At 41.9% G+C, this 60,674-nt stretch overlaps 2 protein-coding genes and 3 pseudogenes across 4 annotated transcripts; 2 read left to right on the top strand and 3 right to left on the bottom strand.

The window, feature by feature from the left end:
• The first annotated feature begins 7,052 nt into the window (after nucleotides 1–7,052).
• LOC119253346 (small ubiquitin-related modifier 2-like) lies at nucleotides 7,053–7,331 on the top strand (annotated as a pseudogene).
• Nucleotides 7,332–10,749: 3,418 nt separating this feature from the next.
• Nucleotides 10,750–34,679, bottom strand: LOC119252564 (glutathione S-transferase alpha-4-like). 3 transcript variants are annotated; one of them, XM_037519869.1, is made up of 7 exons: nucleotides 34,647–34,679; nucleotides 23,618–23,724; nucleotides 22,653–22,704; nucleotides 21,458–21,590; nucleotides 18,152–18,293; nucleotides 12,642–12,773; nucleotides 10,750–11,026 (listed from the first exon to the last, which is right to left on the bottom strand). In XM_037519869.1, the coding sequence occupies exons 2-7, from the start codon at nucleotides 23,702–23,704 to the stop codon at nucleotides 10,904–10,906; spliced, it is 669 nt and encodes a 222-aa protein (XP_037375766.1). In that variant the 5' UTR covers nucleotides 23,705–23,724; nucleotides 34,647–34,679; the 3' UTR covers nucleotides 10,750–10,903. The 3 variants fall into 3 exon arrangements, with proteins under 3 accessions (XP_037375766.1, XP_054554840.1, XP_037375767.1); XM_054698865.1 differs by lacking the exon at nucleotides 34,647–34,679 and adding an exon at nucleotides 33,670–33,690; XM_037519870.2 differs by lacking the exon at nucleotides 34,647–34,679 and adding an exon at nucleotides 30,411–30,478.
• Nucleotides 23,703–24,927, top strand: LOC119251441 (histone H1.5-like; annotated as a pseudogene).
• A 4,742-nt stretch (nucleotides 34,680–39,421) lies between the features above and the next one.
• Nucleotides 39,422–55,332, bottom strand: LOC119252563 (glutathione S-transferase A4). Its single transcript, XM_037519868.2, has 7 exons — nucleotides 55,263–55,332; nucleotides 54,233–54,337; nucleotides 47,774–47,825; nucleotides 46,284–46,416; nucleotides 45,333–45,474; nucleotides 43,640–43,771; nucleotides 39,422–39,981 (listed from the first exon to the last, which is right to left on the bottom strand). The coding sequence occupies exons 2-7, from the start codon at nucleotides 54,320–54,322 to the stop codon at nucleotides 39,859–39,861; spliced, it is 672 nt and encodes a 223-aa protein (XP_037375765.1). The 5' UTR covers nucleotides 54,323–54,337; nucleotides 55,263–55,332; the 3' UTR covers nucleotides 39,422–39,858.
• Nucleotides 39,990–43,622, bottom strand: LOC119252562 (ataxin-3-like; annotated as a pseudogene).
• Nucleotides 55,333–60,674: the final 5,342 nt, after the last annotated feature.

Below are 60,674 nucleotides of genomic sequence, written 5' to 3' on the forward strand. Positions count from 1 at the left end.
AAACCTTTCCCACATTCCCACTTCTCAAAACCTAATTATTTTTGAATTACAAGGAGCAGAACTGAATTATGGTGCCAGACCCAGAGAGGCCAGTAAGAAGCAAACCCCAGTTGTGCTGGAATGAGAGGCACTGGGTCACGGGGAGACTTCCCGGCCCAGGACCAGAAATGAGACTGCCATAGAACATATCCACTCTTGGATTTCACAGCCTCCACCTCAAATCTGGGAGGCTGGGAGGCAAATGTCTTCAAAGCAATCAGCAAAAATGTGGATTCCTCCTTCTTAAATTTTGAAGGCAAGAGGAAACCTGTGATTGATTAATGAATTTTTTTTTTTGAGATAACATTGGTTCACAACGCTGTATATGATTCAGAGGTACAGGTTTATACTCCTTCAGATGTATGTTACCACACCACATCCACCACCAAGGCACCTACATCCCTCCATCATAGTCCACTGGGCTTTCCCCCCCACTCCCCCACCAGACCTGTGATTTATTGAGGGTCTGCTCTGTGCCACACATTGTGCCTGAGTCCATCATTGGATTCACACACACCTCTATGTCAAAGTCTCATTTGGAAAGCAGCCTCTAATTTTTAATTTTTTTCAATTTAGTTCACTTGTGGGAATAAAGGCCCACCTTTAGTCTACAGGCACACCAGACCCTTTCCTTGATGTGGATGCCCTGATTAGATAGATGACTACAGATGACTTTGGAAATTGCTCAGATAGGGTATAATATACACAGAAGGACCTTTGTAGTTCCATTCCCTAATAAAGACGGGGGCTGTCCCTTCTCTTCGACAAACCTTTTTCTGGGCATATCATCCTAGTCACTTAACTCCAGCATCTCTTCCCATCTAGTAACTCTGCTGCCCGCCTTTTTCACACCTGACAGGATACTTTATCACTACATAAAGCTATTTGCTATGAGGTTTTCTGGGGATAGCAAATGCACCTAAATTGTTGTTTTAAATTTGACCACGAAGACCTGAAAGAAAACACAACTGAATTAGCTAGATTATTGGATCCTTTTGCATTTGTGAAGGGTCAATGAGGGGATAGCTAGATTACTGGGTAATGGCAGCTACTTCTAGGTGTCCATTACAGCCCTGAGAATAGATGATAAAGCTTAGAGTACAACTTGAGAATCCTTCACACCCTCCTCTCCACCATACTGGTTTCTTTCTTATGCACAGTCTGGTAATAATGCAGGTCCTTCCTCTGCTATTGAGACTGCAGCAGGCGCCCCAAGACCAGGCATCTCTATGCTCCAACTCCCTTCAGTCACTTACTGGTTCTAAGATGATGGAAATTTACTTAATTCTCTGGGATCTTCCTTATCTGGTGGTTATGAAGATTAAGTAAGAGGTAGAAACTGCTTAGCACAAAACTAGACACAGAGCAGCACTCACAACCAGTCGCTATTATGATTATTGTATCATTAAAAATACAAGAGGCTATGGAAAGCAAATTGAAATACTGAAGAGAAAATACAAAGTGCAAAGGAGAGGACTTAGTCAATTGCCCCCATGCCTCCTGCAGTGAGTGCTGTCTCAAGTGGCCAGAAGACTTCTTAGTCTGCCAGGCTGGTTTGGGGGATGCCTCCAGGGAGAGTGAGGCCATACAGAACCACCACCCGAGGATCCCCTCAGTTAGCCAGCATTACCAGGAATGTGAAAGAGAATTGCCCCTCTGGCCTTGTTCCAGACCTGGCTTGTTAGAATTTCTCTGAGCAGAGGTTTGGGCTGAGCAGGGTGGTCCCTTCAGGATTGAATTATTTAATGCTAACAGGTCATGCTGGGGAACAAGATGAAATAGTCTCTCCCCTACTAGAATTTGAATCTTTATAAAGCCTTGTGTTTTGTGGTTATTTGCTCTTTACTATGGAAGAAGAAGGCGCCTTGGGCCTGGCATGAGTAGGCCTGGCTTCTCGCCCTAATCTTGGTCACATCTCTGGGAACTTAGATTTCCTGGCTTCTCAGGACCTCAGGTTCCTCACTTGTGCAAACTTGAATGATCATATGTCTCTTGAAAGTTTGTTGAAAGGATTAAATTGTATAATGGATGCAGAGCACCTGGAAGAGAGCCTGGGCCATAGAAAGTGTCCAATAATTGCCACTTTTCTCTGATCTTTGTCTAATCCAATTTCTATGAGGTGTAGTTTCAGCATGAAGGCCCCTTGATCCCTGATCTATCCTGATACCTGAAAGGGTATCAGGAAAGGACAAAGTATTGTGCCTCAGTTAAAGATGAGGTATAAGGTCCAAATTGTGCAGAGAGAGGTTACATAAATCTGAGAACTAATTGTGAAGGGGCAGAGCGCTGTGGTGAGAGGAGCCAGAGAGGAAAGGATCACAGTTGGTTTCCCAGACAAAGAGGCGCTGTCTTGCAGGCTCATCTGGCTCAGGTACTGTGTGTCAGTTCTGAAGGCCTTAACTTGAATGTGTGAAGTGGCTGTAGAGGTAACACCAAGGGTGGGGGTTTACTTCCATGAAAAACACACAAGACAGCCTGAAAAAGAAATGAATTTCTGACACATGCTTCAACAGGAATGAACCTTGAAAATATGATGCTCAGTGAACTAAACCAGACACAAAAGGACACGTATTTTCTGAGGTACAGACAAGGAATCAGAACAATGGTGGCCAGTGGCCACGGAGAAGGGGAACTTGGAGTTGTTATTTAATGAGCACACAGTTTCAGTTTGGGATGGTGAAAATTTCCTGGAGATGGAGATTATGCTGACTGCAGAACTAGGTAAATGCTTGAACTCACTGGAGAGCACATTTAGAAATGGCAAGATTTATGTCATGTGTATCTTACTGTTACAGGGCAGGGAGAGGGGCACCCCAGACCCCCCAAACCTGCCTGCTCTAAATAGGTTCTGCCATCCGCTGCATCAGCACAAAACATATGAGACTTTAGTGGGAAGGAACTTTAATACAATTAGTGGACAATATAGAAAAGACAAAGAATATAGTTTCTAAATCAAGCACCCAAAGTTACCTGTATCCTCATGGGTAAAAGTCCACCCAAACAGGATTGGCCCAGAGCAAGGCCCCAAAGCCTGCCATAAGTCTAAAGCATCTTCCAGGGGGGACCCACAGAAAAGGATCAGAAACAACCAGACAAGTCTGGAGGGAAAAGAGCAAAATCAAAATCAAGACAAAAACCGCCATTGTCACCTCCCCACGGGTCTCTCACCCACATCTGTGTCACCCAGTCCACGACCAAAAGGCAAGCGCAGGTTCTTCATGTGTCTCTCGGCTCCATGTGCCTCCTCCAGGTCTCCTCTGGCTCCATCCTGCTTCCTTCCTTCCTCAATGTCCTCTGCAGCTTCTTCTTTCTCTCAGCTCCACTCTTCTTTCTGGGTGGGACAGGAAACCTGGAACCTCCCCCTTTCCTGGGGACCACCCTGTTACATTACCAGAACAAAACACACACAGAAGACATGTATGCATACCAGATATACCTGTTAGTTAGTTTACAAGAAGAAAACACTTGTTAGCAACTTCGGAATGTTCCTCATAGCTGGCCAACACAATCTCAACCCTGCAAAAACGTCTGTAAGAGGGCCTCCCTGGTTGAATCCTAGGGCAAGTTAGGGATAATTAGGCAGCCTCAAAGACAGTGCAGGACTTCAGGAGAATTAAGGAAGCCTTCAGAGATAAGGGCAACAAGAGGAATGTAACTAATTCCACTGGGAATAATAAACATCCCAGGACCAAGGACAACGTTGTTACAAACGCTAGCCTATTTCCCTGCTGCCAATAAAGGGAGGTGGAGTTTGGGGAAAAGGAGAGTGGTTTAATTTATTGACAGATGAGGAGTGCAGCAGACTCATGTCTGGAAAACCATCATCCTGTCCTTTGACAGAGTGCAGGGATATTTATGGAAGGGGGAGATAGGAAAGGGTCAGTACTGAGACCAGTGGGCGCCTGCCTGTTTTTCTGCAAAAGCTAATGTTTGACTTTCTCTTCCTCGAGGTGCAGTGATGCTCATTTGGGAGACAGGGTTGTAACGACAAATCTATCAAACAAGGGGGAAGATGCAACAAATGGGGAAAGACAAACTTGTTAGATAAGGAATGTGAAGACACCCCTGCTCAGTAACAGTGAGACAGCCGAGAACTAACCAATCACAAAGAAACTGGTGGAGCTTTAGAATAATGAGGGAAAATAAGGTGTATATTCCCTGAGACACGACTCCACTTCGGCTTCCTTGCCCCTCCTTGGCCTGGTTTTATGGCCTGGGAGTCCCACTTTATTTCTGTTCCTTTTCTCCTCAATCAACTTTTCTTTCTAAGGCAAGAATTGCTTCTCTCTGCTTACTTATTTGAAAAGTCTATGAATTCCTTTCTACGGCTTCAGGAGACAAGAAATCGTGGTAAAGCGGCAGCAGCAGCTGTTGCAGTAGGTACACACGCCGGCATCATGGTGGCACAAGGGGTTAAGTTGTAGCACTGTGAAGCTATCTGCAGCCTCTACAGCATGAGTTCGATCCAGCCAGGGAGCAACCCACATGGTGCAGCAGACCTCTCCTGTCTCGCCCGCTGCTCCCCTCAGCAGTGTATTTCAGTCAGTCTGCCTGTTCTGCTCCCCACTCTGTCTTTAGAGAATCCTCTCACCACCACTCCCACCCATCCCCACCCCCGCACCTCTGGCCCATACCCCAGCTCCTGCATGCATAAATAAATAAGTCATTTATTCAAAAAAAAAAAAAAAAGTCTGTAAGAGAAGCTGTGAGTGATGTTGAGTACTGGTTTGACTCAAGGAACTATAAACTCGGGGCCTATCCTCAGCCCCTCCCTCTCCCCAGCCAAATTCCCAAACTTTCACACACTGGAAGAATAGAGAGAATAATATTTATAAGCCCTGGGGTAAACCATGGCTGTTCCCACTGCCCCAGGGGCTGAGGTCATCAATATTTTGGCCCCTGGCAACCTACTTGGGATTTAGAGGAAGGAAACTATGCCAGAGACCCCAGGATATTCATGTTCAAGTGTTACGTAGTTCGCAAATTTCTGCCCTTTGCTCCCTTTTTCTTTGCACCTTGCTGGAGGAAATTGCTAAGGAATCCTAGCTCACTTTTGCATTAAATCTTATTTTTTTGAGATACCACCTCAATATCCTTAATTTATTTTGGGGTTTCTGAGATCTCAACAGAACCTTGCCACTCCGGCCATGACTGTGACACCCTACCCGTTGGCTGTGGAGAGAGCCGCTGCCCAGACAAGACAGCGCCTCACTTAGGAGGGTGGTTCTGCTTCAGGAACAGAAAGTCACAACAAGACTCAGGATTACTCCCCTGGCTATGGGTCCCAGTCAGCTTTTGGGTGGAGAAGTACAATAGACTGTGACAGAGAACATTAGTGATTGCCTGGGGCTGGGGTGGCAACAGCAACTGACTGGAACAGGGAAACTTTGAGGGGTGGTGGGCGTATTCTTAAACTGGAGTGAGGTGATGTTTGTACAACTGCTAAATGTAGTACAACTCACTGAACATTTTGTAATCTATAAATTATACCTCATTAATTCTATTAGAAAATAGGACTGTGGCATTTGTATATACAACACAAACAAACAAAAAAAACCAGCTGTGAATGAATGTCCCTGTTACTGTGTGTTTTACTTTAATAAAAAGTTGTATCCAGAAAAGTTCATCAAGTTCTAATAAATCCCCTTTCTTGCTTAAAAGCACGATTACAGTACTCAATCCCACACCATGCCCCAACCAAAGAACAAAAACTAAAGCAAACCCTTTCTCTCAGCTTTGCTCAGGGCTGGCAATACAGGGGGAATCACCTTCTCTGACTTTGTCTTAACTTTTCTCCCTCCAGCCCTGTGCTAGAAACTCAGCAGCAACCACATTTTTGTGTCCAGGTTGGAGTCTAAGGTGAGGGTTAGTAATCAATGTCAAGTTGGGCCTCCCCTGGAGGCGCAGGCATTTGAGGGCAGTACTGTGAAGCTGTCCGCAGCCTCTGCAGCGCGGGTTCGATCCCAGCTGGCCAGCGAGGGTCCCACATGGTGCGGCAGACCTCTCCTGTCTTGCCTGCTGCTCCCCTCAGCAGTGTGCTTCATCAGTCTGCCTGTTCTGTTCCCCGCTCTGTCTCTGGTGAATCCTCTCACCCTCCCACACATCTGGTCTGTACCCCAGTTCTTGTATAAATAAATAAACAAATAAATAAATCTTAAAAAAAAATCAATGTCAAGTTAAGGGGGCCATTGCCTGAATTTCATTCTTTGTACACTGAAGCTCAAATAAAAATAAAAAGGGCTTTACTGAAACAGGGGAGATTTCTAGTTAGGAGCTTCCCTGGAATCGTGTCCCCTGAAATAGAGGACTTCAGACCCCCAGCCCCGCCTCCATTTCTGTGGGGGCCTTCCTTTGGCTTTCTTTCTCCGCTCAACTCTAAGATCCCTGGTGATAGGGGAGTAGAGTGAACCTTGAATGTTCCAGGAGTCCCATTATTGGGGTCTCTAGGGCTCACTTCCTTGGGCACTCAGTCACCTCTACTAGTTTGGGTAGCTAACAGTAGGCCCAAAGAGAACTCTATAGGCAAGAAGGAAGGAATAAAGCCTATTACAAGAAAGACAGCAAGTAGTAATTATGGGATTATGGAGCAAAATATCATGCTCAGGCATTACTGGCTGTGTCTGTTGTCAGGTGTTTTGGGGTGTGCTCTGAGACCATTCTGAGTTAGAGTCAGACCTGGGGCTTGTTTGCAGAACCCGTGAGGTAGAACCCGCAGGGCTTGGCTTCTCAAGGGTGAGGAGTGAGGACCCAGGAAGCGGTTGTTTAAAAAAACGATCCAGGGAGGGGAGTTGTTATTTTTCACTGGATAGCCTTCTCAGCTATTGATCATGTGATGGAAGGAAAAATAAATTGACCTATAGTTCAGGAAGATTAAAAAATCATTTATTGGACAAGCTCCCTCCCTCCTCCACACATGGCAACCTCTTCTGCCCTCCTGGCACTGCGCTGCACTACGTGGGTACAGACCTTGTATCACTTGCGAAGCATCAGCTGTGGAGGCTCCAGTCCTCGCCATGACCATGGAAAAGCCCAGAGGAGTCAAGACGGAAAGGAACGATCATATTGATTTGAAGGTGGCAGGTCAGAATTGCTCCTCAGTATAGTTTAAGATTAAGAGGCACACACCACTCAGTAAATTAACGAAAACCTTTGGGAAAGGGAAGGTGTGTCGATGTGGCAGATCAGATGCAGATGTGAAGGGCAGCAATCCATGAAACAGACACACCCAGTTGGAATTGGGTAATGAAGATGCAAATGATGTGTTCCAATAGCAGACAGGAGGTGTTCACTGAAAAGGGAACCTGCCACTTTATCCCAGAACTCTGTTCTGCAGACACAAGACACGCTCAATTAGAAAACCAACTTGGTTCCTCCTGACTACAGTGCGATCATTTTCTCTATTCATTTTCTCCTTCCCTATTCCTTCATTGCACGTAAAGCAACTGGTGTGTGTGCACAAACATATTGCATTTTTAAAAACTAAAGGGCCAGGGACTCCCTGGTGGTGCAAGGGGTTAAGCACAGGGCTGTAAAGCTAGCTGCAGCCTCTGCAACAGGTTCGATCCCCGGCTGGCCAAGGAGCTACCCACATGGCCCATGTGTGCAAACAGCACCCCTGAACTTAGGCCAACACAACCAGTGAAAAAGAGCACTAGAAAAGGACACTTTTGCCTTTTATAGAATTTCCTGTAATGGAATCATGGTATTCAGGTTTTTGTATGTATTATGTCAGACTGTTTGATGTCATCCATTAGTGTACCAGGGGTGCGTTTTCTCTCTTTAAAGATTTTTCTCTTTGTGTCTCATCTCAGGGTGTTATCTGACAGGATTGTGGTTCATCACACTTGGAAGTTGAAGTCCTCAGTAAATATTGTTAAATAAAATAAAAATTGAATTAGAAGAAGTTCGAAAAAGGAAAAAGACTATTTGGGTCTTTTTAGAGGTCTTCTCCTGTCTCACCTGCTGCTCCCTTCAGCAGTGTATTTCAGTAGATCTGCCTGTTCTGTTCCCTACTGTCTCTGGTGAGCCCTCTCACCGCCCCCCCATCCCACTCCCACCCTCCCTGCACCTCTGGCCTGCTCCAGTTCTTGTATGCATAAATGAATAAATCTTAAAAAAAAAAAAGGGGGGGGGAAGAAAAAAAAACAACTAAAAGCCCAATTGTGTGTTTTAATTGACAGCAACTGGAGATGGGATAGGGGAAAATACTGGATCTGTGAAAATATCCCTTTCTCTGTGAGCAGTGTGCTCATTCAGCCCTTACCTTTATATTCCAGTAAGTTTTTTTTGTTCTCAAGGTTTAACAACAAAAACAAACCTTAAAAATTCTTGCAATTAGAGAAATTAAATGTTTTCCCATTTATCCCTGTAAAACCAAGGACAATTTTATTATAACTTTTTTGTATGTAACTGTTACATGCAGGGAAGTCTGGTTTTAAGTAGGGATAAATAACTCTAAAAGAAATGAACCCTAAATAGCTTTCACTTCAAGTCAATGTCTTACTGTTTAAATGGACTTTTTATTTTTAAAATATCATACCTTTTCCATTTAATTTTTAAAAGGTCAGACTCTTGGCTTTTGTGGAGGTCAGAGGAAAAAATCACTCCACATAGAGGTGGCAGGGGCCTTTTCTCTCTGTTTTATTCATTGTATTATGCTCAGTGATGGCTTTCTCAGGGTGGGGGTCAAGATAGGTGATCAGTTAAAAGTTAACCGCCAGTGGGGATTTGCAATGCTGGAAACAGGAGCTCAGGTTCCACCTGGGCTAGAGTGGGGGTGGGGGATGGAGTGCTAAATGGCCCAGGTTGCCAAGAATGTTAATCAGTCCTTCACCCAAAGGGCAGGAGGAGGAATGGGCAGGGCCAGATAGTGTGGAAGTGGTGGCCCAACAGGGCACAAAGTCTGCTCTTATACAGTCATGTCACAAGTTTGGATAAGCACATGGATACACACTCAGAAGCTGACCAAGTGTGTGCAGGCAGGCGCCCCAGCAGCCATGTAGTGCTGGTGGAGTCATGTGCCCTGAGCCATTGGCAGGAGCCTCGCCCCAGAGCTGGGGCCCCTCAGAACCATAGCTGTGCCTACAACATCACCAGGTCAGCCCCTATATACCCCACTGTAGGGTAAGGAAAAAGTATCAGGCTTTTCTGCCCTCCCGCCATTAGGATAGATGAGGGAACCCTGTGGTCCTGGATGCATGCCTGATGGCGGGCACCTAGAGTGGGTACACCCGGGCTGAGAGACTGAGTTTATAAGGGCGGCGTCACGGGGACGCCAGCAGAAGCCAAGAACGAACGGAAGCCAAGAGAAGAAGAGAAGCAGAGAGAACGCCAGAGAGAGCCCAGATAGAGTGAGGATTTGCTGGGGGCTGGGAGGACTGCCATCCCCCCGGCCCCCCAACACCCCTGCTTGCCGTATGCCTGATAAATCTAAATAAAAGACCTGCAAAAGCCACTGAGGACTCTGACTCCTCCTTTACTGGCTCTGCTGGATCAGAAAACCTGCACTGTGGCCAGGTCCTGCCTCTACACCCACAAAACAGAGCCCCATGTGGGGTTGAATTGTAACAGGGTGGTCTCCAGGAAAGGGGGGGTCCCAGGTTTCCTGCCCTACCCAAAAAGGAGGGAAAGAAAAAAAAAAAAAGAGGGAAAGAAGCTGCAGAGGAGACTGAGGAAGGAAGGAAGCAGGATGGAGAGCCAAAAGGAGACCTGGAGGAGGCACATGGAATGGAGAGACATGTGAAGAAACTGCGCTTGCTTTTTGGTCGTGGACTGGTTGACACAGATGTGGGTGAGAGACCTGTGGGGAGGTGACCATGGCGGTTTTTGTCTTGCTTTTGATTTTGCTCCTTTCCCTCCAGATTTGTCTGGTTGTTTCTGATCCTTTTCTGTGGGTCCCCCCTGGAAGGTACTTTAGACTTGTCACAGGCTTTAGGACCTTGCTCTGGGCCAATCCTGCTTGGATGGACTTTTACCCACGAGGGGTTGGGTAAATTTGGGTGCTTGATTTAGAAACTATATTCTTTGCCTTTCCTGTATTGTTTCCTAATTGTATCAAAGTCCCTTCCCATTAAAGTCTCATGTGTTTTGTGTTGATGCTGCGGATGGCAGAACCCATTTAAAGCAGGCAGGTTTGCCGGGTCTGGAGTGGCCCTCTCCCTGCCCTGTAACAGATTGCTGAGTTACACCACTTGTAACACAACAGTTACCCTTAAAGTATACCAAGGCTAGAGACTGTTTGGGTCAATTTGTGCAAATAGTCATTGGTTGTATCTCAATTTCAGTGTTATTTGGAAATGTTTTACTGAAGAAAATAAGAGTCTTAGTGGCTATGTTTAGTAGAACATGAGTGTCTAATTGTCCAAGTTTAGATTCAGGGTCTTAAAATGGTGGTCCCTGGACATTTTCTGCTCCCTATACTTCCCTTTAGAATCTACTAGCATCAGTCATCATCTTAATCTCAATTTGCCCCTTTTTACCTATTGCAATACTTATATAGCTTCAGGGTGTTGGAGAGATCCTACCCCCCAAATCACTGATCCCTCTCCTCTCAGTGATCCTGATCTTAATGCAGGAAGCAGAGCAGTGTCCCATGTCGTCACTGACATAAATATATTTGCCTCCTATTTCTATAGAACACTGATTTCACAAAAATTGTATCATCTACAATTGACAAATTGAAAAAAAAATGTTAACACTTCGCAATGGTCTCACACTGCATTTAATGAACATTTGTTGTTATTGGCAATGTGGTTTTGTTCTATTCGGATACTTGACTCCTAGAATTTACAGTTGGCCCTGACTGGTGGCAGGTGTCAATGCTGCAATTGGGTCAATACTGTTGCCATCGTGAGACCTGATGCCATCAGAACTGCAGAACATTCCTGACAACCTGTATGTAGTGGCTATCCGGGGGCTGCTTCCTCTTACTCCCGGGCTGCAGGAAGGCCTTAATTGTAGGAATATTGCTGATCCTTGTTTTAAATGCCTGAAATGAGAACCAATAAAACAGTCACAACCTTTGAGAAAAATCAAACTTTTAGGAGAGACTTAGATTGCCAGTTTATATAATCCAAGGTGTCAAATCTGAGCTAATCCCACAACACATCTTTGCTGGGTTTTCCTGGGAAGCGTAATACAATTGCTGTCATGTTTAAATGAGTTAAATTTTTTTATTGAAAATCACTGTTGCGATTAGGCAGTGCATACTAAAAACTCTGAAAAATTCATACTCTTTAACCTATCAATTCTTTTCTAGGAATTTATTATAAGTGAATAGTAAGGGTATGAGCAAAGAAAAAACTATAGGAATGTTAGCACAATGAAAATAGAATTAACCTACGCTTCCAGAAAAAGAAAACTGGTTATATAAATGATAGTACGTCTCTGCAAGAAATATAAGCCAGCAATTTAAAATGATGTTATATATAAGAGGAAAGAAGTTTCCTTTATTGACAAGGAAAGATCTCTGGAATGCATTGTTCAGCTTAAAAAAAAAAAAGCCGAGGTCAGAACAAGACACATACTTTTTTATACTATTTACCTTTTTGTGTAGGAAAGCAGGATGGGACTATATATTGAGATTTGCTTGTATCTGCATAAATAGGAACACCAGCAAGGTACACAGGACACCAACAAAAGTGATTATGAGAATGGGGAGGTGGGAGGGGCAGTGATGGGAAAGAGATTTCTCAATTTGTGCCCTTTGTATGTAGTTCTGATTTTTCAAAGAAATGTGACACAATGGCCTAATGAATATAAAATAAAATTATATTGCAAAAGAATATTTATTCATCTACATTGGTGATAATTGAGAAAAATTTTAAAAGCAGGCCATAGAACAATATTTCATATGATCTTATTTGGAAGGAAAATGTAAAATAATGGGTCAGGGAATGTAATACAGTAACATTAGGCTGGTTAGAGCTTTTTCTTTTCTTGGTTTATACAAACGTCTATGGTAGCCACATGTACTTGCATTTTTTCATTTCTTTAGTAATAAAAAAAAATGTTCTTAACTACAAAATGTAAAGTCACTTCTTAGATAAAATAACTCTAAGGAACTGGACTAGAGGCCAGGTAAGATCTGGAGGTGGCAGGATTCAGAAGGACAATTCTGAAGACTACCACAGTGCAACAGGAGATAGATAGTGCCATCCACACAGAAACTCTTAAAAATTAAGGAAATACACAGGGTGGGAGGGCCCTGGCATCTGGGGAACTGAGGAGGGGACAGAGTTGTCTGGTAGAAGCTGGGGAAGGAAACAACAAAAACAGACTTGTTAACATTCCTTCATGAGGAACAAACGCTCAAAGCACGAAAAAAATAGGAAACAATATAAAAAGGGACACTGCTAAATATTTATCCCAGAAATCAAAACTAAATATTTGTCCCAGAAATCAAAACAATCCATTCTTTCTCACTTCGTAAGATTTTATGTCCTAAGATTCTTTCTGAATAAGGAGAAGAAAATTGCCAAAATGAATGGAATAATCTTTGAAACAGTCTTCCTAACTTTCTTTTGTGATTGACCTGGAGGCACATTTTGTTTCAGGCCAGCTGTCCATTTTTTGTGGGCTTTGTATGGATGTTAATACACTACCTTTAGCAGAGGGAAGTCAGAAAGAACAGAAGCATCAAGTTCTTCCAACATTAAAATAGCTTCTAACAGTTGTATGTCTGCCCAACTGAATTTGTTACCAACAAGAAAATCCTCTCCATGATCTTTCAAAACCTATAGAAAAAAAGAATATAAATAAAAATAGATTACAAATAAAAACAAATATTACAAATATATTTGTAATCCTACGTACACATCAAATTTACTAAAGAATCTTTTTCTTGGTAGTCTCCAACAATGCCTGCAAGGATAGGTTAAATCCAGCAATCTTACATATTTCAGTAAATTGGCACCATCTTTTTGGAAACATATCAATGTTATCAAGACATTTTGGGTGGTAAAATGCTAGCATCGAGCTCCCACTTATGGACCTGCTGCTGAATAAGTAAAATTGTACCCGCTAGTATAGGGAGACACAAAGGTTATGATCTGCTAAAATCTGATTACTATAGTGCAAGTAGAAAATTTAAATCCCCAAGGGATACCAGAAGTCCAAATCTGAGCCTTTTTACTATCCACTGAAAAGTAAATATAAAAATGTCTCAGATGCAGTTTTGTGTAATAGATATACAAATTATAGGTTTATTCCACAAATAAAGAGCAAAGGTATATTCGAATACCACATCTCTTCCTATTATATATACAAGAAAGAACTCTTAGTTTTATACTAAGGCAATAACAATGTTAGTACAGATTAGGCAAAAAATGTCCAAAGTCAGTGATTTCTAGAGTATACCAGCCAAGGCAAAAATGAAAACAGTGGAATATCAAATATTCAATACATGGAGTGTAATTCCTTCCTAAAACAGGCTCAGAGCTACAAATTGTACAGCATGTAATGTGTAATGAAACTACTCTTCATGAGACAGAGGCAACAGATTCCCCCAAAAAGGAGAATTGTCAGAATTTTGAACCAAAAAAGAATAAACTCTTTAAGGAATTAAAAATATTCAAAGAGATAAAAAAGAAAGGCACATAGAAAAAAGAGTATATGAATTTTAAAAATATTCTAGTAAAATTTTGCAATAAAAATATAAACATTGATATAAAAAACTTAGTGTAAGAACCACCCTGGTGGCCTAGAGTTTGGGCCTCAGTGCTGTCATGGAGATGGCCCACTGTGATGGCCAGACTTTGGTCCCCAGCCTGGGAGCTAGGCCACATGGCGCAGCAGACCTCTCCTGTTTCACCCACTGCTCCCCTTAGCAGTGTATTTCAGTAGATGAGCCTGTTCTCCTCCTCACTCTGTCTCTGGTGAATCCCTTCTCCCCCATACCTCTGGCCTACACTCCAGGTCTTCTACGCAAAAAATAAATAAAATCTTTAAAAACAAAAACCTCAATGCAAAAGTTGGGGGCGGAAAGAGTTAGTAATTGGGTGCACAGATCTGATGAAACCCAGAGAAATAAGATAAAATATGAAAAACTAAATACCATGGAAGAAAAATATGAAGCTCCCACACATATCTAACAACAACCCAGAAGGGCAGAATAGAGAAAACAAGGATGAAATCATTCTCAAGTGTTATTAGGTAGAAAATTTTCCAGAATTAAAAAGTTTTTCTCCAAACGAAAAGAAATATTGAGGAGATAAATAGAAACAAATCCAAAATAAAGCACATAGTATTAAAAGTATACCAGATATACATAAAATCTAAAAAGATAAATACTGTTTACCTTGAACAACATGGCTGTTAGAAGTGTTGCCCTTCCATGCAGTAAAAAATATGCATATAACTTTGGACTCCAAGAAAAGTTAGCTAATAATAGCAACCTGTTGTTGACTAGAAGCCTTAGTGACAACATAAACAGTTGATGAACACATATTTTGCATGTTGTATGTATTATACAATGTAATCTTATAATAAAGTGTGCCAGAGAAAAGAAAATCATAAGGAAGAGAAAATACATGGCTGAAGTCATGTTAAAAAGACCACAAATAGGGCCTCCCCTGGTGGCGCAGCGGTTGAGCACTGGGCTGCAAAGCTGCCTGCAGCCTCTGCAGCGCCGGTTCCATCCCCAGCCACCGGTGAGGGTCCCACATAGCAGGCAGACCTCTCCTGTTGCACCTGCTGCTCCCCGCAGCAGTGTACTTCGTCTGTCTGCCTGTTCTGCTCCCCGCTCTGGCTCTGGTGAATTCTCTCACCCTCCCGCGCTTCTGACTGTACACAGTGCTTGTATAAATAAATAAATAAATCTTAAAAAAAAAAAAAAGGAATTTTCTTAAAAAAAAAAAAAGACCACAAAAAAAATAGAAGCTAACACTGGCCAAAAGATAGGATACTTCAATTCCCTTTAGAATAAGAGCTTTGCTTATACAGCTCAACAAAAAGAAATCAAACAGCCCAATCAAAAAATGGACAGAAGTTTATAGTTGCTTGTTGATTTTGATTTTTACTTTATTATAATTAGTCTTTTTCCTGGTCCCTTATTTAGGATTTCTAAATTCCTGCTATGAGTGACACCAGCAACTATAAACCAGAGACGCATTGTGGGGAGAGGAAGGGTTAGGGTCAACATAAGGGGGGTGCAATTGTATGGGGAATATAACAAAAATGAAAATGCATACATTGTGCAAAAATGAAAAATGATGTAAGAATTATATAAAATAAAATATTTTTAAAAAATGGACAGAAGTAGTAAAGAGGCACTCTGCAAAGGAACATGAAGTACTTCCATAGCCAACAGGCACATGAAAATATATTCATTATCACTATCATCAGGGAAATACAAGTCAAAACAATGAGTTACCACCTCATACCTGTCAGAGTGGCCCATATTAAAAGACAAACAAAAATAAAAAATCAGAAATAAGTGTTGGCAAGGGTGTAAGAAAAAGGATTCCTCTTACACTGTTGGTGGGAATGGAGACTGGTCCAGCTCCTGTGGAAAGCATTGTGAAGGTTCTTCAAAAGACTAAAATGGGACCTCCCTGGTGGCGCAAGGTGTTAAGACACAACCTATGAGGCTGTCCGCAGCCACTGCAGCACAAGTTCAATCCCCGGCCAGGGAGCTACCCACATGGCACAGCAGACCTCTCCTGTCTCTCCCGCTACTCCCCTCAGCAGTGTATTTCAGTCGATCTGCCTGTTCTGTTCCCCACTCTCTCTCTGGTGAATCCTCTCACCCCCCCATACTCTGGCCTGTACCCCAGTTCTTGTATGAATAAATAAATAAATCTTTTAAAAAAAAAAACTAAAATGGATCTGCCATACAATCCAGCAATTTCACTCCTAGGAATCTACCCAAAGTACATAAAAAATACTAATTTGAATGGAAACCTCAGCCCCTATGTTTATTGAGGCACTATTTACAATAGCCAAGATATGGAAACAATCTAAATGCCCAAAAACAAATGAGTGGATCAAGATGTGGTATATATATATATATATATATACATATACAATGGTATACTACTCAATGATCAATAAAGATAAACTAATGCCATTTGTGGCAACGTGAATGAACCTGGAAAAGGTTATGCTAAATGAAATAAGCCAGAGGAGAAAGATAAATACTGGGTGGTATCACTTACATGTGGAATATAGAGAAACGAAAGGGTCAAACAAAGCCAAACTTTAAAACCAGTCCTTGAAAACTGACCATAGATTGGAGATGTCTAAGAGGGGTGGGGAAGAGGGAGGGAGAGGAGGAGGAATGAGAAATTGGGGAGAGCACAAGGGACTATGGCAGAGATTCTTTGGTGGTGGGAGAGCTACAAGGACCACACCTAAGGGGATAAATCCTATATTGTCAAAATATTAACAAATTTGTAAAACAATCATACTTCATAAATAAAAATAAATAAATTAGAAAAATGAGATCTGAAAATAATCAAAACACAGCAACTATGTTTATATTTATGTCCACAAATAATATTATCATGCTGCTTAAAGAATAACACAAGAACAAAAAAATTAAACTCACCAGTGAAGAATTTTGCTAGCTAAATAATTTTGTAAAATGATGAATAAAAAGAAATCATGTCCTTCATAAACCACACCCAAGGGTAACCAAATGTATTATGCAGGAAGTCTCATTTTTTAGAAAGTATTGCAGTTAAGAAGTGAAGAAAGACTGATAGAATCAGGAGGTCCACATTTTGCATCTACTAGTGAATCAATGGATCTGGGCCTTGATCATCAGTCTCATTGATGTGACAATGATAACCAGACTGTGTGTTTGCTACTGAACAAACCACAAACCACCTACAAAGTAGTCTGGCCAAATAATCAAACCTGAACATGATCTAGCCTCTAATTTTAACTTCCAATTAGCAGGGAGTCTAGTGAATAAAGGGGTAGGTTGCAATTAGTAAAATCCACTGTGGGAGACAGAACAAGAAAAATGAAAGAGGAAAAAAAAAAGGAGAGAAAGAGAAAAAAGGGTGGCCTCATGGATTAAAAGCAGCTGAGAAATGCAATTGACTAATTCCAATGAATGAATTTGAGTTTGATCCTATTTTGAACAAACAAAAAAATATTTTAAACGTATTGGAAGTCGTGGATTAGGACACATAGATTTCAAAATCTGTTCTGTGATACCTTAATACTATAACTCAAAGAAAATATTTTTTTAGATGGAAGGTATCTTGACAACTTTATACACTGTCTCCAGATAACAGGAACTTACTTGTCTGATACTCTGAAATTGGAAGAACTCTTAACTATATAGTGCAATCAACAGTAAATCTTCTTGCCTAACACTGAGAATAAATCTGCAGAATTCTTTTGTTTTGCAAACCTTTATTTATGGGATCCCCTGCTAACAAGTCTATCATGTCTCCTGTTATTCTCTAGGCTTGGAAACTGATCAGATGTACTGAGGATATCTGTAATTAGTATTCACCCAAAATGACTTTAAAAAGCTATAACTTTAAAAGGCATTCTTTTGATTGAGGTATGATTAGCCTACAATAAAAAACCTAACTGACTTCAAAGGAATCTGAGGTGGTGACACCTTGGGCTGATGGCTTATTTTTTAAATCAGAATAGAAATGCTGCATCCTTTCATTGCACTTGGCCTATTCCAACTATATTTTGTTGGAAATTCCATAGTTACACATGCCATTTGTTCTAGAGTCCTTATTAAAGTTTTGGTCCAAATGCAGTAAATCTCTAACATCATTTCTATCTTTTCAAAGATATTCACTCTTTAAACATTCTTTTGTTTTGTTTTGTTTTAAAGATTTATTTATTTATACAAGCACTGGGTACAGTCAGAAGCACGGGAGGGTGAGAGAATTCACCAGAGCCAGAGCAGGGAGCAGAACAGGCAGACTGACGAAATACACTGCTGAGGGGAGCATCAGGCAGCAGGAGAGCTCTGCGCGCCATGTGGGACCCTCACAGGTGGCTGGGGATGGAACCGGCGCTGCAGAGGCTGCAGGCAGCCTCCCAGCCCAGCGCTCAACCGCTGCGCCACCAGGGGAGGCCCTCTTTAAACATTCTTAACAGCAAAAAGAGTGTAAAAGTCTAGGTTCTTGCAGCCTACCTTTTCAAAGACTGGGAAGTAACGGGTTTTAGCTTTCTTCACAGTTAAAACAAGGTTCTCCTCTTTGTCCTTAGGTGGCTTAAATGCACCCCCAGCAATCATCAGCATGAGATCCAGGGTCCCATCAGCATACATATCGATCCTGACAAAAAAATGTAATTCTTATTCCAAGAGGAAACTTTTGAGTATGGGGTTTCCAAATATGCCACTTATATGGTATAAATTGGAGCAGGTGACTTTTGATGCCCTCTGCCTTAAGCTTCCATGCTTAGGAGCCAATATCAGCCAAGTGACTGCAGTACAGCAGGGTCTATGGAAATGTTTGTTGAATAAAGTGATATGTGAAAGAATTATGAGAGCCTTTAAGTTGAAGTCTGCCATTAACAAGTAATTAGATTATATCATTTTAAAATCTGAATTGAATGACATTTACCAAGTAGTGCAAAACTATTTAGTACCAGAACATTTTCACTTATTTAAAGGAGACATATAATTGAGCAGGTCTTCAATTAGTCAACTGAGAAAAGTTCTTGGTCAGGTCAAACAACTCTATTTCCTGCTCTTTAAATTTTTCCTTTAATTGACACTTTTTAAAATGCTTACTGAAACCAATGATAATATATATTGTTACTTATTGGCCTTTTGGTGCAGGCATGACATACTAGTTATTTCTACAACTAGTTTGCAAACTCATTGTGTATCTTATATACTCCACCATGTGCTAATTGCCCAACAAATTTTGTTTTCTTTTTCTTGTCTTTCTTTTTAACGCATATGAAAAGACTTTTACTTTTATTGACCAGTCTGATTATAAATCATCTTTCTTCCCTGTTAGAGTGCCACCTAGCTTGCTTGCTTTCTTTAATCTAGTTCAGTTCATTCCTAACCTGTAGGAAAGAATAATAAAGATGCTATTTATGACTTAGGGTACACATCTTGGACAAATCAGGGGGATTAAAAAAATTTTTTTTGAAGATGCAGCAAACTACTGGGAAGCAGATTGCTTTTGTAGGCTAGTACTTGCTTACATTGTTATAAAAAAAAGAAACTTTCTCTTGCCCTACACATTTGGGATTACAGGTTAGAATGACTAAACTAAGTTTGGTTGAAAGATGGAAATGTGGGAATTTGGGATGTGCTGTTTCTTGTTAGAAATTTTGCTCATTCCAGGTTATGTACTCTTTCTCTCTCCTCTTTCTGAAAAATTAGCTTGGGTCTTAACTTCTGTCCAGTCTTCTATGTATATTGATCCCTTCTCACCCAACCTTATGGCGACCAAATGAAGAATAAAATTTTACAGTTGTAAGTCCTTGTTTTGCCTCAAGTCTATTTATCTCTTGTAAAACTAATATGGAGAATGATCACCCAGTCATCCTCAGCCAAGTCTAGCAGTGTGCACAGAGCAAATGGTATGTAGATGCAAAAAGAACAGCAAACTGTCACAGACGTTCACCTTCTAATATTTGTGATAAAACAATACTGGAGCCTGTTATCCAGGCTGACCTCATGACTGTCTAAGAGAATGAGGTGGGATCTATGAGGTGTCAGCTCTGAGCCTAGAACTTGGGGCTTCATATTCCCTCTCTTTCAACTCCACCTAGCCACTAGGAGAATGAATCAGGATGAGAAGCATATGATCCTTTCCCCCCCTAAATTGACGGTCAATACCCAAGACCAAAGCCTCCTGGCTGACTATTGGTTGACTATAGACATATGAGTGAGTTCAGTCAAGATGAGTCAAGTCTGGCTAGTTATTCCATAGACGGGCATGCAATAAGACATGCTTGCTGATTTAAGTCACTGTGTTTCAAGGTGATATGTTAAACAGCATTTGTGATAATGGGTCATTCATCTATTTGTTTACTGAGTTAATCCTTTCCACCATCATGTAGAAGTTACCAGGTCATTTTATGAGAATATATTTTGTTAGGCGAGCAGAGAGAATATGAGAATGTTGAATGCAGAACACTATGAGTAATAAAGGGGAGACCTGGGCTACTTATTACTCAGTTAAGCACAAGACATTGCTGGTGTAGGAAGCATGTCTCCTCTTTGCTCCTCCTGTCTTCACCCCTCAGTCCAGCATGACAGGCTGCACCTGAATCAGGACTCAGTTGGTGAAGCCTGCAGAACTTGGATAAGAACTCTGAAATATGGGGGCCTCCCTGGTGGTGCAGGGGTGAAAGTCTTAGCACTATCAAGCTATCACCAGCCACCACAAGCTATCACCAGCCACCGTGGCCTGAGTTTGGTCCCTGGTCAGGGAGCTACCCAGATGGCATGGCAGACCTCTCCTGCCTTGCCCACGCTTCCCTCAGCAGTGTATTTATTTCAGTAGATCCGCCTGTTCTGTTCCTCACTTTGTCTCTGATGAATCATCTCGCCCCCTGCACCTCTGGCTGACACCACAGTTCTTGTATGCATAAATAAAAATAAATCTTTTAAAAAATAGAATTCTAGAATAATCTTTGTTCAACATCATAACTTTGATGAGAAAAAAATGGTTCCTGGCAGTCTGTGTGGCATTTGTGTAGCCTCCCCAGGTCTGTCTGGGTTTTTTCCAGGTCCTCTGGTTTCCTTCCACATGTCTAAGATATGCAGTTAGGCTCACTGGCGTGTCTCTACTATCCTAGTCTAAGTGGGTGGGTGGGTGAGTTCATCCTGCAATGGAAGGGTATCCTGTCCAGGGCTGGGTTCCACCTTGTACCCTGAGTTGCCACGATAGGCTCTTGTTACCCACAACCCTGAACTGAAATAAGTGGGTTGGAAAATAAATGAATGAATGAATGAATGAATGAATTGGTAACTATTATTTAATATTGAATGAGTTTGGAGTCTTTATTTACACGCTTGGTGATTATTTTGTAATAAGACAAATGTCATAGGCACTTAATGCTTATTTTATCAATTGGTCTATGGTAAAACTGGTTCCTTATATATTTGTTTAATGATTTATTTATTTATGCATATAAGAGCTGGGGTGCAGGCCAGAGGTGCAGGGGGTGGAGGATTCACCAGAGACAGAGTGGGAAACAGAACAGGTGGATTGACTGAAATACCCTGCTGAGGGGAGCAGAGGGCAAGTCAGGAGAAGCCTGCTGCACCATGTGAGTCACCTCCCTGGCCGGGGATCGAACTCATGCTGCAGCAGCTGCAGATAGCTTCATAGTGCTGCAACTTAACCCCTTGTGCCACACCACAAGGGAGGCCCATTCCTTATATGTTGTTTTGCTTAAGTCACAACATCCAAGACCTCTCAACAATGTTAAATGAAGACTTAATGTACAAGCATGAACATTATGGTACCTGACTCTCTCCTTCAAGTCCTTTCCATACAAGTTGTACTTGGCAGCAAGATAGCTGAGGATGGCCCTCGTCTGTGTCAGTGCCATTCCATCCATCTCAACCAGAGGCACTTGGCCAAAGAGCAGGCGTCCATCTGTGGTTTGAGCAAAGAGAGGTTAAACCACCTTGCATGGTGGTTGTAAGCCTACAGAATTGTCCACTTCTAATTTTCCATTAACACCTACTTGCACATTGTTGAAAATAAGAAAAAGTTACCCAGAATAAGAACCAGATTTTGTCAGTGCATTGGAAAAATCACAGTTAATTTCTCAAATTTCCACTACTGTTGCTACTTGCCATAGTGAGAGGCAATAACAGCTGGTTGCAAGGACATTGCCACCAGTCACAGCTTTCCAGGGAGCTAGTGCCCCTGGCTGGTTGGGTGATTGTGAGTGAGTCTCTAATTTCTCTGAGCCTCTTTCCTGCTCCACACAGTACCTATCCTGCTTATGCTGCCCATATACTTAATTTCTTTGAGTAAAAATAAGGTATTATTTGTGTTCATGCTTTGGAAATATCAATAGTATTATTACTGAAGAGACTGAAAAACTTCCATTTCCTAAAGGAAGTTCTATAAGTGTTCAATTTTTTTTTTAAGATTTACTTATTTATGCATACAAGATCTGGGGTACAGGCCAGAGGTATGGGGGGGTGAGAAGATTCCCCAGAGACAGAGTGGGGAACAGAACAGGCAGACTAACTGAAACACACTGGTAAGGGGAGCTGTGGGTGAGACAGAAGAGGTCTGCTGCACCATGTGGGTAGCTCCCTGGCTGGGGCTCGAACTCATGCTGCAGAGGCTGAGGACAACTTCACAGGTTGTGTCTTAACCCCTTGTCTTAACCCTTTATGAATTTTTAAAGGGATGGGGAATGTTGACCCAAGTGGCTCTGGGTCAACCCATACTACCATATTTAACTGAGGTCACAGTCATCATCTACTTGAACAGTCTTTATGAAGGCCAAGTAGACAAGGCCTGTGACAAATTTACCTCTGTGCCAGGGACATGGTGAACCATCATCAATACTAGCAATCATACAATGTGTCTTTTCTAAGAGTCTTTCTGGAGCCCTATGATCTATACTGAAGTGAATATTTCCAGAAACAATTTTCCACTTCTTTCTAATAATATAACATTGAATAAAATTAGACTCACCCTTCTGCAACTTCTCGTATTGTTCTCTTGTTTCAAGAAATTCTTCCTCAAACTAGATAAAAATAAAGACATCATTATAACCGTAGTAAGGACAGGAAGGGAGGGCAGGAAGGGAAGTTGGGGGGAGGACAAGGAGGGTAGGAGAAATGTTCACAATATAAAACATAAAATGCCCTATGGCTCCCAGAATAAAAATTTTAAAAGGAAACTTTCTCCTCTTCCGTTTTCTCACTTTCTTTCTCTTCTGTTATTCCACCTCCCGTTCAGGATAAACTGAAGTTCTCTTTGTTGTTAATATATTCAGTGAAATGGATCTAAAGAGTATGACCTAGGGGGAGTTATCATAATTTATTGATAAATTTCTAAAACTTTTATGTGAAGGATCTTGAGATAAGGGTAGAATAAGGTGAGCAAAACAAAGAAGGTAATGAGTCTTTGTTCTAGAGGCCATGGCATTCAAATAGGGAAAAAAAGTCTAAAATTGCATGAAACAAAATTCCAAAGCACTTGTGAAAATCTATGGAAAAGGCAGCAGAAAGGAAGTTAGAGCGAAGGAATGTTTTTGCCAGATCTTTCAGATGAGGGTTTGAAGGGACACCAGCGTGCAGGTGGGCCTGTCTCCAGGTGGGGCAGATGTGACTAGAACAAGACTGAGGTGTTGAGGCAGAGGAGGCAGACCCTACAAAATCAACTGGTCCCATTAAATAGAATGATTCAGATATGTCCTTCTCACTCTCCTTCTTAAGATCCACCAAGATCTTTCAGTCCCTAAGAATGCTTCCCTGGGTTTCCACTCTGATGGCCACTTAAATAGAGAGTGGAAATCCCTCCTCTTTCATCCCTGACAAAGGAAAACAGTTGAGAGGCAAAGAGTGGAGTTTAAAGTCACCATCTTGTATTGGAAGGGGACAAGAACCACTTCAGTCTCACTCAAATCACTCTATTTTCTCTTTCCAAACACCAACCTCCACTCCAGCTGCTGCCAGAAGCCAGCGGATCGACTCCATCCTGCCCCTGCCATGAAAGTAGTAGAGCTTGGGTTTGGCTGCCATGATTCCTGACTCGGGGTTTTCTAAAGGGCAAAATAAGAAAAATATGTTTAAGGAACAAACAAATAGGCTGCATGGTATGTCTACATTTATAAGACTCTAAAAGTGGTGAAATAGAAATATTGCTTAGGGATATAAACATAGGAGGTAAAACTATGAAGAAAAGCAAGAAAATAATTATAAGAGGCAGGATGGTAGTTACCTATAGTGAGCAGGACAGGGCTATGATGGGGGAACGATAAGGGGTGGTTCTGGGATGCTAACAATGTTTTACAGCTTAAAACAGAATTTGTTAATTATATAATTAATGCTTGAACATCCATAAGTGGTTTTGCTCTGTGCTGTGTATATGCTCTAACTCATAATTTAAGGGAAAAAAAGCAACAACTCTACATATCAAGGTATCACAGTATCCTATGGATTTGAGAGCTGGCCTCTGGTATTTTGAGAAAGGAATCAAAAGCTAATATGATAGTTTCAATCACAAAACTTGTTCTTTGGAATTTTGATCTCTTTTTCCTCTACCAATCTCTCCCATTGCCATAGCAGAAACTACTGCTGGGACGGCTGCCTCTGCACTGGTGGAGGAGTCTCTCTACCAAGACTAAGGTGATCAAGAAGGCAGGCAGTGGCACTGTGGAGCGTAAGGCTACCTGGCCTCTGCCTCAGAACTGACCACTAGGGCTGTGACCACTTCCAGGAAGCACAATGGCCTTTTGCTGGCTGGTGGTGGCTGTGAAGTAGAGAAGAACAGCAGCCACATCAAGCTGGGCCATAAGAGAATGGTGAGCAAGGGCAGCACACCAAGGGCACTGGTGTCTTGGGCTCCTTTAAACTCAACAAAGAGGCTGTCTCTGAGGGAAACAAAACTCAAAGTCAAGAATCTAGGGGCAGTTAAAGTTAAGAATCCCACAGGGCCACCCCTAAGAAGCCCAAGAAGACCTTGGGAGCCAAGAAAGCAGAGAAGATTCCCAAGAAGGTAAAGAAACCCACAACCACTGGCATCCAAAAGTAGCCAAGAATCCCAAGAAGACTAAGGCCTCTGCCAAGCCTAAAGAGGCCACCAAGAGCCTTGCCAAGCACAAGGCAGTGAAGCCAAGGCAGCAAAACCCAAAGCTGCGAGAGCAAAGATGACGTCTGCCAAAAAGAAGTTGGCTTTCAAGAAGCAACAAAATCCTAAAGGCTGTTCTCAAAGTCATCCTTCTCATATGCTTCAAAAAAATTGAGGAAGAAAAAAAAATTGAGGAAGGAATGCTCCCAAACCTATTTTTTTTATTTTTTTTAAATTTAAATTTTATTTTTATATTCCTCATACAATTGCAACCCCCTTATTTTGACCCCAATCCCTCCTTCCCCGCCCCCCACCTCCCATAGAGTGTCTCTGGGTTCATAGTTGTTTGTTGATTTTGATTTTTATTTTCTTATAGTTATTCTTTTTCCTGGTCTCTTATTTTAACTTTTCTAGATTCCTGCTATGAGTGAGACCATCCGGTATTTTTCTTTTTCTTTCTGGCTTATTTCGCTGAGCATGATCCCTTCCAGCGCCATCCATGTTGCTGCAAATTGCATGTGTTTATCTTTTTTGAATGCTGAGTAACATTCCATGGTGTATATGTACCATCTTCTTGATCCAGTCATCTATTTTTGGGCATTTGGGTTGTTTCCAAAGCTTAGCTATTGTAAATAGTACTGCTATAAACATAGGGGTGCAGGTGCTCTTTGAAATTGATGTTTCTGTGTCCTTTGGGTAAATACCTAGGAGTGGAATTGCTGGATCATATGGAAGCTCTATGTTTAGTAGGTCCAGAAATCTCCACACAGCTCTCCATAGTGGTTGGACCAGTTTGCACTCCCACCAACAGTGCAGGAGAGTTCCTTTTTCTCCACAATCTCACCAACATTTGTTGTTGCTTGTTTTTTTAATATGTGCCATTCTCACTGGTGTAAGATGGCATCTCATTGTAGTTTTTTTTTTTTTTTTTAAATGATTTATTTATTTATTTATACAAGCACTGGGTACAGTCAGAAGCGCGGGAGGGTGAGAGAATTCACCAGAGCCAGAGCGGGGAGCAGAACAGGCAGAAGGACCGAAGTACACTGCTTGGGGAGCAGCGGGCGGCAGGAGAGGTCTGCGCGCCATGTGGGACCCTCCTCCGGTGGCCGGGGAGCAGCCGGAGATCGAACGGCACTGCAGAGGCTGCCGGCAGCTTCGCAACCCAGCGCTCAACCGCTGAGCCACCGGGGAGGCCCTCATTGTAGTTTTGATTTGCATTTCCCGGATTACAAGTGATGTTGAACATTTTTACATATGCCTGTTGGCCATTTGCATTTCCTCTTCAGAGAAATTTCTTTTTAGCTCTTCTGCCCATTTTTTTGACTGGATTATTTTCTTTGTTTTTGTTGAGTCTCATCAGCTCTTTGTAGATTTTTGTGATCAGTCTTTTATCATTAGTGTTGTGTGCAAAAATGTTCTCCCAGTCGGTGGGGTTTCTCTTTGTTTTTGTTATTGTCTCTTTTGCTGTGCAGAAACTCTTTAATTTGATGTAGTCCCAGCTGTTTATCTTTACCTTCACATCACTGCTTTGGGTGATGTGTCTGTAAAGATGTCCAAACCTATTTTTTTTTAAAGATTTATTTATTTTTGCATACAAGAGTTGGGGTACAGGCCAGAGATGCGGGGGGTGAAAGGATTCACCAGAGACAAAGTGGGAAACAGAACAGGCAGATTGACTGAAATACACTGCTGAGGGGAGCAGCGGGCGAGGCAGGAGAGGTCTGCTGCGCCATGTGGGATTCTCCCTGGCCAGCCAGGGATCGAACTCATGCTGCAGAGGCTGTGTATTGCTTCATAGTGCAGTGCTTAACCCCTTGCGCCACCAGGGAGGCCTTCCCAAACCTATTTTATGAGGCCAACATCACTCTGATACCAAAAGCAGACCAGAACATCACAAAAAAAGAAAACCACAGGCCAATATCTCTGATGAACACAGAAGCAAAAATTCTCAAAAAAATCTCAGCAAACCAAATTCAACAATGCAGTAAAAGAATCATATGTCATACCCAAATGGGATTCATTCCAATATACATAAATCAGTCAGTGTGATTTACCACAGCAAAAGGAAAGGAATGTATACTCATATGAATAGATGCAAAGAAGGCATACAATTAATAAAATTCAGTATCCAATTGTAATAAAAACTCTTAGTAAAACGGGGATAGAAGGAACATGCCTCATCATCAGAAAGTCCATTATATACTGAACCCACAGCTAGCATCATTCTCATGGTGAGAAACTGAAAGCTTTTCCTCTACTATCAGGTACACAAGAAGGATGTCCACTCTCACCACTAGTGTTCAACGTAGTGTTAGAAGTCCTAACTAGAGCAATGAGGCAAGAGAAAGATAAAAGGGAATCCAAATTGGAAAAGAAGTAAAACTATCACTATTTACATATGACATGATAATATACATAGAAAACCCCAAAGATTCCAACAACAACAAAAAAACTATTAGAAATGATAAATCAATATAGTTACATGTCAGGCTATAAAATCAGTATACAGAAGTCTATTGCATTTCTGTATTCATATAATGAACTGGCTGGTGACTTACATCATAAGAAGCATAATCCTATACCTCGCATCACTGTAAAACAATATTACCTCAACAAAACAAAATTTAAAAAGTAGTAAATAAAAAATAAAAGCCTTTTTATAGTAACTCTATTCTGCTCCCCCAGTTAGTCAAAACTGAAAGTTGGCTTTGGCTTGGACAGTGGGTGCAGATAAGGTCATCTCTGATAACATCCAGAAAGTTGTTCCTAAGCAAAATTTGCTTAAAATGCAGCCTGAATGGTCTTTCTTCTGTCTGGTTATTCTGAGTGATTTGAAACCTAGAGATTAAAATGCTCAGCTCTGCACAAGAGATTATTGTGATGGGTCACGGGTTTGGTGGTGGGAATCTTATGGGGATTACACCTGAGGGGAGAAATCAAACATCATACAAAAATGAATAACAATGTAGATAAATAAATATATTAAACTAAAAAAATAAAATGAAATGAAATGCTCAGCTCTGGATTGTACCAGATGAGTACCTCTCATGGCCACTGGGTGTCATACTTGAAGTCTTCCATTTACCCCAGAGACTGAGTCAAGAGGGAGCTACCACTGACTGGGCCTGCTATCAATGATGGTAAAACACATTTCTCAGATGAAAGGAGGAACAGCAAAATGGCAACCTAAAATTATTAAGTATGGGACAAACTTCTTGTTGGCATGGCAAAATCAGCACTAAAGGGATGCAGAGATGGGGCCTGTGCAGGTATAGGAACGACACAAGCAGGTGAGGGTCTGGGTGCCGGTGGAGGTATAGGAATGACACAAGCAGGTGAGTGTTTGGGTGCCAGGGATAGGGTACAGTTATTTCTGTTGGGAGGATCAAGATCACCAGATGACAGAGGAAACCTGTGCTCGAGTATAACCTCCTGGCTATGTATTAATAGCTAGCCTGGCCTCATGGAGGGAATAAATGTGGAGAAAGCTGAGGGCTGGGTTATAGATGTGATCCTGTTCACATACAGACTACTCTGTGCCAGGCCCAGAACCCACATATGTCCAGTCCTAAAATGGAAATAAGTATGTGTGACTTGTCCCACCTTTCAAAGGCACAGGGCCCTGGGCTTTAGAGTCTACACTGTTATGCAACCTTATTCAACCTCTCTAAGCCTCAGTCTCCTAATCTCTGAAATGGGAGCAGGGGGAGGGGAGTACCTCTCCCCTAATAACTCTAGCAGGACTGAGGACTGAAAAACATACAAGAGAAAATATATACTACAATATCTGACCCACATCAAGTAGAGTATTACACTTTTTTTTCCATACTGGAATATTTACTATTATCTATGAAACTCTGATCCACAAGTCACAATAATTCAGTAGTCCTAAATGGGCCCAGAAAACATTCCTCTCAGTTAACTCACCCAACTTTGCTCAAATACCCACTGACTCTAGTAGCAAAACAGCGTCCATCCCCAACAAATAAAAAGGTTTCTCTAAGATCCAGGTCACTGTTTCTCCTGATGCCTGTCTTCTCTGTCCCTGCTCCAAACCTAGTAGAATCCATCTGAATAGATTTGCTAACACTTTTCTCTTTGTGCTTCTTTAAAAGACAATCAGACTTAGTGTTTCCTTAGTTAATTATGCTAAGATTGGCTAATCTGTTGGCTTTGCATGTGATTTATAAGTATCTTTTCTAATGCATGTGATATTTGTAAAAGAGGATGGAAAGTAAATTTGACTCAATTTTGCAGCACAAGATATTTAAAAAGCAGAATCCACTGTGGTTTTTACCTTCCTTTTGTGATTACAAGCATTATTGGAGTTTTTGTAGTTTGCTGCTATATGGAAGCATATTTTGACATTTTAAAAAAAGACTTATATATGCATACAAGAACTGGGGTGTAAGCAAGAGGTTCAGGGGGTGAGAGGATTCACGAGAAAGAGTGGGAGCAGAACTGGCAGATCTACTGAAGTACACTGCTGAGGGGAGCAATGGGTGAGACAGGAGAGGTCTGCTAAGCCATGTGAGTAGCTCCCTAGCTGGGGAGCGAACTCGTACTACAGTGGCTGGTGATAGCTTGATAGCTCTGTCTTTAACCCCTGTGCCATGCGGGAAGCCCATGTATTTTGACATTTTCGTGAACTCCTTTATGCCCACTTCTATCTGCCTCTTGCACATTCTCAAGGCACATGGGAGGTTAAAGATTATAATTTTGGAATCCAGAGCTGGATTATAAACAAAAGGATCGCTCTCTACCCACTGCCCCCACTACCACCACCACCATATCCTAGCCTTCCCTGACACCCAGAGGCAGTCCTAAAAAAAAATCCAGCATTAGAATAAAGGACACCCCACCTCAGACAAACAGGGCTGAACCTACAACCTTGCTATTCTAAGAAAAGAAATTTTTTCCCTAGATGTTAATAAAACAGTCACTCCCATGATAATCAAGTAACTGCTTCATTAAAAAATCCCCACAACTGTTCATGTGTTCCATCAGTAGCTGGATTTGGCCACTGGCCCCTGTACCACAATTCTCAGCCCCCACTCAGTGGCCTTTCCAACTGGGCTCTCAGGTGGGTTATGAAGGTCTGAACTGGAGGTTATACAAAGGTCCCCAATGGGCCACCTGTCCTCACCTTGAGACAGGGCAAGCTAGGGTTATTAGGCAGTTTTAGGGACAGTGCAGGAGGGGACCTCTGAAGAATTTAGGGAGGCTTCAGAGATAAGGACAAGCAAGGAAATGAAACCAATTCCACTGGGAAAAACAAACATCCTAGCACCACAGATAATCTTGTTAAGGATGGTCCTGGTTTTCTTCAGATGATAAGATAAAGTGTAAAGATGCTCACCGGGAGGGCTAGACCATAAAGATAAAGATGTAACAAATGGGAAAGACAGACCTGTTAGATAAGGAATTGAAGATCTCCCACTCAGTAGCAAATTAAGTGAGACAGCCGAAAACTGACCAATCACAAAGAGACTGGTGGAGTTTTAGAATAATGAGAGAAAAAAAGGTATATATTCCCTGAGACACAATTCCAATTTGGCTTCCTTGCCCCTCCCAGGCCTGGTTCCCTGGCCTGGGAGTCCCACTTTATTTCTGCTCTTTTTCTCCTCAATAAACTTTTTCTTTCTGTAAACAAACCTGCCTCTTCTCGCTTGCTTGCCTGAGCGTCTGCGAAGTTCCTGCTGTGGCTTTGTGAGACACCAACCCGTGGGGGCGTCTAGCGGCTGGGGCTCAGAGCTGCCCTGCAGCCTGGAATCCGTTCCTGGCTGGGAGACTAGGCCTGACAATTCCGGTATCAACCTCAACCCCTCCCAGGATGGGCTGCTCCTCCCAGAAGAGCACACACCTCATTTTATTGCAGTTCCCATGATTGTGCTTAGAAGATAATGTGGTTTTTACGAACTGAAGTTCAGTGGCAACTCTGCATCAAGCAAGTTCATCGGGGCCAGTTGTTCCAACAGCCTGCGCTTGCTTCGTATCTTGTGTCACATTTAATTAAGTTCTATATTGTTTTTTTTAGATATGATGCTTTAGCACACTTAATAGACTGCAGTATAGTATAAACCTAACTTTCACATGCACTAAGAAACCAAGAATTTTGTGTGAGTTGCTTTACTGGGTGTGATATTTGCATGACTGTGGCAGCCTGGAATTGAACCCACTGTCCTACAGTATCTTCGAGTGAGCCTGTAGCTGAGCCCAGAGAAGGGGCCTATAACCCTTAAAATTTCCCACCTCAGGAGCCAACTGCTTCCCCTGGATCCTGCATTGCAAAAGTCCAAAGAGGTGGCAAATTCCTGACAGGTGAACCCAGTGTTATCCTGATACATGGAGACTGTTGCCTCAACATGCCACTCCTAGATGCATCTCTAGACTTGTTAAGATTTCTGTGTTCCAGCTTTCATTCTTTCTTTCAATGTTAATTACTTATTTAGCTCCTCCTCAGAGTACAGTATTAGGTTAGGCCCTCCACACATGGGACAATAAATAAGATGTAGTTCTTACCTCCAAATGCCTTACAAACTTCTAATTTAGTGATGGAAGCATCCAGACTACCAAGAGTCAGAATGCAGTGTTTCAGAAAAGTGCAACACGGTATTCAGGAAGTAAACAGAACCTTACCCAACGAGTGTATATAAATTCTTTTGTTTGAGTCCCAGTCTCCTGCCCCATGGCTTAAGGGCACAGGGTAAATCCTCTATTCTTTCTTCCTTGACCTCTAAGGAATTTCAAAGAAGATTATGCAAAACCACAACTTTGTAACACAGATCAAGTTTGTTTACGCTTCAAAAAGTATACCTAGTTATTCTCATTGTTTAAAAAAGTGCATTGTCAAAGCTTAAAGAACAAGCACAATGGAAATTTTCACTCCATCTGTGGGAAATAAAGCAGGAAGAAAAGGAGCAGTACTTTCTGGATTTCACCCAAAATGCAAACACTTAGAGGGTAGCTGCTGAAAGATCCAAGCCCAAGGGATCCAGGGAAGTAGAAGCTCAAACCCACCTTTAAACAGTGCCTTTTGGGGTGCTGATATTGACTGAGAGGTGTGTCCTAAACTAAACCCAACTGGTTTACCATAAAGGCTCCCTGCGGGGGCTCTTAGGACTTTGGGAATTGAATCTGCCCCTCAGGGCTCCCAAGCTTCATCTTGTGCAGCTTCTCCTGAGATGTGCAGATAGTACCCAAGGTGGCTTGAGTGTCTTTGGAGAGTGGGTGTGACACCTTACCTAACAATTTTGTTCTCACCCAAAATCTCTTAGCCAAAGCATATCTCTGAGTTAGGCCCTAAGTATGAGTAAAACACAAGACCAAGGTTCAAATTTCACCCTTACCTCTCATTTGAGCAAGTTCTAAACCTCTCTGAGCTTCAGTTTCCTCATCCATACCATTAGTCTAACAGGACCTGATTAATTTGGTTATGAGGTGGAAATGAGATCATGTATGCAAACCGCTGAACACAGTAGACTCAAAAGAGGCCGCATGTGGGTGTGGGCACATACTCACCCATGCATGCACACACATCTATTATTTCCAGATTGCAGCAATCTTAACATGTGAGGAAAGAAAACAAATGCGTTTCTGAAATGAGGAAAGGCATTCTCTGAAAGTGTAATTTTGCACCAGCAGCATTAGCTTCACCTGGGAACTTGTTAGAAATGTAGAGTCTCATTCCCTGGGCCAGACCTAGGGGACGAAGGTCTGCATTTTTCACAAGATCCCAGGTGATTTGCTTCTCCATTGAAATAGAGTTTGAGAAGCTGAGACTAGAGTGAAAATGTAATTAAATTACCCCTGAATTTTAGGGTGTGAATCTAGGTTTTTCTTCCGAAGGACTGATGGGCTGGAATAAATTGCAGAACAATTTTAAAAAGTAGGATGAGGGCCTCCCCTGGTGGCGCAGTGGTTGAGCGCTGGGCTGCGAAGCTGCCCGCAGCCTCTGCAGTGCCGGTTCGATCCCCGGCCACCCGTGAGGGTCCCCAAATGGCGCGCAGACCTCTCTTGCAGTGCCCGCTGCTCCCCTCAGCAGTGTGTTTCGTCAGTCTGCCTGCTCTGCTCCCCGCTCTGGCTCTGGTGAATTCTCTCACCCTCCCGCGCTTCTGACTGTACCCAATGCTTGTATAAATAAATAAATAAAATCTAAAAAGTAGGATGAGCAAATGGTGAAGTGCTGGAGCTGAGTGTGGCCGAGAGTAGAAAAAGGGAAGAGAGGGAATTTAGGAGAACACTGACTCAATTTACCTGCTAGGTCATTTTCACGAACCCCTTGAAGAGAAGACTTCGTGCAAGAGCTTCTTCAAGTGTTAAGCTTAAAAAAGGAACTAATGTGTAGGTCCCAGCCTTGGGCTGGGTCTGGAAGATATATCAGCAATTTTCAACTATAAAATGACTTGGTTCGGCATTATATCATCTCCTTTCTGCCAATTTTTTGTCTTTTTTAATATTTTATTTTATATAATTCTTACATCATTTTTCAACTTTGTACAATGTACGCATTTTCATTTTGGTTATATTCCCCATACAATTGCACCCCCCCCCCTTATTTTGACTCTAGTTCTTCCTCTCCCTGCCCCTTCCCTCCCCCCCCCCCTTTCTGCCAATTTTAACAACCTTTCTGATCTTATTTTTCTTCCCTTGTCTTCACTTTTTTGGCCTTAGGCTCCTATCTAAGGAGCACACAGGTTGGGAAAGCAGCCAGCTGGAGGTGAAATTCTACTGACAATGTTAACAACAGTCACTTTGGACAATGTAGGCAAAACAATACATGTCTTTCTCAATTATTTGAACAGTGAGGTTAAAAGCATTAAGTAAAAAAGTGATTTAGAAATTCCTATTTTTTTTAAAATTGAGACACATTGGTTTACAATATTATATGTAATTCAGAAACATGGGATCTCACCTCTTCAGATGCGTCACACCACACCCACCAACAATTGATTCCTGCTTTTCAAGCTGGCATAGTTAACCCTGGGATACAAGGCTCTGGGATCAGAGCTCAGCATCAGAGCATTTAGATTAAATCTTCCAAGCGGGATGCAGGAGTTTTCCTTCATTCCTTACACACCACGCACAGCTGAGTAGTGCCTTTGTGTTTTTTTTTTCAAGTGCATGAAAATACATGAGATTTGCCCGAGGAGAAAAAAAAAATGTAATGGCTCAAAAATTAATAAAGGTTAAATTCTCCTAAGCATGTTATATGAACCAATCAGCAAACATCACCTGACTCATAGACTTATTTTTGAAAGTTCACTCAAGTGTGATGTGGGTGTATAGACATTTCGTGTCTGATGTTATGTGCATCTGGCATAGGCAATGAAAACCTTCAAAAGGCCCTGTGTAGATACGCATCAGCTAACTTTTAATTACATTTCTTCTTTACAGAGAAAAAGTATTTATTCTTTTGATTTGATATAGGCATGTTTAGAAATGATAAGTCTTGGCCCTCCCCGGTGGCGCAGCGGTTGGGCGCAGCGGTTGAGCGCTGGGTGGCGAAGCTTCCTGCAGCCTCTGCTGCGCCGGTTCGATCCCCGGCTGCTCCCCGGCCACCAGAGGAGGGTCCCACATGGCGCGCAGACCTCTCCTGCCACCCGCTGCTCCCCTCAGCAGTGTACTTCGGCCCTTCTGCCTGCTCTGCTCCCCGCTCTGGCTCTGGTGAGTTCTCTCACCCTCCCGTGCTTCTGACTGTACCCAGTGCTTGTATAAATAAATAAATTAATTAAATTAAATTAAATAAATCTTAAAAAAAAAAAGAAAGAAATGGTAAGTCTTAAATCAGTCACAAATTTACCACAATTGCTGGCTATCAGCTGCAAATTAGACCACAACATATCTATCCAACCAAGCCCAAGAAGAAAGTATAAGAAATTCACCACCAACCTTCTCGTCCAGGCTCTTCTTTCTCTCCGCTGCAGTAGGATTAAGTGAGGGTTATAACCCTATCCTTTTCAACTGGGAGTTCTGCCCACTTAAGGGATTAGCCAATGAGCATTCCAGTTTGTAAACACACCTCTGCGGTTTCATTTTACATCTATTGTGATTGGATAATACATGAAGTTACCCAGATAAGAAACTCATTCAGCAAATATTGACTGAGCACCACTCTGTGACAGACATTGTGATGGGCCCTGGCTCTGCCTTGGTGGTTTTGACGGACCCAATTCATACACCTGTGGTTCTTGCCCTGTAGCTGGGGAAGATGCCAGGGTAAATACGAGAAACGAGCAGCATGTTCAACGACAATAGCCAAATGTCTCAGCTGATTAAAACTTATAGAGAAATTAAATTTATCATACCAGTATTATAAGGACAGAATGGAGGAATTGGGGATACTCTGTTTTTTTTTTTTTTTTTAAGATTTATTTATTTATTTATTATTTATTTTTTATTTTTTTATAATAAATTTTATTTTTATATTCCCCATACAATTGCAACCCCCCCATTCTGACCCCAATCCCTCCCCTCCCGCCCCCCACCCCCAAAAAGTGTCTCTGGTTCATAGTTTTTTGTTGATTTTGATTTTCACTTTCTTATAGTTATTCATTTCCCTGGTCCCTTATTTAAGTTTTCTAGATTCCTGTTATGAGTGAGACCATCCGGTATTTTTCTTTTTCTTTTTGGCTTATTTCACTGAGCATGATCCCTTCCAGTGCCATCCATGTTGCTGCAAATTGCATGTGTTTATCTTTTTTGAATGCTGAGTAATATTCCATGGTATATATGTACCACATCTTCTTGATCCAGTCATCTATTTTTGGGCATTTGGGCTGTTTCCAAAGCTTAGCTATTGTAAACAGTGCTGCTATAAACATAGGTGTGCAGGTGCTCTTTGGAATTGATGTTTCTGTGTCCTTTGGGTAAATACCTAGGAGTGGAATTGCTGGATCATATGGAAGCTCTATGTTTAGTAGGTCCAGAAATCTCCACACAGCTCTCCATAGTGGTTGGACCAGTTTGCACTCCCACCAACAGTGCAGGAGAGTTCCTTTTTCTCCACAACCTCTCCAACATTTGTTGTTGCTAGTTTTTTTAATATGTGCCATTCTCACTGGTGTAAGATGGTATCTCATGATAGTTTTGATTTGCATTTCCCTGATGACAAGTGATGTTGAACATTTTTTCATATGCCTGTTGGCCATTTGCATTTCCTCTTCAGAGAAGTTTCTTTTTAGCTCTTCTGCCCATTTTTTGACTGGGTTATTTTCTTTGTTGTTGTTGAGTCTCATCAGCTCTTTGCAGATTTTTGTGATCAGTCTTTTATCATTAGTGTTGGGTGCAAAAATGTTCTCCCAGTCAATGGGGTTTCTCTTTGTTTTTGTTATTGTCTCTTTTGCTGTGCAGAAGCTCTTTAATTTGATGTAGTCCCAGCTGTTTATCTTTGCCTTCACTATCACTGCTTTGGGTGATGTGGGATACTCTGTTTTAAGGTAACTGCACCATCCATGAAATCACATGGTATTATTTGAAAGTATTCTCAGCTAGTTGTAATATATATTTCAGACTCAGGCAGCTAGTAAAACTTTTTTTTTAGGTATAATTGACAAGCTAAGAGTGGAGAAAAAATGCAATCATACAAAATGCTCAATTAAAACTAGACAAGGCAGAAATGAATGGAAGGCAAAAAAAGAAAAAGAAAAAGAAGTATCAAGCAACAAGGGATACTAATTCAACCACCTCAATAATAATTTTAATTGTGAATGTTCCTAAATATATCAATTAAAAGACAGAGATAAGTGGATTAAAAGAAACAAGATCAATTATGTGTTTTCTACAAGAAACCCGCTTCAAATACAAGGACGATTAGTTAAATAGATGAGATTGCCAGAGAGATTGCTAAATACTATAAAGAAAATTAAATAGGGTGATAAGAAAGGTGTGGTAGCATGTGAAGAGTCTACAGATCTCAGGGTCAGAGAAGGATTGCTTTGGGTGGGGATATTGAGATGATAGGATAACAATCTCCCAGCAATCTTCTGGGGCAGAAAATTTGAGTTAAAGGAATCAAAAACATTCAACAAAGAGCATCAGCAAATACAAAAGCCATGCTGGTTGTTGTTTGTTGCAGACCCTGCCCCCTGGAATCCACTCACTGCTCTGTGGACCTCTAAGAGGCTGGCCCCAGACACCCCAGTCAGGTAGGGACAAGAGGAGAGGGGCATTCCTTTGGGCACCCAGTCTGCCTAAGCTTCTCTGAGTGTGGCTTTGGGTTACCTCCTCCTTCAGTCACAGACACCAGAGCCCCTCACTGCCTGGTTTTCTGTTTTTGTCCCAGCTGTAGGAGCTCCTCCCAATTTATATGTCGCTGTGCACTTTAATCCCACTGGGTCACCTGCTTCCAGCTGGTAGGCTTCCTTGTCTCCCCTCTGCTCTGGTCCCCACCTCATGTATCTGGGTTCAGCTCTGAGCACCCTAGCATACTCATATATCTTTTTAAAGATTTATTTATATATGCATACAAGAGCCGGGGTACAGGCCAGAGATGCAGGGGGTGAGAGGATTTACCAGAGACAGAGTGGGGAATAGAACAGGCAGACTGACTGAAGTACACTGCTGAGGGGAGCAGCGGGCGAGACAGGAGAGGTCTGCCGCGCCATGTGGGTTTCTGGCCGGCCGGGGATCGAACTCGTGCTGCAGAGGCTGCAGATTGCTTCATAGTATGGTGCTTAACCCCTTGTGCCACAAAGGAGGTCCCATACACTCATATTTTTAAGAATAAACCATCCCTGACAACCTCCTCCTACTCTATCACCAGAGCCTGGTAGCTCATGAAAATGGGAGAACAGTCTAGAAACTGGAGCGTCGAATCTGGACCAAAAAGAGATTTTAACAAAACCAAGATGATGGCTTCAGAGGTGGGATGGGGAACATGTTTCCAACGTGGAAAGTGATTTACAAGAGTTAAGTTCTTGTAGCTATGAGTAGGAAGCCTTGGGAAACTGTCTTCATTGGAGACAGCTTGGCCTCTTGTATGATATTTCTCTAACCCAGGGAAGAAGCCAACCCTCCTCCCAGGTTGTTTGTTCAAAGAGCTAGCCTTGAGGGCCCCCTGGTGTCTAAAAGAATTAAAACCCCAAGTGGCGATCTTTGCAAAATGGCTTAAGAGCTACATAACGCGTAATCCTATGCCTCTAAATCATATCCAGTGTTGTAAAAGCAATGTTACCGCAATAAAGAATAAACAAAAGTGTCAGTTTCCAGGTGAGTGTAAAATGTTTCTCCTCCCTGTGGAGCTGAGGAGCAGTCCAAAAGAGCACCCTTTCTTCTACAGTTCAGAAGTGACCTCCCAACACCCTCAGGTTCAACAACTCCACAGGACTCACAGCACACAATGAAACTGTCACACTCACAGCTGCGCTTTATTATGGGGAGGATTCTGATGACAAGCAACCTAAGGAAGAGATGCCAAGGGCAGACTCCAGGAGGGGCCTAACGAGTAGCTTTCAGTCTTCCTGTGGTGCCATGGCCCACTGGCTAAGAAAGTGCTCTTGGCAACCATGTGTGACAACAGAGTTCTGTTGACCACGGAAGCCCACCCATGCCTTGAGTTGAGTTTGACTGAGGACCCACCGAGCAACATGACTGCTCCTTCTCCAGCCCTCCAGAGCGGAGCTGACACCCCATGATCTCAAGGTCCCACCTGCCTCAAACTGCTGGGGCAGCTCAAAGCTCACTGTAAATTCCATCTTTATCTGGCTGGCCCAAGGTCCTGGGCAAACAGACACCCCTATCAGGCATGCCATCCCAAGGAGGTAGAGATCATCTCCTAAGAGCCAAGGCTAGAACTGTCTTTGGGCAGGTGAGACTCTTTACTACACTACCCCCATTTTCTCTTGTTGTTGGCTCTTAGCCCAGCCTGGCCACCACCATTGCTCCTCCGGCCATGCATGCGCTACCCATGCCACCAAGCCTGGGCTTCCCCAGCAATCCTCAGTGTCCAGGTAGCAACAGGGTGCCAGCATGTTAAAGAGTGAAGGAAAAGACTGATCATGTCTGTGTTTGATTTTCCTCTACTAAAACCCCAAGGCACCTAAGGTCACTGTGACAGGCACTTACGATCCCCTGGTGCTTGCTTGTTATTTACATGTGAGCAAAAGTGCCCCCTCTGCAGTTCAGGATGAGTGTGTCCTCTCTCTGAGACAATCATCAAAAACTTGCCCTTCCTTGATTTTTAATTCCTGAGTCTTAGACATTCCAAAAGCAGCAATTCTTCCTTTTCCAAAATTACTTCTGCTGTTTGCACATCTATCCTCCCTACTGTGTGGTAAAATTTTTTAGCGCAGGGGCTGTATTTTAGGGTTCTGCCTCCTGACCTCTGTCTAGCACGTAAGAGGTGATTGGTTAAGGAGAGGTAAATCAGCATGTTTAAAGCAGTTTTAACAAAAGCTCCTTTTAGTTCTGAAATACACAAAATTAGAAGCCTACAAACAACCATTTGGATAGTAAGGGGATAAAAGTAATATATGTTTATGTTTTCTTATATATGTACCATATACACTGGAAGGATAAACAAATGATAACTATGTTGGCCTGTCATGAGCAGAACTGGATAGCTGCCCTTGTGGACAGGGTCGAGAAGAACACTGCTAACTGTACAGCATCTTAAATGTTTTTGATTTTTGAACCATGTGACTGTATTTTATATTCCAAACAGTGTAATTTAAAAATTGTAGCAACAGGGCAGTGATTTGCAAATTCTTTATTTTGGCTACTATTGACTGCATTCATTACTACCATGGATTTGCTATAAGTGAGAGGACAGTCATTCACTAGAACATTCTGTTGTTATTTGATATTAAAAATTAGGGCTTAGAATGGGATAAGGAGAGGAGGAAAGAAGCGCAGGGAGAACATGAGGTTCTGTCTGTTCTTGTCATCAGGAAATGAGTAACCAGTTCTAATTTAAGTGCCAACCTCTCCAAAAAGATTTTCAGAAAAAAAGTCCTGTAACAATTACTCACTGGACAAAAATGTACTAAAAGAGGTCTTAGGGATAGTCATACATAGCACCATGACGGAGCTGGCATCGATGAAGACACTAGTGTGGACACAGCACTCTGCAGGGACTAGCTCTCACTCACAGGCGAGTGCTGACTTATGGCATGAAGACGTTGTAGACGGTTCTCACATAGATGTCATCAGGAGGAGGCTTCTTCTTGCTACCAGGTTCAAGGAATTTCTTAATTGTGGGGATGTTACTTATTTTCACTGAAAACTCCTGAAAAGGGTAAACACAAAAGCCCAAATTGAAGAGCAAAGAAATAGTGGTGCAAAACGGCCCATCAATATTTGTTCAATAAATATTTGTTGCAGAGATCCAACCAGAATTGTAATCTGGCATCCATTTAGAGTCTAATTTCTTGAGCCGATTATTTACAATCTCAGCCAACAGTGGTTGGAATCTGGGCTAGACATTATGCAACTCTCATTGTCCACACCAAGATGTTAATGTTCTTCAGAGATCATAAAATAAAAAAGATATATAGGATTATACTTGCTTAAAGAGAAAACAGGAAAGAAAACAAAAAAGGCATGGAAGTACCTCAAAAGCACTGATCTGCTCAGAGAAAAGTTGAGTCATTTACATAAAAAGTAATTAGATGGTACAATTTACATTTTAAGATTCTGCCTCTTTGGACTTTTTTTTTACTCCCATTAGGAAATGAACCCTCTTTCTGGTTATGTGGGAGATAATCAGTTGCATTTTTATAGCCAAGGGACTCAGATACCAGAGAGTTATGGAAGGAAAAGAACCAAAAACATAGCTTCATTCATAGTCAAATCTTACCATCTCAGTAATGGATAAAAGTGTATGTGTTCCTCCCTTTTGACCTAGTGAAAGTTCTGAACTGTATGAAAAATGTGCATCAGCATATATAATTGACGTTCAAAGTCATTTCTAATGTCATTTATTTGAAAAGCTACAATTCATTATATGTCTATTATGTATAATAAAGCAGTCTTTTTATTTTAAATTTCTTTAATTGCTGGATACCTCTTGGCTAATATATAAAGGATCATTCTGTAGCCCTATCACAGATGTATTTTCTACTTTCCCATATTTTTGTTTGCAAATCCCCTAAAAGCCTTATTTTCTCTGTTGAACATTGTTCTCTTAGACACATCATCAAAATGGGCCCTATGCTGTAATGACACAGAATAATGTTGAAAAAATATGAACATCTAAATTATTTGTCACTGCAAAGGGCTCTGGAATTATGGTCAGCCCTTCACATAGATGTGAAAGTTGTCTTGGTAGATTCTGCTGCTGCTGCTTTTGTTACATTTCAAAATAGGCTTTTCTCCTCTTCCATAGCTCTTCTGAAGTGAGATGTGTACCTGATATCTGCAGAATATGTAAGATATATTTCTGGAACTATCTTGCATACTGAGCTTCCATGTCAGTTTCTCAGAGGTCCTGAGACCTCTGCAAATCTTCCTCATTCTCATCTAACATGACTGCCCCATTGCTTGCTTCCCAGACTCATTCCAGATGTTTTCTGCACTCTGTTCTTTCAGTTGTGCTCATTCTCCTCCTATAAGTTTTGGTCAACATATCTCTTGGCCCTTGATTACCTGCAGGAGTTGGTCAGCTTTGCAATCAGGCAGATCACACTTAACAAATATGCTAGGAAATATACCTTCCTGGTATAACTGAGCCGAGAAAAGTGCGAGGTATGTTTCTGATATTAATTCTGGACCCACCCAGACAGAACCAAAGTGGAACTACTTTTTTCTTAATCTTCTAACAATAAGCCAATGTTTTTGTAATTGTGTATCAAAGCGCTATCTTTTATAGAGTTGATTCTGAGCCTCTGATACTCTGAACTGTTGAACAGGGTTAGTTCTAAACCCAAATTTTCAAGGTATTGCTTATAAATTGAATAGAGAAAAAACCACTGTCATTTATATTTCAGAAAGCTGTAAAAATTGCAATAAGTTTCACTAGTCACTTACCCTCTGTCATTCTCATTTTCTTTTCTTCATCTATTTGATATGCAACTGAAGGTAATTCCCCAGGGCTAAAATATTCCCCTTAATAGATTATTCAAGCAATGCTGAGCACAAAGGGAGCCTTCTTGTATCTTATGAAAAATGGACTCCATGCTCACTTGTATAGAGCCAACAGCCCGGTACTGACCCACCCCCTCCAGTGACACCCTAGTGTCTTAAACATACACACATACATTCATGTCACTAAGTTATGCAAATTATGATAATTATGTCAATTAACCCTGTGCAAATATAATAATCTTCTCTTTTTCATTATCTATTTGAACCCTCTAATTGGAAACATGCCAATATTTGGAAGCTTGTTCCATAGGATTTATCATTTCAAGATTAACCTGGATTCATACTTAAATATAATAAAACTTTTGTGATTTTCCTTTAAAAGTTTGTGACTTTTTTTCCCCCTCTTCAATTAATGCAGGAATGACCCTCTTTATTCAAGTCAGGTCAGCATTTAGATCCTGAAGTTCTTTAATATTGATGCTCAATCAAATCAGAGATTAAAACTGTATTTACATGAATGTGCCTGGGGTTTAAAAACAAGTTGTTAGCACCACGGGTGGAAAATATCAATAGGTCCCTGGGATACACAATAGGTTCCTGGGAAACATTAGGGACCTCTTGGTATTAAAGTACACCCATTCCTTTGTCTACAAGAAGAAATAGACGGAGAATTAAACTAAATAATGGCTATTTGCCTTGTTGAAGATGTCTATTCTCATTTTCTGGGTGTATGTATTTAACTAGTAGGTAAATTGTTATTATCAAAATGATGTCCATTAGACTTGGGAAAAAAATTTTTAAGTATGAGTTATTTTTTGGAGATTAAGTGTGTATCTTAGCTTTTGATAACTTGGTCAAAGATGTGTTAATTTGCTCTATATTTATTTGGTTGGGTATTGGCAACCTTTTTGTAAAAGGACCAGTCAGTAAATCTATGGACAGTAAAATTTGACCTTCTTAAAATTTCATGTGTCATAAATTTTGATTATTTTTTTGGTTATGGTTGATTATTTTTTCAACCATTTAAAAGTGTAAAAACTATTCTCAGTTCAAGAGTTGTACAAAAACAGCTGGCAGGCCTGATTTCATCAATATTCCCCACCCTCAGTGTAGCAAAAAGCCCATATATTTGGAGATACAGGTTTAGGTTCCAGACCAAAACTGAGATACCACTACTCAGGCTATCTCGGCTGCTCACATCTTTGCTCTAGGACTCTGTTTCCTTATAGGTATATTGAAGGCATTGATGAGTTTAATTTTAAAAAGCCCTTTCTGCTTCAAAATCCTGTGATGAACCTGGCTAGAATAATACCCTTGGATAAGCTGAGTCACACATAAGTCTTCCCTTGGTATTTGTGCAAGGGAGAATAGTGGGAACTCTGGAGTGATATTGAGGGTCTCTGTTAGTAGATTTCAGAACTCAGACACTTCCAATTTGAAACCACAGTATTTCAGTGAATGGGAGTCAAACCATAACGGGAACACTGTTGCTGATGCTGACTCTCAAGCCCTCCTATTAGTATATAAGATCAAATGAACAGTGCCTCACACCGACAGTTACCTCTGTGGAAGTCCCTATTGGCCAACTGTGTATGTTCCAAAAGTGTAGTTACAGGACAAAGCTAAGGTCAAACTTCTTTCACATGTAAATGATCTTTCAATCCTAAGGATTTGGGGACCAAGAAAATAATTTCAAGTCTGTAGCTTAATTTTATTTTACTAACCAGAATCGTAACAAAATTATACATACTGCCTGCACCACCTCTCCCTTCTCCCACACACAAACCAAGCCAATGAACAAAAGACACTGAAGAAAGTCCCAAGAGTTCTGGACCAGCCTCATACTACTTGGTTTTATTTACCTGAAGGTGAGGAAATGCAGACAGAATATTGGGAATTTTCTCCTCTAGAGCCAAAATGGTTTGGAGTAGGATCACATCTGCAAGGCTCAGCTGATTACCAACAAGAAACCTTTGTCCGTGATCCCTTAAAACCTGCAGGATATAAATGCTTTCCATCAGTTATAATACACTCTGTGGAGAATCTGATGAGGTTTTAAAGTTAGTGCAGTATCTGAGAAGGGGTTGAAACTATGGTCTTATCCTCCCATCCTTTTATTTACTTCCCCTTTATCAAGGGGAAGCTCCCTGTGGGATGAGGGTCACAAACAATGTAGACATGAAAACATCATTAAATATCTGCTTTATATCAGAATGAGACACTGTAAATGGAAGGAAATATTAATCCTGGATTTAATAGCCAGTGTTTTCAAAGGATACATCTATTCCATAATTGTCTCTACAGAAATGAATTAGCCCTGATGGGTCCAGGAGGCTGGGGAAATGATTTTAAAAGGGTCCTCTCCAAAGAGCCTAATCTTGTTTGCTAATTCTGTGATCCTATGAACGTCAGGACTTGTAGTCATAAACTAGACATGACTATTAAAAAAGCAGACTTCCGGGCCTCCCCGGTGGCGCAGCGGTTGAGCGCTGGGTTGCGAAGCTGCCCGCGGCCTCTGCGGCGCCGGTTCGATCCCGGGCTAGAGGAGGGTCCCACATGGCGCGCAGACCTCTCCTGCCGCCCGCTGCTCCCCTCAGCAGTGTACTTCGGTCCTTCTGCCTGCTCTGCTCCCCGCTCTGGCTCTGGTGAATTCTCTCACCCTCCCGTGCTTCTGACTGTACCCAGTGCATGTATAAACAAAACAAACAAACAAATAAATAAATAAAACATGCCTCTATTAAAAAAAAAAAAAAAAAAGCAGACTTCCTTTCATATCTTCTAAGACATCGAATACTAAAAACGTGAGAGTCCGTCTTGTCTCCCACTTCAAGGTAACATATGAGTGCAGAGATGCAGAGGAATAGAGGTGATCAGCGCTGTGAGGCTGTCCACAGGCTCTGCAGCACGGGTTTGATTCCTGGCCGGCCAGGGAGATTCCCACATGGTGCGGCAGACCACTCCTCTCTCACCCGCTGCTCCCCTCAGCAGTGCTTTCAGTCTGTCTGCCTGTTCTGCTCCCTACTCTGTCTCTGGTGGATCCTCTCACCCTCCCGTGCCTCTGGCCTGTACCCCAGCTATTGTATAAATAAAAAATAAATCTTTAAAAAAATAGCTTAAAAAAAATAGAATAAGATGAGGGAAATAACAAAGCAAAAAAAAAAAAAGGAGAAAAGAGAAGGGCAATAAAATAGACATAGTTCTTCTCTTCATATCAGACTATCAAGTAGGATGTGAGTCATAGCAGCTGTTCAGCAAATATTTGGGGAATGAAAGAACAAATGAATTAGGTATTTCACATCGGGAGGGCACCTGGTGAATGTAAGGAAGGATAATGCACACGTTGTGAGCCCACTTTCTTCCCACATTTCTGAGCAAGGTGAACCCACTAGAGTCTGAAGGTCCCAAGTCATCCTGGTTTTGCCCTGATGGCTACTGTCAGCTCTTGGGAGTCCAGTGAGGTCAGGCCAGCAGGCTCCACTTCCCATTCATGAGCAGAAGGCACATTGGTGGCAGTTCCTTGTGGTCTGCTCATCTGTGTTCATAGGCCTCACTTACCTTTTCAAACACAGGGAAATATCGAATGATAGCCTTCTGGGCCATGTTAACCACTTCCTTTTGTTGATCGTCTGGTTTTAGGAAGGGATGCATGATAATCAGTTCCAGCAGATCCAGCGTCCCCTCCACATACATGTCAATCCTGAAAAGCGAAAAAAAAGAGTGTTTTGTAATTTCCCCTCCCTTTGAACTCTTCGGTGTTCACAACTAGGAATTCAGAATGCTTTTTTTCTCAAGGCTCTGGCAACTTAAGTACCACAAAGCATTTGTCTATACTTGTCTCTGAGGAGCAAAGATGCAAAGTCAGTTCTAATTGTAATTCAGAAAAATCTATTATAAATCAGAAAGCATAATCCTGGTCCCTGCTCTTCCAGCCTCATTCCAGCACTATGCTTGAGGTGGGTGCAACTTCACATTTATTGACACAGTGGATCTTATTTATGGAATGCTTGGTATGTACCAGGCATGGCTCTGAACACTCTATAGCCAATATTTCATTGAACTTTGTGACATTATGAGGAATGTGCTATTATTAGTCCCATGTACAGGGACCCCAGAGCTAAACAATTTGCCCAGGATCAGGTATCTAGAGGTACAAGGAGTGAGCTCTGAGTTCAAATTACAACCCAGTGCAGTATCCTGGGCCTAGAATATCACCGCAGTTTTCTGTTTCTAATACTCAATGATAACAACATTTGCAAGAAAGGTAAAATGCAATGATCAAAATTTGAAACCTGTAACAATCACACCCAGATATTGGAGTCAATATCTGAATTCAATTCTTTTCTATCGTTTTACTCAAACTTTTTGCACTGATCTTCCAATTAGTTTTGGTCCCTGTTCACAGTAGTGCTACAAGACATAAAAGGGCAAGTGTGCTGTGGAGGAGTGGGAACCAGCTAAGGCAACGGAAAGCTGACAAGTGAGAACACACGAGAGGGGCCACAGTACAGGGTTCTCTCCTTGAGGTCCTTGCCAAAGAGATGATGCTTGTCCGCAATGTAGTGGAGAATGCTCCGGGTCTGCACCAGCTTCATCCCATCGATTTCAACCATTGGCACTTGTTGGAACAGCAGGTGGTTACCTGAGAAGGAAGCCAGAGTCAGAAATGGTCTCTTCCCTGTCCCCTACCCACTTTAAAAAATGTTCTATTAAATCAAAAGAGAGTGTGGTCATGGTCTTAGGACACATTGTAAAGCTCGCTGATGACAGATAACCTAGCAGATTTAGCCATAAAGCCTGAAAACTAGCATTATTCTAAATCTTCCCTTTTCATTTTCACCCCAGGAAAAATACTTCACCTCAGTGATAAGGGGTGGGGGGAATTGTAGTGATGTTATTTCCTCAAAGCTGTGCTGGCTAATGCAGCTACACTACATGTGCCTAGTTAAACCAAAATTAAAAGTACTTAATAACATTTTCTAAAATTTTAGTTCTTTTGTTACACTACATATATTTCAAGTGCTCAACTGGCACAGAAGGCTAGCAGCAACTATACTGGGCAGTGCAGACTAGAACGTTCCATCACCGTAGAATGTTTTATGGACAGCATTACTTCAAAGAATCTGATGAGACCTGCATCTGCAGCTGACACCCAGTTACGCCCATTGCTTCTTCTCTTCCTCAGCCACAGGCCACTCACTACCAAATTTGTTGTCACTGGTCAAGCAGTAACCCCTCGCTTTCTTCATCAAATCTGGACCAACCACTTCCCCATGCCAACCCCTAGGGAGACTTGCAAGTATAGCCTAGCCCTCAGGAGCTCAAGGACTTCCGGCACCCAAGATGGAAGGGAGAGGAGGGTTAGCAGCACCTGTGATGTCAGGCAGTGTCACACACCAACGAATAGTCATTACGCCCACAGTGCTAGTGCCTCTTACTGGAGCCTTGCGTTGGGCCTGAGGACCCTGCTGATGACCAGGAAGGAGGCTGCTTGTAGGACTCCAGGAATTTCTTATGGGACCTGGGTGTTGAGCTGACTGGGAGTAAAAGAGGGGAAGGGCCTTCATGTTGACTTAATTTCTGTTTGGTATTTACTTCAGAAACGCAGTCCAGTGTAAATGGGGTGATTTGTCTGCATAAATTAAGCAGGTGGTGCTCTCTCAGCTATTGTGGAGGAAACAGGAGAAACAATGAGGAGGAGAGAGGAATGAGGAAAGAAGGGGGAAAAGAGGCCAGAGGAGAAGGGCAGACAAGGATGGAGAAGGGCTGTTTACCTGGATGGAAGAAGGAGATAGGCCCTCCCTTTAACATGACTTTTAATGAAATACTGAATAAGAAGTGGTTTCCTGGCAATTCCAGCTATTATTCCCTCCTGCTTGTCTGGTTTTAGGATACTGTTCTGAATGTTTAATGTCAGCAACATCTTTGGCCTTCCACATAAATATCAGTTCTTACAAAAATATCAGCATTACCGACAGTTGTCTCATAGCCATACTCACCATCCTGCAACTTCTGCAACTGTTCTTTGGTTTCTAAAAATTCTTCATCGAACTAGATTAAAAAAAAAAGATACCCCGCCCCCAAAGAAGGGAAAGGTCATTACAGGTTCAGGACTGGAAATACCAAGTTCAATTGCTTCAAAAGCAGAGAGAAAGAGCACCTAGCACCCATATCTCGGTTTCTAAACATCACTGCCCAACAAAAGAAGGCAAGGCTCCTAGGAGAAAGGTTGACTCTGTTATGTCAGAAAGCAAGGAGGTGCTCAACGACTAGTGAGATATATCGAAAGCAAACATACACAGGGCCCTACTCGACCCTATTTTGTCCCCAGTCAAATCTAGGACACTTCAAGCATTAGTCATGGATTCAAGATGTCAGTCGTGGATTATAACACACACCAGCAAAAAATTGCATATGTCCATTAATGATACTAAAAAAAAAAAAAAAAAAAAAAGGAAGGGAGAAGGACTCTTTTTCACAGAATTAGCACCAATTAATGATAAAATGAGGAAATCACCAATTTGCAAGCTCCACTTTAATAACTGATTTTAGTGAGGATCACACATGGACACTAAAAACATTGAGTGATGGGGCACAGAATAGTCACACAATCTTAAAGTATCCCTTAGTTATTGATGACAAAGGTAAAGTGTATCTTTGTGATAGAAAAATCTAGAGATCTTAGGATCTAAATAACCACTGGATCAAAAAAAGCTTTCCAGTGGGGGGTACCATTCACTTACGGCTATGACACAATGGAAAGGGCATAAATACTAAAATGAATAAAAATATTGCCCAAAACCATGAGGTCACAAATCAGCATATCCAGAATGAGGGGGCAAAGTGCAATAATAAATGACTTGAACTCTCAAAAAAACTTTCCTTACATGCTTTTATTTTGTTTTGTTTTTAAGCTTCGTTTAGGTATCCAAGGTTTGGAAATGGGTTTGAAGGATGTGTTCGTCTCTGCCATTCCCATGTGAGGCCATGGCATATCTCGCTCCTGTTTCCCCGGATCCATTCACTTCCCCACTGAAAGCATGAGATCTGTTCTCCAAGGACAAATCTTTATTTAAAAGGAACTTGACTTCAGTCAGGTAGCCCTCCTTTGATAACTATCCTTTATGTCATTTGATTTCCAAGTCACAAAACTGATTCTTTTTTTTTTCTTTTTGCAGTATTCATGCAAAAGTTTCAATTGTCCATTTGCATTTTCCTTTTCTGTCAAGAGCATGGAAGAAAAAAACAAACAGGGCCTCCCCGGTGGCGCAGTGGTTGAGCGCTGGGTTGCGAAGCTGCCCGCAGCCTCAGCGGCACCGGTTCAATCCCCGGCTGCTCCCCGGCCACCGGAGGAGGGTCCCACATGGTGTGCAGACCCCTCCTGCCGCCCACTGCTCCCCTCAGCAGTGTACTTCGGTCCTTCTGCCTGCTCTGCTCCCTGCTCTGGCTCTGGTGAATTCTCTCACCCTCCCGCGCTTCTGACTGTACCCAGTGCATGTATAAACAAAACAAACAAACAAACAAAACAAATAAATAAATAAATAAAAAACATGCCTCTATTAAAAAAAAAAAAAAAAAAGAGAAAAAAACAAACAGATGAAAAAGAAACTGAAGAAACATAACTTCTAAATGCCTGAATCTTGATTAGATTCATGAAAGGCGGGGGAGGGGTAGACCTGGGAACAGTTAAAACTGCTAAATAGATCCCAGGCCCATGCCTCAGACATTCTTATTTCACACTAGTAGCTAAGAGAGACCTGAAAGGCTGTACATTTTAAAAAGAATTCCAAAGGATTCTGATTCTGACTTGATTTCTGGGAACATACAGGCCAAAGACGTGCTCTCTCTCACTAAAGAAACTCTCTCATGTCAAGCTTCATAAAACTACTGGTCAGTCAGAAGAAACTGGCATTTGGATGGACGATGAGCAGGTGGGAGAGACAGGGTAAAAATAACGCAGAGAAGGGATGAAGCCTGCCAACTACAGCTGCAGGCTGTAGCTAGAGTCAGCGCCTGGAGGCCTCTTTCCACACAACCAGTCGTTTCTGATCCACAGGGGGTGAGGGTGGAGGTGGGGACAATTTCCTACACAGGAGCCTTTGGAGAACTGCCCTATTCCACGTCACAGCACTCCCTTTTACAACACTCTTTCAGTTATTTTAAGTGAATTGCCTCAAAATCCTGAATTAGGAGTATGTGGTCTTTAAGACTCTCTTACTTTTGTCAATCTCCTTCTTAACAAGGGGAATCTGACCTGGTTTCTAGGGGGCAGAGTACCTCAGGCAAATGAAGCCCCAGGCAGCAAAGAAGCAATATCTGCACAGAGCAATGTCTAAGGACTTAACCTAACTGACTGGGACTGAGGACACCAACTCCCTGGATTAGGGCAGGTGGCCTGCCAGCAGGCTTTAGTCACCTAATTGGTTCTTATCATGTGTTTTGTTTTTTTTTTAAAGATTTATTTATTTATACACGCAAGAACTGGGGTACAGACCAGAGTTGCGGGGAGTGAGAGGACTCACCAGAGACAGAATGGGGAACAGAACAGGCAGATTGGACTGAAATACACTGCTCAGGGGAGCTCGCCATGCTGCACCATGTGGGTAGCTCCCTGGCTGGGGATCAAACTCATGCTGCAGTGGCTGTGGGCAGCCTCATAGGCTGTGTCTTAACCCCTTGCACCACCAGGGAGGCCCTATGTGTGTTTTACACACCAGACTGACCCGTTATTGTGACTCCAGGACTCAGATACTTATCCCTACTCTTTCACAACTATATGAGCACAAAGTTTGATGAAAATGTTTCCATTCCTGTGGGGAGGGACTGCCTATGTTATAGTGAATTGTTCCTGTAAACCAGGAGGTCAGCTTAATGAGGGACACCAATATAGCTCCCTCCAGTCTGGTGATAGGCTGAGCTCAAGGGCCATGTTGGGTTGATAATTCTACCAGGCTGCCTGCCGACTATGACTGTTCTAGGGTCTCTGGTCACAGAACCCATGTTCTTTGTTGTTTTACTTACTTACGGCTGGATTTTATTACTACAACCAAGAATCTCCACTCATAAGAAAGTAGGAGGGGCAAGACAGAATGAAGACAGAGGAGTTGACAAAGGATTATATCAATACACATACAAGGCCTCTATTCTGAAATCTATTAAATACACCATAATTGCAAGTTCAGAACTGTACAGGGGTTAAGTGGATGACATAAACAAGCTGACAGGGTTCAAGTCGATGCAACCAAGAACTGAGCAATATTTAAATCTATGTCCTGGGACAATAGGGAGTAGCAGGCTGTGTTGAGCTAGAGCCGTTCATCTGTGGCAGCCCTTACTCCACCCAATTCTGCAAATGCTGCCCTATTCTGGAAAAAAGGCCCAGCATCATCAGATCTGTCAATTTCTCAGTGAACTCAGGATAATATATAAAAATGCTATCAACCAACTTAGTGTGGCAAGTTATCAATGTGCAAAGAAATCAAAACCAAAACAAACATTCAAAGAAAAAGCAAAACCGTCAAACCCAATCGCGTTCTACTGACTTCTTTGGAGGTTGCTAGGGTAATGACTCATTATTCTGAAAACTGATAAAGAGCAAAAATCAAGTATGTATCTTGCCTTTTCTATCAATATATGAACTTCACTTGAAGGTAGTGAACACATGAAAAATCACTCACAAGAAAACACAGTTAATAAAGCCAGGCGACATGATAGAATAGCAAAATGTGCAATCTCTAACAATGGTGATGACCACTAGCTGCTAAAACCACTAGCTGAAAGGGTAACGGAGGAAACTCTATTACAGATGGATTAGGCTGACGTCACCAGAAAATACTGATCAAGCTCAGTGCTGCTAAAAACAAAACAAGATAGTCAGACATTACACATGCCTGATGTTGTACAACAGAAATATGTTCATAGTATGCCTCTGCGTAGTCTGGCAGTGGAAAAAAAATAAAGATAGAAAGAAAAAAAGAAGCCTGGATTTGATCATACCTCTGAGTCTAGCAAGTTACAGTAAATCTAAACATGTTAAAATGAGGGTAAATCATGGGGGGGAGTTCTACAGGAAAGTATTTCTTCTTTAAATAAATGGCACTAGAAATTTAGCATCCAGATCATGGCTGCTAATACTATTTTCAAGAAATACCTGATTCTAGGGCCAGGGCTTAGAAAATATAAGATAAGCATCATGTAAAACCAGAAAATAAGAAAATGTTGGGGGGCAGGTGTGGGAAGAAAAGGAGAAGGACAAGAATATATGGAAAGGATTGAAAAGCCAACCTGACAGAGTCCTGATGGCCACAGCTGGAGCAATATGATTACAATCCAAACTATATAATAAATATACTTAAGTCCATGCTAATATATATAAATGATTAAATAAATAAGTGGAGGAAGGAAAAGTTTTCTTTACGTAAGAATTTTGAATATAGGTACTCCCCTCTCTAAGAGATGGCGACTGAGTGTGGGCTCAATTTAACAATTCCCTTCAAAAGAACAGGAGGAAAAACAGCCACTTTACAATGATTGGCAGATAGTACCTTAACCAATAGGTTAAGACCAAGGTTTAGAACATTAGTATTAACTTATGTTAATAGCAGGTAAATTTGATACCATGAGAAGAGCATGTCACCTCTTGGTAGCCCCAGAAATCCAGAACTCTGGTCCATGAGGAAAATATCAGTCAAACCCAGATTATGGGGGCCTCCCTGGTGGCACAGGCATTAAGGACAGCGCTATCAAGCTACTGGAAGCCACTACAGCCCGGCCAGAGAGCAACCCACATGGCACAGCAGACCTCTCCTGCCTTGCCTGCTGCTCCCCTCAGCAGTGTATATCAGTAGTTCTGCCTGTTCTGCTCCCCACTCTCTCCAGTGAATCCTCTCACCACCTGTACCTCTGGCTTATACCCCATTCTTGTATGCATAAATAAAAATCTTTAAAATACAAAAGAAAACCAAAAAAACCAACAACCCCAAACTATGTAGTATTCTACAAAGAACCTGCCCAATACTTTTCTAAACTGTCAAGGTTGTGAAATAAAGGAAAGTCTGTCACAGATTGAGGGAGATAGAAGAATAAATGACTGAATATAACGTTGGCTCCCTGAATGGTAAGAGGATATTAGCGGAAAAACTAATTAAATGGGAATAAAGTTTGGAGTTTAGTCATGCACTAATGTTAATTTCTTAGTTTTGACACAGTTATGTAAGAGACTGTCATTAGGGGGACTGAGAGACGGTTCAATGGGAAGGCTCTATACTATGTAACTTTTCTATTCACCTAAGTTATTTCTAATTATTAAGTTTATTTTTTTTTAATGCAGAGAAAATTGTTATAGATTTTTTTAAAAGAACCCTAAGCGAATGTGCCATGTGGCGCTGCTTTAGATTCAGGTTGGAACAAACCAACTATAAAAAGACCTGTGTAAGACAGTCTGAGTGTTAGATGGTAACAGGGAATTGTTTATCTTGTTGAGTGTGAAAATGGCATTGTGGTTATGTTTTAAAGTCCTCATCTTTTGGAGCTTAAAACTGAAGTCCTCACAGATGAAACACAAGTTGTTGGACTCTGCTTTAAAATACCCCACAAAACAAGCGGAAGGTTCAACCCCAACAAGTGTTGCCCACAGCAATTGTACTGAGAAGCTGCAGGTGGAGAGCAAGGAGGCTTTTCATATTTGCAAAGCAACCCCTTCCTATACTTCACAAGCTCACTGGCCCCTGGCTTATGTGAGTTAGGTCCTGGGGTTTGTGTTAGGTGAAAATGTATATACATCTCCAGATTTGGCAGAGCTACAGCATTGGGGGAATACAGCTTCATAACACAATTTTTAGATTTTAAAATCTTAAGCACCATTTGGAGATCAGGGCTCCGAATAAAAATAAACTACCTCAGTTATCATTAAAAAAAAAGTGGAGGGGAGGAGACAGATGAAAGGAGAGAAACACAGAGTCAATGATTGTAGCAGCTGGATGAAGGATACACAGCATTAGTGCAATGTTCTCTCTACATTCTCTCATATTTGAAAATGCCCATAGATGAGCTGAAAGAACAGAACAAAAAACACAAACTCTGTGGTCAAAAGCACAACCATTTAGACAAGATGCAAAAGCTGCACTTAGAAGCCACTGATTTCACAACAAATTTACCTAGAGGTTGAATAATTAATGAAGTTTTGGCAGCAACTGGCAAATTTCAGCTGTATTCCTCTTTTCCTTGTTAATATATATTTATTGGCAGACCAGAAGTCAATGATTAAAAGTCAAAAGTAAAATAGAATTCCATCAATTACATTTCACTTCTAAAGATAAAAGCCCTGAAAGGAAGCAATCTCCTTACTCAATGAAGCCTGTCAGTAACACTGGTGGAGAGAACTGGAAGAGAGCTCTGCCATTTATGTTTTCCTCAAAAGTCTGCAATCGCAAATTTGTAAGAAACAGCGTGTAGAGTACCTCCACTCCGGCGGCCGCCAAAACCCATCTTACGGATTCCATCCGGCCTCTTCCGTTCGGATAGTGGAGTTTGGGCTTCGCTGCCATCATGGCCTTGCAGGATTTCTGAAAAACAAATCAGCAGCCCCCTCGCTCACCAACAGTCTTAATTTCTAGTCCTCAACCCAGTGCTCTGGGGCTAAATGAATATTCAGAGTTGTAGCACAGGAAAAAACAAACAATATTACTGTGCTTTTCCTCACTCAATAAAACCACCATTTAAAAACATGAAAACATCTTGGCTTTCGCAATTTCTATTTCTGATTTCTTGTCCTGGCTCCAGGGAAGCTGGGCCCATTTGCTGCAGACATCTGTGCTAGCAGGACGGTAGTTTACAGATTCAAAACATCATATACTTTGACCTTGAAAAATCTTAGATTTTACAAATTCGGCCTGGAGAAGTGAGATGCGAGGGGTCGCGGAGAATGACACACCCCAAGGGACTTCTGCAAGTATTGATACTTTCACATACATGATGTTTGATTATCAAAACTTGGGGGGAAGGGGGTGGACAGGCCAAGTATTAGTATTGTCTGCAAACTGTGCGTCCATCCTCGCGCCTGCGACAGCTGCCCCCAGACCCTACACACCCTACCCCAGCTGTGGGTGATGAGCCCGGGGGTCGCGAAAGCGCCCAGGCCACGGCCTCGGTCACCCGACTCCAGAGGTTTTCCACGTCCCAGCTCAGCCCACACCGGGCCAGAGCTCGCCCGGGGAGGATCCGAGCCGGCCTTCCACCAATGCACTCAGACTCCTCAGCTGGGGTTAAAGAAAACATGCAAACTGAGCCAAGAATGACCAGCAGCCCAGCCGAGCTGCCTACGTCTGCCGATTGGGGGCAGGGGCGCAAGGGACCAGGGGGGGATGTGGAAGGACTAAACAATCGGGGAGCGGAGGATGCAGGGGTGTGAGGGGAGGAGCAGACAGAGGGGAGGAGAGGAGAGGAAAACACGACGGGGAAAGCGGGTGGGGCAGCGTGATGCACACAGACCTGGCGTCCGCTCGGAGAACCCGGGGAGCACAAAGCGCTCAGGCAGCGGTCTGCAGCGAGGCGGGACCAGGGGGCGGAGCCAGGGCGCCTCGGTGGGCGAGGCTCCGGGGAGATTTCACCAATAGAAATGGAAATATTTAGCATGCCCCTCCCACCCGCAAGGCATTCTGGATAATATGAAAACTACCCAAATTCAAGACAATTTACACAATAATTTTAGCATTTCGAGGATAAAATAGACTTTGGAGTGTTAGTTAAGCTTGTATTTTCATTAAGAATTTCTTGAGCACTCTAACATGCGGGTGAAAAACTCGACCTATGTGTAAAGGTTGGAGTCTCTTCGGCCTTAAATAGCTGGCTCACTGGCCTTGTCTTTCGGATGTGAGGGCGATCTGGCTGCGACATCTGTCACCCCATTGATCGCCAGGGTTGATTCGGCTGATCTGGCTGGCTAGGCGGGTGTCCCCTTCCTCCCTCACCGCTCCATGTGCGTCCCTCCCGAAGCTGCGCGCTCGGTCGAAGAGGACGGCCTTCCCCGAATAGAGACGGACCGGTCTTCGGTCGAGGGTATACGAGTAGCTGCGCTCCCCTGCTAGAACCTCCAAACAAGCTCTCAAGGTCCATTTGTAGGAGAACGTAGGGTAGTCAAGCTTCCAAGACTCCAGACACATCCAAATGAGGCGCTGCATGTGGCAGTCTGCCTTTCTTTTGACTTTATAAACCTTCTATTGAAACTTAATTACTGCATGCAATTCTTTTTTTGCATTTGGGGGAGTTTGTGAGTGGAGCTAAAAATGCAACTTGGCTGGTCAATAAGTTAAAACTTAAAAAAATGCGTCATAGGGTAGAATGCAAAATTCACATACATATATACATTTTTCTCGTTTTATAAATCTATGCTTTTGAATGTACTTCTTGTTTTCCAAGCAACAAATGTTGGCGAGGATGTGGAGAAAAAGGAACTCTCCTACACTGCTGGTGGGAGTGCAAACTGGTCCAGTCACTATGGAAAGCTGTGTGGAGGTTCCTCAGTCTACAAAACAATGGAGCTACCATATGACCTGGCAATTCCACTGCTAGGGATCTACCCAAAGGACACAAAAACACTGATTCAAAAGAACACCTGTACACCTATGTTTATTGCAGCACTAGTTTCAATTGGTAATACCTGGAAACAACCCAAATACCCAATAGGTAACACCTGGAAACAACCCAAATACCCAATAGGTAACACCTGGAAACAACCCAAGGGAATATTATTCAACAATCAAAAAAAGACAAACTCATGCCATTCGCAGCAATATGGATGGAACTAGAAGGAATTATGCTCAGTTAAATAGACAGAAGGAAAAAGAAAAATATCGGATGGTTTCACTTATAGCAGGAATATAGGTGAACGAAATAAGACATCAGTGTGAAAAAATAATAACAGTACGAAACACAACAAAGCAAAAACAGATAATTATAAATCAGAGACATGCTGCAGGGGAGGAGAAGGGAGAGGGGTGAGAGGTAGGAAGGGAGGAGCACAAGGGACTGAGGTGATGGTGCAGGGGTGCCTTGGGGAAGGAAACTCTATGGGACTACATCTGAGGGGGTGGGGGGTAGCAACTATTGTTTAAAAATGAACAATGATGTTGATGTAAAAAAATATAAAAAAAGTACTTCTTGTTTTCAAGGTGGATGCTCCTATTACTCGGATTATCACAGTTTTGATTATTTTTGTCAACCATGATGGGGAGCTTGAGAAGCCTGCAGTGCAGTACAATTGCAAAAACTAAACTGGTAGCATTTGATTTTTAGATTTTTGTTTTAGCAGAAGTATGGAGAATAAATTGAGACAGTGGGGTGGTAGAGAAAAAGAGACAAGTTAAATGTCCGTGTAAATTAAACTAGCAGCATGAATTTGAAAAAGGTGGGTTACACAAAGATGAAATATTTAGGCAGCAAAAGGTAAGGGATTTTCTTATCAGATAGAAGGGAGTAGGGGAAAGGAGAAAAAATGTCGAGAATTATGCCTGCACCCCAAGGGCACACACACAACACTCAACAAATTTTTCACAACCTTTATTGTCATCTAGCATTCTATATATTTTATTTGTTATCTGTCTTGCATTTGATAAAATACAAGTTTTTTTAAAAAACATACTTTTGTATATCCTGCTACTAGGATAATGCTGAGCACAGAGTAGGTGTTCAGAGAAAGAAGGAAGGAAGGGAGAGAGGGAGGGAAGGAGGATGGAAGGACAGTGTATTCTTTTAAGATCCATAAAGGAAGGATGAGGACAGGTTTGGGAAAAATAATAATGAGTTTGTCTTTCCTTCCTTTGAGCATTCCATTTCAAGTAGAAATGTCCACTAGGTATTTCCATAAGCCAACGATCACTCAAAATGGAGATCTGAAATGGGTCAAGCTGTCAGGAAAACGTACTCCAGAGAAAATATGTTATGTACGAAGAGAAACATATTGAGAACGTCTGATACCCCCAGGATCAGAATACCCACTTTCAGGTAAGACTAACAGTACACACTCAATTTCATCATTCTTATTCTTACCTTAGAGATAACTCAGTTTAACATGAGTAGGATGTCATATTTTCCATCCTTTATTCATTCTTCCCAGCCCATATTTCTTTAATTTTTTACATCATTGTTCATTTTTTAAATGAACATATTTCTTTAAGGAAATATGTTTCCTATTTCCATATTTCTTTAAGGATTCCTTTTCACTGGACTATCAATAGTTAAGACAAGCATTATTATTCAATTTATGGATCTCCATTTCATTATTTCTAATTGGGTGAAACTTATCAAATTGCTGCTATTTTGCTATTTGTTTTTTCCTAACCTACAAAAACAGCAACTTCTCTATCCAACCTAACAGCTGAGGTAACATCATCATAACAATCTTGTTCATTTGTAAACGAAACTAAGGCAGTAAGTATCCTAAGACTCTATTATTACACAGGCATGTGGAGAAATAAAAAGTTTGTTACAATAATTCTTCCCATTTATGAGAGGAATTTTATTGTTCATTTTATTGCTTGCAACCTCCTGAAATCATTCTTCTTGGAGATGTTTGGAGTTGTCCTGAGTCTGGGGCAATCTTAGTGTCTAGCTGCCCACCTGATTGAAGTATAGATATTTTGAGGGATCCTATGAAGTCCTCTCCACCTTTAACCTTTCACCCACCCATTCAAAAGCAGGCAAAATTGCCTTCACAAAATTTGAGAGCTTTAAATCTCAGTTGAGAAGCTTTATATGCAAACTCTCAGGAAGAGGAAAACAATTGGCTTAATCAAGTCTTAGGGATAAATGGCAGATGCCAGCCCCTATTCCAACAACAGGTTTTTATAGTAGGAGAGATGACTGCAGCTTGAATCTCTGGGGCTTGTGAAGGGACAGGATGCTCACATGATGCCAAAAAGTTAGCCATTGCTAACCATGAGCCAGAATAGCAATGTTTTGATGATGAAGGGGCACATTTAGGGATTCACAATACACTAATAAGTGTGATTGGTAGATCATGTTCCTACCAATCTCTTTCGAGGATTCAAAGAATGTTTGGGGAACAAATTTCCTTAAAATCCAGTATGTCATTCATGAAGCGATGAGCTTCTTCTAGAAGTTTATACTGTACATGTGAGTGTGCTAGGAAAAGCTAAAAACATACTGGATTGGTATTAATCATTATGAAACTGGCAATAAGAAATCATTTTGACCTTTTAAAATATATTCACAGTCACCTAAATAAATTTTAGAAGTCCGTCACATTGCCATACAAGTTGCTTTAAAATGATTTTTTACTGAAGTTGTTGTAGCAATGAATTCTAGCCTTTTACCCAGGCAGAGGAAGAACAAGCGGTACTTCAGGAACGGTGAGGTCAGGAGAAGCTTTATTACTCATGCATGAGGTCCCAGACCCAGGCTACCTTAGGGTAGCCCCGTAAGGTCTGAGCACCCGTTTAAAGATCAAGGGTTCCTTTTATACATAACTGTCTCCATATCTGTTACATTGATAACATCGCTTTTCAGCAGGCACAACCATTTGTGGCAAAGTCCCCAAACAACGGGGGGGGGGGGGGGGGCGAGGCAAGGAGGGAAACATGCAGGCATTCAGGGATGGCCTTGGAGAGAGAGACTAGCTGGTTGGCTGCCCGACCTTGTAGATAAGAGTGCTGAGGCCATGGCCATGAATCTTGAAAGGGAAGGAGCTGTACGTAAGCAAACTTATTAATGATGCCTGCATTGGAGTGTTCATTGCTGGAAGTTCTGCTGGAATCTTTATTATATTCATTTGCTCAATAATATATTTTCACTTCAAGGTATATAACTCAGGTAGCTATCATTATAAATCAACATCTGCCTGTACTACATTAAGTTAACCACTAAAAGCCCAAATGTATCCTTCACCTCACCATACACTTGACCCCTTTACCATTTTAACTACCCACTTCCCTCTTCCTTTCCAGTACCCAAAACTTGGTCTTACAGTCCCAAAGTTTATTTTATTTTTTGTTAATTCACTTGGTTTCCTATATACCACATAAGAGTAAAAATCACTTGGTGTTTGTCTCTCCCTGTCTGACTTATTTCACTTAAGTGTGATGCTCTTTGGATTTACCAAAGTTGTCACAAATGGCAGGATTTCTTATTTATGTATGTATTTCTTTAATTTCAGTAACATGGGTTTTCGTGGTCCATTAAACTTCCTCCCTACTTCGTTCTTGCCCCTCCCCCATTCTCTGTTAGCCTCAGTCCTGCAGTCAGATTTCTAGAGTTTGTTACTAGTTTGGCTTTATCTGACCCCTGGTTTTGTTTTTCTACATTCCACATACAAATGACACCATCTGACTTATTTCGTTTAGCACAATCCCCTCCAACTCCATCCATGTTGTCACAAATGGCAAGGGATTTTTTTTTAACAGCTGAGTACTATTCCGTTGTGTATATATAACACATCTTCCGGGTCCACTCATCAGTTTTGGGGAATTTAGGTTGTTTCCATAGTTTGGCTATTGTAAATAGTGCTGCAATGAACATAGGGGTGCTGGTTTTCCTTTGCATTAGTGTCTCTGTATTCTTCGGGAAGTTACCTAGGAGTGGAAGTGCTGGGTCATATGGTAGATTGATCTTTAATATTTTGAGAAGCCTCAACACTGTCTTCCATAGGGCCTGGACCAGCCTACATTCCCAGCAGCAGTGTGCTAGGGTTCCTTTTTCTCTACATCCTTTCTGACACTTTTTGGTTTTGGTCTTTTTGATATGGGCTGTTCTCACAGGAGTGAGGTAGTATCTCACGGTTATGATTTGCATTTCCCTGATGATGAATGATGATGATCACTTTTCCCATGCCTGTTGGCCATCTTTTGAGAAGTGCCTATTTACTACTCCTGCTGTTTTTTTTGGATT

The sequence above is a fragment of the Talpa occidentalis genome, unplaced genomic scaffold, assembly GCF_014898055.3.
Source record: "Talpa occidentalis isolate TD23 unplaced genomic scaffold, MPIMG_talOcc4v2.1 talOcc4.2, whole genome shotgun sequence".
In the NCBI taxonomy this organism is placed as follows: Eukaryota; Metazoa; Chordata; class Mammalia; order Eulipotyphla; family Talpidae; genus Talpa; species Talpa occidentalis.

What these genes read in the sequence shown, in the direction of transcription:
- LOC119252563 (XM_037519868.2), bottom strand. Translation starts at nt 54,322, where the DNA reads ATGATGGCAGCGAAGCCCAAACTCCACTATCCGAACGGAAGAGGCCGG. An exon ending in TGGCGGCCGCCGGAGTGGAG is followed by an intron (nt 47,826 to 54,232) that starts GTACTCTACACG and finishes TTTTTAATCTAG; the next exon opens with TTCGATGAAGAATTTTTAGA. An exon ending in GACCTCAAGGAGAGAACCCT is followed by an intron (nt 45,475 to 46,283) that starts GTACTGTGGCCC and finishes TTCGCTTTTCAG; the next exon opens with GATTGACATGTATGTGGAGG.
- LOC119252564 (XM_037519869.1), bottom strand. Translation starts at nt 23,704, where the DNA reads ATGGCAGCCAAACCCAAGCTCTACTACTTTCATGGCAGGGGCAGGATG. An exon ending in GACTTGAAGGAGAGAGTCAG is followed by an intron (nt 18,294 to 21,457) that starts GTACCATAATGT and finishes TTTTTTTGTCAG; the next exon opens with GATCGATATGTATGCTGATG. An exon ending in ACTTCCCAGTCTTTGAAAAG is followed by an intron (nt 12,774 to 18,151) that starts GTAGGCTGCAAG and finishes TTTTTTCTATAG; the next exon opens with GTTTTGAAAGATCATGGAGA.